This window comes from Nicotiana tomentosiformis, chromosome 9, assembly GCF_000390325.3.
Source record: "Nicotiana tomentosiformis chromosome 9, ASM39032v3, whole genome shotgun sequence".
NCBI lineage: Eukaryota > Viridiplantae > Streptophyta > Magnoliopsida > Solanales > Solanaceae > Nicotiana > Nicotiana tomentosiformis.
Genome location: NC_090820.1, coordinates 4182610 through 4254698, shown reverse-complemented (window position 1 = coordinate 4254698; position 72089 = coordinate 4182610). Strand labels below are relative to the sequence as shown.

Genomic DNA, 72089 nt, shown 5'->3' with positions numbered 1-72089 from the left:
ACACATAGACGATCCTGGAGTCGCAGAACACCATCCGCGCCAATAGTAACTTCCTTGGCACCACCCCGTAGTATCGTTTCTCGAAGAACCATTAAGTGTGGATCATCATACCGACAAGCCTTGATCTGTTCAAATAGTGAAGACTGAGCTACAACACATGCAAGAACTCGGCTAGGCTTTGAAATATCCAGCCGCACAAGTCTGTTGGTCAAGGACTGAATATCTGAAGCCAATGGCCTCTTCTCTGCTGAAATGAAAGCCAAACTACCCATACTCTTCGCCTTTCTACGTCTGCAACCACATTTGCCTTGCTCGGATGATATAGGATAGTAATATCAAAATCTTTCAGTAACTCAAGCCATCTACACTGTCTCAAATTTAGGTCCTTCTGCTTGAACAAATGCTGCAAGCTGCGATGATCAGTGTAAATTCACAAGACAATCCATACAGATAATGCCTCCAAATCATGTACCGGATAATTCTTCTCGTGGGGTTTCACCTGACGCGTGAAACGTCGCAATATCAAATACCTAGAGTGCATAAATCTCTACATCTCTTAACCATGGAATTAGTTCATCTAACTAACACTATTTACCAATAATTTATAACTTCCAATCATCACATGTGTGACCATTCATCCACACCCAACCAACAAAATTACATCAACTAATCACCTTTCAATCTCTACAATGGTTATACATTTAAATTGGGAACTTATGTCTTCTAATCACCATACCATAAGTTCAAATACCTAGTTCATACTCATATTCCTATAATATATCCATACATGTAATTATAAGGGTGTATAGTTACCTTTTGGAAGAAATCTTGCAAAACCCTTTTTTGAATTCTTGAAGAAATTTCTTGAAGATCTAAGGATTTCATGGCAGATTGAGTTAGTTCTAGAGTGGAATTGATGGAATGAAACACCAAATTAGTAGGGATTACTCACCTTGAAGATGGGGGGAGTTGGAGGTCTTGAGAGAGTGGAGGAAAATCCCAAAGCTCGGCCAAGAAAAATGGGGTAAAGTGAACCCCGAATGAGTATATAGCGTTTCGGGCACCACAGGTGGCGTCGGGGGGCTCCGAATGAGTATATAGCGTTTCGGGCGCCACAAGTTGCACCGGGGGCTACCTGTGGCGCTGGTTCTAGTACCTAATAGAAATCCCAACGACAGGGATAGCGCCCCATGCTTCCCTGGGCGCTGGCGACGGGAAATTATTTTTCCTGACACGGAAACAGGCATAACTCTCTCATACGATGTCCGAATTCGATGATTCTTTTTGCTATGGTTCCGTAATTTCAATACGGATCTAATACTTCAATCAAAACTGAATTTGGAGCTCGTTTTCTTAATATGATACCACATATACTCGAAGAAGTGACGTCGAAATATCCTAGGTTCGATGCCGAAACATAGCAAATCAAGTTTGATTGACCTCAAATTTTGCACACAAGTCATAATACATCATATGAAGCTATTCAAAACTTCAAATAGTAGAAAAAAGAGTAATTACTCAAAACGATAAGTCGGATCGTTACACTTAGCATCAAATTTATGGCATAAATAATTTTGTAAAGAACCAAATTAAGTGGTTCGTCTCCGACACGAAAATAAATAAACTTAATACTTTTCAATAAGAAAGTGAATTGTGCTCAAAGCTAAGTAGAAAGAAAAATATTCCTAAAATTTCTAATATAAGTGAAAATGAGATTTTAGTTTCTCGAGCTCGATAGTTTTTTCAAAAGATGGTTGTTTTAATCACAAGTTCAATTAGTCTAAAAGTAAGTATGTTTATCTTGCATGAACAAAACTACAGATTCATAGTTGAACATAAAGTATGATCATTTAGTTTTTAACTATAAATCTTTTCCGTCGCCAATAATAGCATGATTCAACTACAAAGTTAAGTCGTCACCATTTAAAATTGTACATTTTGTGACAAAATTTTGTTGTAACTAAATTGTAGGGTAATTAGAGACAGTAAAATAATTGTCACTAATTGTTTGCACTATTAGTGACAAAAATGAAGGTCACAATTAAATGTAAAATTTTATGGCAAAAGTTAACAATTTTTAACTACTAATTCTAATTCGTCGCTATTGTAACAACATATTTTTTGTGACGAAACTTTTTTGTCTGAAACTTTACCTAATTCTAAGACAAATAATGGTTCGTCGCTAATTGGGTACATCATTAGTGACAAACTAATGTGTCACTAATAACTTTAAATTTTGTCGCTAATATTACTCAATAAATGGCGCCAACTCATTTTTTGGTGGGAAATTTTAGTGGACGAAACTGCGCTACGAAATTTTGTGTTTCGTCACTAAAAGTATGTGGTTCATGTATTTAAAGACGAATTATATTTTTTGTCACAAAAATTGAACAATTAATGACGAATTTTGTGTTGTCGCTAATAATTTCGTAGCTAAATATCACATTTGTTGTAGTGTCTCTTACTTCTTTCTTCCTTTCTTAACATAAAGATCTTACTTCGATAATAATATACGTTAATATATACGAAACGTATATATAAAAAATATACATTGAATTAACACATATAAAATATACCACAAATTATACATAAAAAATACATCTTCAATTAAGATGACACTTACGCATGTGAAATATACATAAAAACATATCTTAAATTTAATTAATATGGCATATAAATATACAAATATTATATATATATATATATATATATATATATATATAAATACATCCTGAATTAAAATGGCACTTGACATATAAAATATATTTGAAATATACATTAAAAATAAATCTTAAAATAAGATGTCACTTCACAAATAAATACACAAAAATTATATACATAAAAATACATTTTGAATTAAAGTGATACTTGATATACAAAGTATAAAAGACGTATAAATCAATACATCTTGAATTTATGTGGCATTTATATATGCACTATATTTTCAGAAATGGAGTGAAGAAGATGAATGTTGGAAAAGGAGAATGGATCATATGGACAAAAAAAGTGTTTCCCGTGATTAGTGAGTCATCTAACTTATTAAATGTTGAGCTTAATTTTTATAATATGCTAATAATGAAAAACAATGCCCTTTATGGAATAAACAATTAGTGATGTTATTATTTTAAATAATAGTTAAAAAGATTTAAGCGTGTAAAAAACTCCTTTTACTTGGCGTAAATCCCAGAAAAGAACAAAAGTTTATTATTATTGCAACAAGAGGAAAATAAAAACCTCGGCAGCTGCAAATCTCAACACGAAGGGTGACGTCATGTCATTATTATTACTTGTCATATTTATCGTTTCATGGTGAGATTGAGAGTAAAAACACGAAGGGTGACGTCATGTCATTATTATTATTTCATGCTCAGGTTGAGAGTAAAAGCATGCTGGGTGATGCGGTGCCATCTTTATTTATAATGTTTATCCTTTTTCATTGGTTCATGATTTATTTACATGCCTTTTGTTGTCGTTCCTGTTGTAGTTATTGTATCTTGTCCCCCCTTTTCGCATGTCCCCTCCGAATCATACATATTAAATCTTTATTTGTTACTATGTTGCACATATATCTACGTTTGTACAGATTAAATTACGTGAGTTTCCTGTCACAGCCTCGTCACTACCTCGTCGGGGTTAAGCTCCGCACTTATGGAGTAAATTGAGTCGATTGTACTCATACTATACTCTGTACTTGTTGTGCAGATTTGGGTACTGGTCCCAGTTGTACGTTAGGCGCATCAGCTCGAATTATCACATTTGGAGACTCGAGGTAATTTGCTGGCGTCCGCATACCTTAAAGCCCCTTCCTCTTTCCTCATTTACTGTTTAATTCATTCGAAACAGTTGTATTTATGTCAGACTCTGTTTGTAGAACCTTTAGTAGCCCGTACACTTGTGACTCTACTTCTAGTTTTATTTGAGTTTAAATAAGTTTTCATTATTTGAATTATTTAAAATGGCATACAATTTACTCTAACGTTGGCTTGCCTAGTGAGTGAAATATTATGCGCCACAATAATCCCGAAGGTGGGAATCCCGAGTCGTGACAGAAAATCTATATATGTTTTGTATATATATACATTGTCACACCGCCTTTTTCCCGAAGGCGTATGGGATAGGGAAGTTTTTTCAATTAAAGCGACAATATTCGAAACGGGATTATTTATTTGATCAGAGTCACCTCTTGGAATATTTATGGTGTCCCAAGTCACCGGTTTATTTTAAATCCCAAATCGAGGAAATTTTACTCTATTTATGGTCCGCGAACACAGAAGATCGGGTAAAGAATTCTGTTAACCCGGGAGAAGGTGTGAGGCACTCCCGAGTTTTGTGGTTTTAGCACGGTCGCTTAACTAGTAATAATTGGCCTAATTATCTGATTTAAAACATATTTAAAGCCTATTGTGCATTTTTACCTTTTAACCGCTTTTAATTATTTATGGAATTATTTCTGGAACAAGACACTTGTCATTTTGGCACACGTCGCAAACCGCGCCACATGAAATGCACCCGCAATTTACGACAGGCTTATTTTTATTATTATTTGAAGTTGTGGCCGAGTCACGTGAAACGCACACTCGAATTGGGGTTACGTATCATAACTATGCCACGGGAACCGTACCCATAGTCACGATAATTTATTAATCGCGCCTAAAGCAAACTACGATGTTTGGATATTATTCAATTTTTGCTAAAGTGTGAGATTACAAGTGAGAGTCTAGAATTATGGAGTTATTGGTGGGAAAAAGCATATGCAGTGTTCTATTAAAATACTAGTTATTTTAACGAGCTCATACTATGTCTGCTGTTCTTCTTCAATAAATCTTCCAACGCATGATAAAACTAAAACTGGAGGCTACGTACATGAAGGCTAATTGAAACTATTTGCTAAACATGAAAATATCGATATAGTTGAATGGAATTCAATTAACACCTTGAATTGTTGGGAAATTCCACGCCAAATAAACTGGCAGGGAGTTATTAAAATATTTGAAAATCCTCTTCCTAATTAATTAACTCAATCAAAAATACATCAGAGTTCGAAATTCTAGGCCAGACATCTGGGCCGCTGAAATGGACCAGTAGCCTTAACTACTGAATAATTACGGACAAAAGATTAATTAACAGTCCATATTGATATAAAAGCCATTTACATAATCAAATTGGCTAGTCATAACATAAATTACATCATTTCATTAGCACACATATAAACTCTATACTTCTTCTCTTTTTCGAATCTCTAACGGTGTAGTGCTTCTTTCTCAAGGCCATGTTTGATTTACAAGGAGATAGTCATTTGGTCTACCCTTGTAAATTAACTTGATTGTATCAACAAACAACAGTAACAACATATTAATTAAACAACACATTCCAACTTGATGTTCATTTAAGCAAGTAAATCATTGTTCAGAATAAGCAAACTTGCTACAAAGCTATCCTCACTTGCTAAGTTCGGCCACTATTTGAAAGAAAACATGAAACCAGATTTTTGCATCAATTAAGTGTACGCAATAGAACTTGAACACATTTTAGAGAAACAGAACAACATTCATCAGATGCTAGGCTGCTCATTTGCATTCAACAGACAAATACTTGATTTTAACATTCCAATCACTTCAAAGACCAAACAAGGAAAAGGACTTCAAACAGATTCAGACTTTAAGCATGTTGAATCTAGGATCAGAACTAAAAAAATACATAATATTTCCAGAACTTAACAGAGAAAAATAAATTGAGACCAATCGACAGTACACATAATGAATCTATGAAATGGGAAAGAATCAGCTCATAAACAAATCAAAATTTTCATTCGAGATTCAAACAAGCTGAAAACTACTAAAAGTATTGCAAGAGGATAATTTAACAAATTCAGCTTTATTTATGGTTTAAATAAAGCTAAACAAAGTGGCTAAACGTACCTATGAACAGCAGAACAACAACTAAGAGAAATCCGCACTTCAAAAAAGGCAGCCTCTCGAGCAGCAGCGAACTCAACAACTTCTCAGTCAAAGTCCAATTTTCAACTCAAAATCCAGATTGAAAAGAAGAGACGGAATATGTGTTTGTTTTTTTATATATTTAGACAGTAATCAAAATAAAATCAACAGACGAACACTGAACGTTTTTTTTTTTTGTATTTTTTGTTCTGAAACTAAACCAGAAAATCGAAAAAAAATGAAGATGAACCACTGAAAAGAAAAATAATGTTTTTTAGAACCCTAGCTTTCCTTTTCGATTTTTTTTTCTCTGAAATTTTTGTTCCAAAAAAAAATCGACCTCTAAGAAATCCCTCAACCTCCCTATATATACCCAAACCAGAAATTTTCATACCTATTTTCTTCAAGTTGTGCCCTAAAATTCCTCTTTCCGTCCGAAAAATTTGCGAGAATCCGATACTCTTTCTTGTGTACCAAATCGGACAAATGGAGGTCTAGGATCTTGAATCTCTCAGATCCTACGACCACATTCATCCGATATTGTTCTCAATACAAAAAGCGCGTGAAGCCTAAAGGAGAGAAGAATCTTTTCTGTCAGAGGTCGTTACGGGACGGGTGACATGGAGGAGGGAGGGTGAAGGAACCACGTGCGTGAGTTGGAGGGAGGGTGAACTCGCTTGAGTTCAAGCGAGTTCGGTCGACGGAGGGAGAGAAAAGGGGGTGGGCGCCGCTTGGTTAGGAATTAGGTTTAGGGTTCTGGGGGAGGGGAAACGCATAATAGGCTTTTTATATGGGGGTGAGAGTGGACTGTGTCCGTTGGATGGCGATGGATTGAATGGTCGATATCGATCCATCCAAAACGACGTCGTTCGCACTTAGTTGTGAGACTGGACCGGGTGAGGGGTTGGGCTTGGCGGAATTCAGGTGAGTGTTTGGGCCAAATTGTTTTGGCCCACATTTAAACCCAAACCGAATTTCCTTCTCTTTTTCTTTTTCCTTGATTTTAAATAAAATTAATTAATCAAAAACCTAAATTAAGTGTTAAATCAATCTAATTTGTAGGAATAAACCTAGTTATCTATTTTACCATTAATTAATTTAGACTAATGAAAGAAGAATTACTTAATTTGTGATTAAAAGCTAAAAATACAAAAATGACCCATATTTTGTGATTTTCTGTTTAATAATGCAATTAACTTATGTAATTAAATCCTAAATGCAACTAAACCTAAAGTGTTATGCATGAAATACTTTTAGACATTTTGGTGTTTTTCTTATGATTTTTAGAATGTTAAATATACAAATAAATGCAAGAAACAATTAACCGAAAATCCCTACAAATTCTGTAAAACCTAAAACAATTAAGAAAAAAAAATCTATTTGTGAATTTTGTAGGAATATTTTAGTCGGGCAAAAATCACGTGCTCACAGCTGCCCCTCTTTGCTTGGAAACACGAAGAGTTTTCGGGCAAATATACATTGAGCAAATACGAGCGATTTTTGACCGTTTGCATACTCCATGGAAGCATTTTGAAAACGTTTGACCGAACCTTGCTTCCGAGGTTGCCTACATATCCTCGGCTATGGAGGAATCAGGTCAGTGTAGTTCTGGAAATTTTGGTAACTGGAATTACCGCTGTGTTTCACTGTTGCTGCTGCTGCTGCTGCTCTTTCTTGCTGAGCTCCTTATTACACCAAAGTCAAAATGAAAAAGAAACTAACTAAGCCTATCAGCTACGAGTTACAAGATTCCTATCTATGGGTCTTCGGAAGCTTGATCTTGAGTCTTGAATGGTTCTTCATGCGGACTTTTGACTTGAACCTTGATATTTGCCAGCTGCAGGTGCTAGTTCTTTCTTTTTCAGCTTTTCGGATCAAGATGGGACATGCAAAACTTGCGACTTCAATCATGTTTTGAGCAGCCCATATCTTTTCATCGACTTCTGCATTTCGGATCCACTTCTCTTTTATTTTGTGTTGAGACTTCTTCCTTTGGCCATCTCCGACTGTCAGCTGGCATTCTTGAGGCGAACTTTTGCTACTTCTAACTTGAATTGAATTCTTAAGTGACTTCCCTTGTTTTCCAGGTGGGTGCCTGATGACTTGAAATAAATTCCCTCGTTTTCCAGGTGGGTGCCTGCTGACTTAAAACTGAAATGAATTCCCTCATTCTCCAGGTGGGCGCCTGATGACTTAAAAACTTGAAATAAATTCCCTCGTTCTCCAGGTGGGCGCCTGATGACTTAAAACTGAAATAAATTCCCTCATTCTCCAGGTGGACGCCTGATGACTTAAAAAACTTGAAATATATTCCCTCATTCTCCAGGTGGGCGCCTGATGACTTAAAAACTTTGAAATAAATTCCCTCGTTTTCCAGGTGGGTGCCTGATGTTGACTTAACACTTGAAACGAATTCCCTCGTTCTCCAGGTGGGCGCCTGATGCCTTAAAACTGAAATGAATTCCCTCATTTTCCAGGTGGGTGCCTGCTGACTTAAAACTGAAATAAATTCCCTCATTCTCTAGATTGGCGCCTGATGACTTAAAAACTGAAATGAATTCCCTCATTCTCCAGGTGGGCGCCTGATGACTTAAAAAACTTGAAATAAATTCCCTCATTCTCCAGGTGGGCGCCTGATGACTTAAAAACTTGAAATAAATTCCCTCATTCTCCAGGTGGGCGCCTGCTAACTTAATAACTTGAAATGAATTCCCTCATTTTCCAGGTGGGTGCCTGATGCTGACTCAAAAACTTGAAATGAATTCCCTCGTTTTCCAGGTGGGCGTCTGGTGACTTAAAACTGAAATGAATTCCCTCGTTCTCCAGGTGGGCGCCTGATGACTTAAGACTTGAAATAAATTCCCTCATTTTCCAGGTGGGTGCCTGCTGACTTAAAACTGAAATGAATTCCCTCGTTCTCCAGGTGGGTGCCTGCAATCATGACAACACAGACAAAACAGAGAAAAGTTTTTGCCCCAGTTTGTACCAGGAACATTCATTGGTTGTTAGTTGCATCCCATTATCCAGGAGGGTCCTGAAAACTTAAAACTAGATCCCATTATCCAGGAGGGTCTTGAAAATTTGAACTTAAATCCCATTATCCAGGAGGGTCCTGAAAAGTTGAAATTAACTCCCATTATCCAGGAGGGTCCCGGAAACTTAAAACTGAACTTATCTGGAACATGCTTTCTCATGGAGGATTCTTGGCAAAGCAAACAAGATTTCTTGTCCCTGCTTGAAACAAAGAAAATTTTGTCAGTTTGAAACTGTGGCGGTTAGTTTGTGGCATCCTTGCTGAAGGTGTCTGCTTCTGTCACTATCCCGCTTCATTCTGATTAGCTGCTTCGAGCTACAAAGAATTGTTTGACCTTTCAATCGGACCTCGAACACAAAACCTCTAAATGACTTGAATCCCTTACACTCAACTCGCCGTATGGCACTTTCATTCTGACAACTGTCGAACCTTTGCATTTCCTACAAATTCACGAATCACTTGACCACCTGAACTTCAGTTACCACCGCATTGCTAATTCTACATTGTGTCACTTGGGATGTTCCTGGCCGAATTTCACTTAGTGCAAATAAAAAAGCTGGTAATGAGCTTTGAAGTCCTTTCTTGCTTGCTTAACAACAGACTAATTTGACTAAGACTTAGAAAAATAGACCCAAAAGAAACGAAGCGAAGTGACTTTGAGAATTAGGAATAAAATAAAAGAAAAAAAAAACAGAGATGCTATTTGAAGAAAAATGGAAAAGAGACTTATCTGAATGAAGCAACTGGCTCCAATGATCATGACATGCATTTCGGACTGATCAGCCTAATCCATCCAACTAATCACATTTCAGTTCATGCCATGTCTTCATACTTCAAAACCGGGTTTTCCATAATTCAATTTCTTTTTAAAGTCATGAACCTGATTCAGCTTGTAATGCCCCGAGGGGTTTTCACCAACAAACCTCTCTCATTTGCTCCTCTCTCAACTCATTGTCGCCTTACAGTGCCCGTAAGGGTTTTCACCAATAAGACTCTCTCATTTGAATTTTCTCTCGACTCGCCATTGCCCTATGGTGCCTGTGAGGGTTTTCACCAATAAGACTCTCTCATTTGAATTTTCTCTCGACTCACCATCGCCCTATGGTGCCCGTGAGGGTTTTCACCAATAAGACTCTCTCATTTGAATTTTCTCTTGACTCACCAATAAGACTCTCTCATTAGACGAGGAACACGTTCATCCTAGTTTATTTATGTCTGCAACGCTGAGACCTAATACTATCACATCTTAATTTCCTCCTTTATTGGTTAACCTATAACTAATACATTACTCTACATAACCTAATTTGATGCAGCAATGAATTCAAACAACATTACTGATCAGAAGACGGGTGCAGGAATCATCCGTAAAATACCGGGTTGGATACGAAAAGGTGCAAAACCAGGAGGCAAAGTCGCCGGCAAAGTTTGTAAAATTTGCTCATGTAAATATCAGATTTGCAGCAAATGTCCTAAATGTCATGACTAAAGTCAGGCCTCGAGATTATGTACTCTTGCTGGTGTGAGTTTAGTTTTGAGAAAAAAGGGAAAGTTATGAATAGCCTAATATAATTCTATTCACTATGTTTTGTTAGTAATTCTTATTGTTGCAACTTGCAACAAGACTTTGGGTCAAAATGTACCTCTTGTCTTGTAGTCTTTCAACTGCATGGTACTGTACTGTATTTTTTTTTAGCCACTTGATATCTGAAACCAAATCCGATTAAATCTAATTCGTGTTGCAAAGGTTCCACTACAGTCACACATCTCTATAACAGCATCTGTATATAACAGCGTTTCATTATAAAAATCAAGTTTTTCATGGAACCGACTTTTATATTATGTTATAATATATGTTTTCTTTAACAGCACTTCACTATAGCAGCCAAAAAATATCGGAACAAACGAGGTTGTTATCGAAAGATTTGACTGTATAAGAAAACGGGTTCTTATAAAAAGGTTTATCATTTTTAGAGTTCGAACCTAAGATCTTTGATTAAGTTGAGTATAGAAATAACCTTTGTCCATAGTATATATACCGGGATCTTGAACATGGTAATCTTATGTATCAGCGATTATACATAATCCTATTAGTTATTCATGCTCCTCCCGTTTGGCCATTGATTTTGGCTACTATTTTTCAAGTTGAATTTTCTTTTTTCAAATTCCCAAAAGTTGATTTATGAGAGTTTTTGGGTGAAATTTTTTACCTAACTCACAAAACTTAAATATTTTTTTTCAAATAAAATGTATGTCCAAACACAATTTCAACTTTCAAATATTATTTTTTAACATAACTTCAAAAAATCTTATGAAAGTGTCGATATCGGTATCACTTCGTCGACCGCGAACATCTTTTTGGAAGCATGTTGTTCCCCATACACCATTTTTACTCCATCTGATGTTGTAAACTTCAGCATTTGGTGAAGGGTTGAGGGGACCGCCCTCATATTGTGAATCCAGGTTCTTCTGAGCAGTGCATTATATCTCATATCTCCTTCGATCACATGGAACTTTGTTTCTTGAATAATTCCGGCTACATTTACTAGGAGGATGATTTCACCTTTAGTTGTTTCGCTTGCCATGTTAAAGCCATTGAGAATCCGAGCTGCGGGTACATTCTGATCTTGTAGGCCGAGCTGCTCCATGACCTTCGATCGAATAATATTGGCCGAACTTCCTGAATCAATTAAAACACGTTTAACCTGACTTTTATTCATAAGGATAGATATTACCAAAGTGTCATTATGGGGTTGTAAAATCCATTCTGCTTCCTCATCATTGAATGATAAAGTGCCTTCTAGCACATAGTCCCGAGTTCATTTTTCTCTGGTGATTGATACTTTAGTGTATTTGAACACGGGCCCTTGTGGAATATCGACCCCACCAACGATCATGTGAATCACGTGTTGTGGTTTTTCCTGCTCGTTCTTCCTGTTTGTGTCTCTGTCTCTGAAATGGTTTTTAGCTCGGTCGCTCAAGAATTCTCGAAGGTGACTATCGTTGAATAAACGGGCCACCTCTTCCCTTAGTTGTCTACAGTCTTCGGTTTTATGACCATGTGTACCATGATATTTGCATGTTTGATTGGGGTTCCTTTGTGATGGATCGGTTTGTAGGGGTCTGGGCCATCTAGTATCTTTGATTCTCCTAATGGCTGACACAATACCTGATGCGTCGACGCTGAAGTTGTATTCTGACAGTCATGGTGCTTCTGTGGGATTGGCATATTTATCGAAGCCACTTTTGCTCATGAGCCCTCGAGAGCTCTGTCTTCGATCGATCCTTAGATCATTTCGGATGGGATTGCGTCTTGAGCCGTTGTTTTTACGATATGCGTTGTATGATAGATACTGATCTCTGCTCGATCGGGGTTCTCTATCGATATCCCTTTGAAATCTGCCGACGGGCCTGTTTGGATAAGCGGATTCGGAAGGGGTCCCCAATTGATCATCCTCGACCCTGATCTTTGACTGGTACCGATTATGTACATCGGCCCAGGTTACCGCAAGATATTCAAGTAAATTCTTCTTTAGCTACAGGGCGACTCACATAGCCCCTACCATGACCAACTGCAACTGGGGCACGTGTCCCACTGTATTTGCCAGACTCTCGATACCTCTTTGCCTCCCTCTCCTCTCTATTCCGAGTTAGCATACCCTCCAATCTCCTAGCAATCCCTACTACCTGCTGGTATGCGATGTACATCTCCAACTCTCGGGCTATGCTAAATCTGATACTAGGGTTGAGCCCCTCGATAAATTGACGAACCCTCTCTCGAACAGTATAAAACAAGGCTGGTGCATGCCTAGCCAAATCACGGAACCAGATCGCATACTCCGACACGGTTATATAACCCTGGCGCAACTGCTCAAACTCTGCGATCCACACATCTCTGAGGCTCTGGGAACATAATCCAACAAAAACATATCTGAGAACTGAGTCCAAGTGAGCGAAGCTGCCTCGACCACTGATAGGCCGCTCCTTTAAGCTAGAACATAGTGAAAGAAACCTCACTAGACTCCGCAACACCCATAGTATGGTGGATATGGTGGCACTCCTTGAGAAAACCCTGGGCATCCTCTAACACCAAGACACTAAAAGTAGGAGGGTGATACTTTTTATACTTCTCGAGCCTGAGCTCCTCCTCCTCAGAAACTGCTGCCCTAACCTCGGGCTGAACTGGGGCTACCGCTGCATTAGTATGACCTCTAGAACCTGGTCGACCTGGACCCGCTGCTCTGGGGTACAGGAAGCGGGAGTCTGTGCTCCTCCCCCAGCCTGAGATGTGGCAATAGCAAGTGTTATCAACCCTACCTGAGCCAAAGTGCTGAACATGCTCAAAAACTAGGCGAGAGTCTCCTGGAGGGCTGGTACAGTAACAGACGTCTCAGGTTCCTGTGATGCCACCGAACTTCGTTCGTTCAAACCTTGAGTAAAGGCCTAAATAGCCCAATCGTCTGTGACCGGTGGTAGTTCCATGTATTCCATCTGAAACAGAGATACAAATTCCCTCAACATTTCATTTCCTTTTTGTTTCATCTTGAAGAGGTTCGATTTTCTAGTCGCAACCTTTATTGCTCCGGTATGTGCATTTACGAAGGAGTCTGCAAGCATGGAGAAGGAATCGATGGAATTAGGCGGCAAATTGTGATACCATATCATTGCTCCTTTCGATAAGGTTTCTCCAAATTTCTTCAGTAGAATAGATTCAATCTCATCGTCTTCTAAGTCATTTCCCTTTATTGCGCATGTATAAGAAGTGACATGCTCATTAAGGTCAGTGGTCCCATTGTACTTAGGAATTTCTGGCATTCGAAATGGGTTTCGATGCCGCACTCGGAGGGAAAGGCTTCTGTACAAATATCTTCGAATCCATACCTTTTAAAATCGGCGGCGCCCCCAGTATTTGGTCAACCTGGGAGTTATATGTCTCTACTTCTTTGTCATTTGCCTTAATTTTATTTTCTCCCGATTCAATCTGTTTAGTGAGCTCCTCGAACATTTTCATAATGGCAGGGTCAGTCCTCGATTCGTTGGCATTCGACCTTTCCGGCACAGGCTCGGTCCTTTGAATGACTTCTTGTTCAATCCTACTCGGTGTTCGGTGTTGATTTTGTATTTGTGCTATAGAGGCCTGTTGAGCCTACAACATTTCGAATATAAATTGGAGGCTAACTCCACCATCTTCTATGCCCTGTGTACCTCGACCACCTGATCGAACTTCCCTGTGTATACTACCTTCGGGCTCAATGCCGAAATTTGCATTTAGGACGACATGTGAACTGACATCGATGGGATTTGCAATTGGTACTCCCTCGAGGTCGGCCCGAGGCACCTCGATTCCTGGGGCGGCTATGTTGTCGTTTTCCCCTTGAAATCCAAGGTTGTTGTCACCATGTGTAGGTGCTGCTTGTGAGTTTGATATGTTTGTCCTGAAAACAAAGATTCTTACGAGAACAAGTGTAAAGCAGTGTGTGTTATTGAAATTAATATTAAGCAATCACTATTATCCTTAGCTCCACGGTGGACGCCAAACTGTTTAGCCTTAAAATTGGATAATAATTAAACTTATAATATGGTTCTAAGGACACGTGATTTCACTTAATACCAATTGATAAATGTGAAGATGAGCAATAGAAATTAACAATAAAGTAAAACAAATTAGTGCTAGAATGAAACTCAACCCTCGCGTTTGGACACCCTCGAACTGATTGGTGCAAGAACTATGAAAGTATAGCAAGCTGAATAACAATGGTGAGAACAATAAAGAGAATTGTATTGCTTTTTATGTCTGTCAAAACGTGCTTTACAAATGGTTAATACTCCTCTTTATATAGTAGAGGAGTTATACTTATGGTATAACTCTAATTATAGAAGGAAATCCCATGATTATCTAATTAACCGTTTCTGATTTGATCCGTTCCGAGATTTACGCCATGATCCTCGACCAGTCAACGAGATTTATGTCGTGATCCTCGACTAGTCACAGATATCTCGCCAGACTGTTATTGTGCTATCTTCGATCTTGCTCGATGTCTGTCTTGTTTTGCTTCATTGCTACTAGAATCGATCTTGATAGGTACCTCAGTTCTGAACTCGGTACCCTATCCTCGTGATATGGCCCATTCCGTTACGAGGCCATCCTTCGGTGCAAACTCCCGGTCTTGGTCAAATAGAAAAATCGGGTGGGCCCGATTTTAACCGTATAGAACTAGCTATTTTTTAGAATTGAATTAAGTTTAAAATTCATTTCTTCATTCGAGCGTGCGGAGGTGTTAAGCAGGGGTTGAGGAAGAGCATTAGTCGCGGGTTCTAACGAACTCAGCTTAAATCTAACTAAGATAAACTATGAGTTCGTAATAAATTGAAAATTTATAAAAATCAAATCCTAGCTCTGTCTCTCTGTTAAGGTGTCCCCCATTTGTTGAGGGATGGGTTGTTATATGGTCTTGGGCAAGAGTTGGAGTCACTCGGCCGCCAATTATCTACATTTGGCCCATTGTTTCCCATTAAAACAATTCGCCCCAAGTTGTACTAGTTACTGTTCTAATTAATAATCCAAGTTGATACTATTTGTCATGAGGTTGGCTATATGACCTTGTTTTTGATTTTTCGGAAAATTCCTAGGAAACGCGTTGTCGCTATTCTTCGGGTGCGCACTGGATAACTAGTTCACTGTATAATAACTCGCAAATCACACAAGAGATATAAACCACATTAGGCACGCCCGGTGCGACGAGCTCTGACTGGGGAGACTGCTGGTGTGAGGGAAATCGATCTCAGATTTTCTACGTGGGAAAATCACTCACCCAACTAACTCAATCACCTCTCGGTGTGACTTCACGGTAAGTCTTTGTGAAGGCTTTCTTTTTGTCAATTTTCTCCCTTGTTTAGAACAAGTTGTTCTGACAGTTGCACGAGAAACTATTAAGTTCTATAAATAGGGGAGAAACATTGTTTTCCTTTTTACAGCAAAATATTGAAACTCCAAATAGCTCATCAAAATGTTTTCCAAAAATAACCTTTTTCTTTGCCTTCCTTTGGCTATTTTGCTAATTGTAATATCCTCACAAGCTGATGCAAGGCAGATGTCTAAGGCGGCTGCTCCAATTACCCAAGGTTTATTTACTTCTTCAATCTATTACTACTCCAGTAGTTATTTTCATTTTTGACATTTTGCGTCTGCAAACGAATGCTATAAATGTTTAAATATTCATGTAACATATTTCTTTGAATTTTATGATCTTAAATATTTATACAGAAGTCTCATTAATGAAAAAATCAGAATTTCGGAATTAAAAAATTATTAAATGTTGGTGGCATTCTTTGCTGAGCGGATTTAAAAGGAAAGTAAAACACATGATTGAAACGAAGGGAGTACATATTTACATAAGTATTATTTAACATTTTGCTGAATGCTTAATGGACATTTTGAAACTTTCTGAGATATTCTATATCTATAATATTAAGTAATCTTAGGATATCGCAACACCACAGAAGTTTCTTTCTTTTTATCTTTATTGAATTTGGTGATTACCTCTTATAATAGTTTAAATTCTATTGCTAGAGCAAGGACACTTCATTTTAATTATGTATATGTCTGCAACATGCATTTTTACAAGCGGCCATGATTCTTTCTTCTCGGCCAAACACGTAAAAATATCTTTTCTTTTGGATGGCGGTAAGACCTGAACATTCGAAATCATGTTTCTGCCAATTGTGTGATCAATAACAATAATAACAAACTCAGTGTCCAAAATTGGGGTCTGGCAATGGCGGAGCCACCTTGTTTGACACCCCTTCGCGGAAAAATACACTGTGTAAGTAGCTAATTTCTTTTATATGTATATATACTATGTATTGACTTTCCTTAATTTCCTGATATATTTACTTTTATATATTTTGACACCCCTTAATAAAAATTCTGGCTATGCCGCTGGGGTCTGGGAAGAATAATATTTATGTAGATCTTACCCTTATATTGAGAAGGTAGAGAGAATGTTTCTGATAGACCCTCGACTCAAAGAAGGATGAAAAAGCAGTAGAAATAAGCAATAATACCAGCAAGGTAATAAGGTAATCGAAGCGAAAGAACCAGTGGGTAGTAAGAAAAAAGCTGAAAATAAGAAAATACTAGACTAATATTGATATTACTAGTAAGGACAAGGGAGATGCACGACTACCTACTAACCTTCTACGCTAATTCTCGACATTCACACACTCTAATTCGTGTTGCAAAGGTTCCACTACAGTCACACATCTCTATAACAGCATCTGTATATAACAGCGTTTCATTATAAAAATCAAGTTTTTCATGGAACCGATTTTTTATATTATGTTATAATATATGTTTTCTTTAACAGCACTTCACTATAGCAGCCAAAAAATATCGGAACAAACGAGGTTGTTATCGAAAGGTTTGACTGTATAAGAAAACGGGTTCTTATAAAAAGGTTTATCATTTTTAGAGTTTGAACCTAAGATCTTTGATTAAGTTGAGTATAGAAATAACCTTTGTCCGTAGTATATATACCGGGATCTTGAACATGGTAATCTTATGTATCAGCGATTATACATAATCCTATTAGTTATTCATGCTCCTCCCGTTTGGCCATTGATTTTGGCTACTATTTTTCAAGTTGAATTTTTTTTTTCAAATTCCCAAAAGTTGAATTATGATAGTTTTTGGGTGAAATTTTTTATTTCATTCACAAAACTTAAATATTTTTTTTCAAATAAAATGTATGTCCAAACACAATTTAAACTTTCAAATATTATTTTTTAACATAACTTCAAAAACTCTTATTCAAGTTTTAATTAAATATATGTTCAGCTATTTATTCATTTCTGCTTATGTTTAACATGTATTTTTATAAGTGAATTTCATACTTATCTTCATGCAAACACTTATACTATAAAAGACATATTATTCCTAAATACAACATGTGATACGAGATCATTACATTGTAAGTGTACCTTAGTATGGACTTCACCAAAAATAATTAAGGAAGTAATGATATGCAATACATAAATAAAGTTGAGAAAATTAAACTTTATGGGAAACACGTTTCTTTCACGATCCATCTTATCCTTTCTTCGATAGAAGTTAACAATAGCATTATTCTCATATTGGCGGAATTATGATTCTTTATCTCCTTATATGGTCATAGACTCTCGGAATAATTCATATTTCAAGACTAGTGTTACCCTTAAAATTGGATAACAATTAAACTTAAAATATAGTTCTAAGGACACGTGATTTCACCTAATACCAAATGATAAATGTGAAGATGAACAATAGAAATTAACAATAAAGTAAAGTAAACTAGTGCTAGAATGAAACTCATCCCTCGAGTTTGGACATCCTCGAACTGATTGGTGCAAGAACTATGAAAGTATAGCAAGCTGAATAACAATTGTAAGAACAATAAAGAGAATTGTATTGCTTTTTTATGTCTATCAAAAGGTGTTTAACCAAATGGTTAATACTCTCCTTTATATAGTAGATGAGTTCTACTTATGGTATAACTCTAATTATAGAAGGAAATCCCATGATTAGCTAATTAACCGTTTTTGATTTGATCCGTTCCGATATTTACGCCATGATCCTAGACCAGTCACCGAGATTTACGCCGTGATCCTCGACCAGTCACGGATATCTCGCCAAACTGTTATTGTGCTATCTTCAATCTTGCTCGATGTCTGTCTTGTTTGGCTTCGATCCCTACTAGCTTCGATCTTATCAGGTACCTCGGTTCTGAACTCGGTACCCTATCCTCGTGATATGGCCTATTCCGTTACAAGGCCATCCTTCGATGCAAACTCCCCGTCTTGGTCAAATAGAAAAATCGGGTGGGCCCAATTTTAACCGTATACAGATAGTGCCTTCGTATTTTGAAATATAATGACAAGGAACGAACCGAGTCTTCGATTCTCTAGCTTGACCTATCATGACGTCATCATTGTCATGATGTCATCCTCGTAAATGACCGAAAATGACCCGTCAGTACGGTTCCCCAAGTCATTAATGAGCGTCAGTTGGTGGTCGGCCACTAGTACTTTTGAACCGTCGCTGTAAATCCCATAAATAGGCCCTCTCTTCATTGATTCAAATTTTACTTTCACTTTCTTCTCCAAAGCCTTTACCTCTCTCAAGTTTCTCCATTTTATGAAATCCTCAGGTTTTGTTGTTAACCCCTTCTGAAAACACCAAGTCCTACTACTTCCTTCTTTCTTCAAACTCATACAAAAAATGGCAAAAACTCAAATACGGTACCACAAAAAGAAGTTGCTTCATCTTCTCAACCGGCTGGCGAAAAAATGCGGTGGAACCCCGTATTGAAGAGTGTATTCCCAGGGTTGCGTGTTAAACTCCAATTTCAAAACCGATAAGGCTTCGTCAGTTCCAGGTCGATGCGAGCCTAAAGATAATTATGCTCAATAACAGAGAAATACCTCGAGCGGGTAAAGAAAGATTGTAACTGGGGGGGATAAAGAGGTGGTGATCCTTACCACTGAAGAGGACATAACTACCCATGTAGAAGGGTTTTTAAGTATTTACACTTACCCTTTCACGCTAGGCCCCATCGTCCCCATCGTCGTTGATTTTTATCGTCAGTATCAAATAACCCCAGGCCAAATCCATCCTTCTTTTTGGCGAATTTTTATTCTGCTCCGATTCTTCGTGAGCAAAGTCGAGGGGATGACTCTCACCCTCGACCACCTCATTAGGTTATATAGCCCCCGTCTCTATCGAGGTAGGTTAAAAAAACTCCAACATCGGGCCACCAATATGCTGTTCTCGAGCATAGACGAGCAAAAGGACCGAGGCTGGATTGGCTGGTGTGTTCGAGTGAGGACTTCCGACCTAATCCCGGCCGAGAAGATACCATATCATTAGAGATGGAATATGAAGCGTAAGTATAATCCCACTGTTAGTTCTTATTTATTGTTTTTCCCCTTTACTTCTTCTTATCGATATCCCTTTTCGTGATGTAGCGGTTGCTTGGATGACTCGTGCAATTCCTATCTCGAGAGCTGGGTTCGGGACCTGGCCTCGAGCTTTATGTATGTCGAGCGCTCATGGCGTGATTTATTAAAGGGCCGATGGGAGGCCAAAAATCATGGTAGGCCTCCTTTTCATATATCTGATGATTTGATCAAAATGTCTCTCTTATACTTAACCAATTTTCTTGCATGTAGGCCTGGGCAAAGATGCGGTCATGAGGCCCCCATCTGGCGAGGAAAAGACTTCGGCCCCGGTTTCAAAACTGGCGAAGGACAACAAGATAAAAAAGGCCTCTGCCTCTGAGGATCCAGAACTTAAGAAAAGGATGGCTCATAAGCCGAGGAAGAACATCATCCCTCTGACTGAAGAATCTGTTCGGCATATAAGGGATGAAGACGAAGAAGAAAAAAATGACGGATTCATACTGGTCGCCTGGGTAAAGAAAACCATCGATGCCCAAAAGGAGGCTGGATCGATGGCGGTTGATGAGGCTCCGCCTCGAACTGAGGGGATATCGGAGAATGACTCGGGAAAAGTCCCCGAGTTGTTGAAAATCGAGGATGCCTCCAACCAAAGTGAACAAACGGTGGGTATATCTGAAGGGACCAGCCCTGAAGCCCTCCAAACTGAGGAGAACGCCCCAAGTGACTCACTTGGGGCAATAGTAATCAGAGACTCGCCCACTCTCCCTACATTTTCCGAAAGGGCGATTCGGGAAGCCCGAGCTTTGGGGACCCTCAAGGCGATTCATGTAACATTTTTCTTTGAATTTTGTGATCTTAAATATCTCATAATATCTTATACAGAAGTCTCATTAATGAAAAAATCAGAATTTTGGAATTAAAAAATTATTAAATGTTGGTGGCATTCTTTGGTGAAGCGGATTTAAAAGGAAAGTAAAACACATGATTGAAACGAAGGGAGTAAATATTTACATAAGTATTATTTAACATTTTGCTGAATGTTTAATGGACATTTTGAAACTTTCTGAGACATTCTACATCTAAAATATTTAGTAATCTTAGGATATCGCAACAACACATAAGTTTCTTTCTTTGTATCTTTATTGAATTTAGTGATTACCTCTTATAATAGTTTAAATTCTATTGCTAGAACAAGGACACTTCATTTTAATTATGTATATGTCTGCAACATGCATTTTTACATGCGGCCATGATTCTTTCTTCTCGGCCAAACACGTGAAAATATCTTTTCTTTTGGATGGCGGTAAGACCTGAACATTCGAAACCTTGTTTCTGCCAATTGTGTGATCAATAACAATAATAACAAACTCAGTGTCCAAAAGTGGGGTCTGGCAGTGGCGGAGCCACCTTGTTTGACACTCCTTCGTTGAAAAATACACTGTGTAAGTAGCTAATTTTTTTTATATGTATATATACTATGTATTGACTTACCTTAATTTCCTGATATGTTTACTTTTATATATTTTGACACCCCTTAATTAAAATTTTAGCTACGCCACTGGGGACTGGGAAGAATAATATTTATGTAGATCTTACCCTTATATTGAGAAGGTAGAGAGACTGTTTCTGATAGACCCTCGAATCAAGGAAGGATGAAAAAGCAGTAGAAATAAGCAGTAATACCAACAAGGTAATAAGGTAATCGAAGCGAAAGAACTAGTGGGTAGTAAGAAAAAAGCTGAAAATAAGAAAATACTAGACTAACATTGATATTACTAGTAAGGACAAGGGAGATGCACGACTACCTACTAACCTTCTACGCTAATTCTCGACATTCACACACTCTTATCAAGGGTCATATCCTCGTTAAACTAAAGCAGCCCTATACTCTGCCAATTGTGTGATCATTTTATTTAAAACTTAAGTTATTAGATGAGGAACACGTTCATCCTAATTTATTTATGTCTGCAGCGCTCAGAATTAATACTATCACTGTTAGGACCAAAAATACTTTGATGAAATTTATCATCTTTTATCCAAGACCTATCATGTCAAATCATCAAGAACGTAAAATTAGATACGGAATCGTACCCGAATTCATAACTTGTCGTTGGGAGAGAGGTAGTGGGGCGAGCTTAAACTCCCCGGAGGTCGACATGTCTTGTCTTGTAGTCTATTAACATTGTGGTACCAAGTTGACGATCATGTTTTGCCAGCGTATTGTGTTTAATAAGCGCAAATTAAGTAATATTAAAGTGTCCAATAAGAGCAAGCCTATTAGTTGAAATGTCAAAAGTTGGTATCAAATTTAGTTAGCAAGTCTATTAGTTATTTATGCTCCCGTTTGGCTATACATTTTGGCTACTATTTTTCATGTTAAATTTTTTTTTTCAACTTCCCAAAAGTTGATTTACGACAGTTTTTGGGTGAAATTTTTTCTTTCACTCATAAAATTTTAATATTTTTTTTTCAAATAACATGCATGTCCAACCACAATTTCAACTTTCAAATATTATTTTTCAACATAACTTCAAAAACTCTTTTTTCAAGTTTTAATAAATATATGTTCAACTATGTATTCATTTCTGCTTATATTTTATCATCCATTTTCATAAGTAAATTTCATACTTATCTTCATGCAAACACTTATACTATAAAAGACATATTATTCCTAAATACAACATGTGATACGAGATCATTACATTGTAAGTGTACCTTAGTATGGACTTCACCAAAAATAATTAAGGAAGTAATGATATGCAATACATAAATAAAGTTGAGAAAATTAAACTTTATGGGAAACACGTTTCTTTCACGATCCATCTTATCCTTTCTTCGATAGAAGTTAACAATAGCATTATTCTCATATTGGCGGAATTATGGTTCTTTATCTCCTTATATGGTCATAGACTCTCGGAATAATTCATATTTCAAGACTAGTGTTACCCTTAAAATTGGATAACAATTAAACTTAAAATATGGTTCTAAGGACACGTGATTTCATCTAATACCAAATGATAAATGTGAAGATGAACAATAGAAATTAACAATAAAGTAAAGTAAACTAGTGCTAGAATGAAACTCATCCCTCGAGTTTGGACATCCTCGAACTGATTGGTGCAAGAACTATGAAAGTATAGCAAGCTGAATAATAATTGTAAGAACAATAAAGAGAATTGTTGTTTGTCTCCTTTTATGGTCACAGACTCTCGAGATAATTCATATTTCAAGACTAGCTATTTTTTAGAGCTGAATTATGTTTAAAATTCATTTCTTCATTCGAGCGTGCGGGGTGTTAAGCAGGGGCAAAGGAAGAGCATTAGTCGCGGGTTCAAACGAACTCAGCTTAAACCTTGTATTTGTATTAGTAAATACATAAAATATGTATAAGTATTTAATTACGAACCTAATAACTAAGATAAACTATGAGTTCGTAATAAATTGAAAATCTATAAACATCAAATCCTAGTTCTGTATCTGTGTTAAGGTGTCCCATATTTGTTGAGGGATGGGTTGTTATATGGTCTTGGGCAAGAGTTGGAGTCACTCGTCCACCAATTATCTACATTTGGCCCATTGTTTCCCGTTAAAACAATTCGCCCCAAGTTGATCTATTTGTCAAGTGGCCATGTGACGACCTTGTTTTTGTTTTTTCTGGAAAATTCCTAGGAAACCCGCAGCCGCTATTCTTGGGGTGCGCACTGAATAACTAGCTCACTATGCAATTGCTCGTACATCACACAGGAGATATAAACCGCATTAGGCACGTCCGGTGCGACAAGCTCTGACTGAGGAGACTGCTAGTGAGGGAAATCGATCTCAGATCTCCCATGTGGAAAACCACTCACCCAACTAACTCAATCAACCTTGGCGGGCGTGACTTCACAGTAACTCAATCAACCTTGGCGGGCACATCATTTTTCTCCCTTATTTAGAACAAGTTGTTCTGACAGTTGCACGAGACATTATTAAGTTCTATAAATAGGGGAGAAACATTGTTTTCCTTTTTACAGTAAAAAATTGAAACTCCAAATAGCTCATCAAAATGTTTTCCAAAACTAACCTTTTTCTTTGCCTTTCTTTGGCTATTTTGCTAATTGTAATATCCTCACAAGCTGATGCAAGGCAGATATCTAAAGCGGCTGCTCCAATTACCCAAGGTTTATTTACTTCTTCAATCTATTACTACTCCAGTAGTTATTTTCATTTTTGACATTTTGAGTCTGCAAACGAATGCTATAAATGTTTAAATATTCATGTAACATATTTCTTTGAATTTTATGATCTTAAATATGTCATAATATCTTATACAGAAGTCTTATTAATGAAAAAAATCGGAATTTCGGAATTAAAAAGTTATTAAATGTTAGTAATCTTAGGATATCACAACACCGCAGAAGTTTCTTCTTTTTATCTTTATTGAATTTGGTGATTACGTCTTATAATAGTTTAAATTCTATTGCTAGATCAAGGACACTTCAAGTTAATTATTTATATGTCTGCAACATGCATTCTTACATGCGTCCATGATTCTTTATTCTTGGCCACGTGAAAATATCTTTGTAAGACTTGAACATTCGAAACCTTATTTCTTCCAATTGTGTGATCAATAACAATAACAACAAACTTAGAATAATTCCACAAGTGGGGTCTCGAAAGAATAATGTTTATGAAAATCTTACCCTTCTCTTGAGAAGGTAGAGAGACTATTTTCGATAGACCCTCGACTCAAGGAAGGATAAAAAAGCAGTAGAAATAAGCAATAATACCAGCAAGATAATAAGATAATCGAAGCAAATGAACCAGTAGGTAGTGAGAAAAAACTGAAAATAAGAAAATACAAGACTAACACTGATATTACTAGTAAGGACAAGAGAGATGCGCGACTGCCTACTAACCTTCTACCCTAATTCTCGACCTCCACGCTTTTCTATTAAGGATTTATGTCTCCGGTAAGCTGAAGTAGTGCCATGTCCTGCCAATTGTGTGATCATTTTATTTAAAATTAGACGAGGAACACGTTCATCCTAGTTTATTTATGTCTGCAACGCTGAGACCTAATACTATCACATCTTAATTTCCTCCTTTATTGGTTAACCTATAACTAATACATTACACTACATAACCTAATTTGATGCAGCATTGAATTCAAACAACATTACTGATCAGAAGACGGGTGCAGGAATCATCCGTAAAATACCGGGTTGGATACGAAAAGGTGCAAAACCAGGAGGCAAAGTTTGTAAAATTTGCTCATGTAAATATCAGATTTGCAGCAAATGTCCTAAATGTCATGACTAAAGTCAGGCCTCGAGATTATGTACTCTTGCTGGTGTGAGTTTAGTTTTGAGAAAAAAGGGAAAGTTATGAATAGCCTAATATAATTCTATTCACTATGTTTTGTTAGTAATTCTTATTGTTGCAACTTGCAACAAGACTTTGGGTCAAAATGTACCTCTTGTCTTGTAGTCTTTCAACTGCATGGTACTGTACTGTATTTTTCTTTAGCCACTTGATATCTGAAACCAAATCCGATTAAATCTAATTCGTGTTGCAAAGGTTCCACTACAGTCACACATCTCTATAACAGCATCTGTATATAACAGCGTTTCATTATAAAAATCAAGTTTTTCATGGAACCGATTTTTTATATTATGTTATAATATATGTTTTCTTTAACAGCACTTCACTATAGCAGCCAAAAAATATCGGAACAAACGAGGTTGTTATCGAAAGGTTTGACTGTATAAGAAAACGGGTTCTTATAAAAAGGTTTATCATTTTTAGAGTTCGAACCTAAGATCTTTGATTAAGTTGAGTATAGAAATAACCTTTGTCCGTAGTATATATGCCGGGATCTTGAACATGGTAATCTTATGTATCAGCGATTATACATAATCCTATTAGTTATTCATGCTCCTCCCGTTTGGCCATTGATTTTGGCTACTATTTTTCAAGTTGAATTTTTTTTTTCAAATTCCCAAAAGTTGAATTATGATAGTTTTTGGGTGAAATTTTTTATTTCATTCACAAAACTTAAATATTTTTTTTCAAATAAAATGTATGTCCAAACACAATTTAAACTTTCAAATATTATTTTTTAACATAACTTCAAAAACTCTTATTCAAGTTTTAATTAAATATATGTTCAGCTATTTATTCATTTCTGCTTATGTTTAACATGTATTTTTATAAGTGAATTTCATACTTATCTTCATGCAAACACTTATACTATAAAAGACATATTATTCCTAAATACAACATGTGATACGAGATCATTACATTGTAAGTGTACCTTAGTATGGACTTCACCAAAAATAATTAAGGAAGTAATGATATGCAATACATAAATAAAGTTGAGAAAATTAAACTTTATGGGAAACACGTTTCTTTCACGATCCATCTTATCCTTTCTTCGATAGAAGTTAACAATAGCATTATTCTCATATTAGCGGAATTATGGTTCTTTATCTCCTTATATGGTCATAGACTCTCGGAATAATTCATATTTCAAGACTAGTGTTACCCTTAAAATTGGATAATAATTAAACTTAAAATATGGTTCTAAGGACACGTGATTTCACCTAATACCAAATGATAAATGTGAAGATGAACAATAGAAATTAACAATAAAGTAAAGTAAACTAGTGCTAGAATGAAACTCATCCCTCGAGTTTGGACATCCTCGAACTGATTGGTGCAAGAACTATGAAAGTATAGCAAGCTGAATAATAATTGTAAGAACAATAAAGAGAATTGTATTGCTTTTTTATGTCTATCAAAAGGTGCTTAACCAAATGGTTAATACTCTCCTTTATATAGTAGATGAGTTCTACTTATGGTATAACTCTAATTATAGAAGAAAATCCCATGATTAGCTAATTAACCGTTTTTGATTTGATCCGTTCCGATATTTACGCCATGATCCTAGACCAGTCACCGAGATTTACGCCGTGATCCTCGACCAGTCACGGATATCTCGCCAAACTGTTATTGTGCTATCTTCAATCTTGCTCGATGTCTGTCTTGTTTGGCTTCGATCCCTACTAGCTTCGATCTTATCAGGTACCTCGGTTCTGAACTCGGTACCCTATCCTCGTGATATGGCCTATTCCGTTACAAGGCCATCCTTCGATGCAAACTCCCCGTCTTGGTCAAATAGAAAAATCGGGTGGGCCCAATTTTAACCGTATACAGATAGTGCCTTCGTATTTTGAAATATAACGACAAGGAACGAACTGAGTCTTCGATTCTCTAGCTTGACCTATCATGACGTCATCATTGTCATGATGTCATCCTCGTAAATGACCGAAAATGACCCGTCAGTACGGTTCCCCAAGTCATTAATGAGCGTCAGTTGGTGGTCGGCCACTAGTACTTTTGAACCGTCGCTGTAAATCCCATAAATAGGCCCTCTCTTCATTGATTCAAATTTTACTTTCACTTTCTTCTCCAAAGCCTTTACCTCTCTCAAGTTTCTCCATTTTATGAAATCCTCAGGTTTTGTTGTTAACCCCTTCTGAAAACACCAAGTCCTACTACTTCCTTCTTTCTTCAAACTCATACAAAAAATGGCAAAAACTCAAATACGGTACCACAAAAAGAAGTTGCTTCATCTTCTCAACCGGCTGGCGAAAAAATGCGGTGGAACCCCGTATTGAAGAGTGTATTCCCAGGGTTGCGTGTTAAACTCCAATTTCAAAACCGATAAGGCTTCGTCAGTTCCAGGTCGATGCGAGCCTAAAGATAATTATGCTCAATAACAGAGAAATACCTCGAGCGGGTAAAGAAAGATTGTAACTGGGGGGGATAAAGAGGTGGTGATCCTTACCACTGAAGAGGACATAACTACCCATGTAGAAGGGTTTTTAAGTATTTACACTTACCCTTTCACGCTAGGCCCCATCGTCCCCATCGTCGTTGATTTTTATCGTCAGTATCAAATAATCCCAGGCCAAATCCATCCTTCTTTTTGGCAAATTTTTATTCTGCTCCGATTCTTCGTGAGCAAAGTCGAGGGGATGACTCTCACCCTCGACCACCTCATTAGGTTATATAGCCCCCGTCTCTATCGAGGTAGGTTAAAAAAACTCCAACGTCGGGCCACCAATATGCTGTTCTCGAGCATAGACGAGCAAAAGGACCGAGGCTGGATTGGTTGGTGTGTTCGAGTGAGGACTTCCGACCTAATCCCGGCCGAGAAAATACCATATCATTAGAGATGGAATATGAAGCGTAAGTATAATCCCACTGTTAGTTCTTATTTATTGTTTTTCCCCTTTACTTCTTCTTATCGATATCCTTTTTCATGATGTAGCGGTTGCTTGGATGACTCGTGCAATTCCTATCTCGAGAGCTGGGTTCGGGACCTGGCCTCGAGCTTTATGTATGTCGAGCGCTCATGGCGCAATTTATTAAAGGGCCGATGGGAGGCCAAAAATCATGGTAGGCCTCCTTTTCATATATCTGATGATTTGATCAAAATGTCTCTCTTATACTTAACCAATTTTCTTGCATGTAAGCCTGGGCAAAGATGCGGTCATGAGGCCCCCATCTGGCGAGGAAAAGACTTCGGCCCCGGTTTCAAAACTGGCGAAGGACAACAAGATAAAAAAGGCCTCTGCCTCTGAGGATCCAGAACTTAAGAAAAGGATGGCTCATAAGCCGAGGAAGAACATCATCCCTCTGACTGAAGAATCTGTTCGGCATATAAGGGATGAAGACGAAGAAGAAGAAAATGACGGATTCATACTGGTCGCCTGGGTAAAGAAAACCATCGATGCCCAAAAGGAGGCTGGATCGATGGCGGTTGATGAGGCTCCGCCTCGAACTGAGGGGATATCGGAGAATGACTCGGGAAAAGTCCCCGAGTTGTTGAAAATCGAGGATGCCTCCAACCAAAGTGAACAAACGGTGGGTATATCTGAAGGGACCAGCCCTGAAGCCCTCCAAACTGAGGAGAACGCCCCAAGTGACTCACTTGGGGCAATAGTAATCAGAGACTCGCCCACTCTCCCTACATTTTCCGAAAGGGCGATTCGGGAAGCCCGAGCTTTGGGGACCCTCAAGGTAGACGGAGCTCATGAGGGAGAGGACCCCTTCCGCGATTTGTTTACAGGCATCGAGGATGCTGCCGGCCCGAGTGTCGCATCGGATCTTTTCTTCAAGGCTCAATGAGCCTTGAATCGGGTAGGTCTCGATTCCCTTTGTTGATGTCATATTCTTCTATTTTCTTCATAACTTTTTCTCTTTTTCATATAGGCTTTAGCTCTTCATCAGGAGGCTTTAAGTTTTGGGCAGAGCTAAGCCGATGTGAGGCTGACTTCCGAGGGCTTTTGAAGGAGAGAAATGCCCTCAAACTTCTTAGTGGGCAAAAAGAGGAAGAGATCAAGGATCTTCGAGCCGAGTTGGCCAAGGCTCACCAAGACCAGACAGACCTGATCGGGTAGGTAAGGAAAATTTTAAAAACCCATGGGCTTGATTCAGGAACGGTGGCTAATATTTCAGTCTCACAGCTACAACAGAAGATTGAGAGGATCGAGCAGTTCCACGAGGAGACCAGTACGATAAAGGCGGAGTATTTGGGGTGGAAAGAAGGTATGGACCGTCTTGCTGCAGAAAAAGAGATTGTTCAGGCCCAATTGTCATCGATCGAAAATCAGCTCTGAGGCCTGAAGGAAAATAGTTCAGCTCAGGCAAAGAAGATAGGGGAGCTCGAGGCTCAGTTGACTTCCGAACTTGCAAGGGCCAAAACTGAAGCCGAAAAAGCAAAGGCCGAGGCTGAGGCAATCGTGGCCGTCTACCGGGCTGATGCTGAAGCTACTCAAGCCCAAGCGAGAGAGGCTACCGAGACCGCTCAAACTCGAGCATATTGGATTGCCGAACTCGCCAAATGCCAATCTCGGAGGGAAACCCTCGAGGAGATCCACGATCGAGGTTTCAATCTTACCAAACAAGATAGTAAAGGCTAGAAAGCATGAAGCCAAAGCTGGAGCGCTGGCCACTTTCGATGATGATGATGATGATGGCAGCAAAAGCGAGTCCGAGAATGGGGAGGACCTCAATGGAGAAGAAGCTGCCCCGAAGGAGATTAGGAACCTTAGGATTTTTCACTTTTGATCTTTTGTATAGGATCTTGATCGGACCTTGTAAATATTCTCATATATATAAAGATCTCTTTCCTTTCCGACTTGTCTTTATTTCATTTATGCCTTGTGAAAGTTTTGTTTTACTTATTCCTTATGAAAGTTTTGTTCATAAGTTCGAGGCTTAGGTAATTTGATCGAAACCGAACTAGTGTAGTTTTTATAATCGAGTGAGTACTTGCTCGAACTCGGACTAGGGTGACCCTTAGGTTTTAATTGAGTGAGGATAATTTCTTTGAACTCAAAAATAAATTGGCCCTTTCGGCTCTTGAATTAGGCCGATACGTCCATAGCAAAATAATGTCTCTCTCCCCCTTTTCGGCTTGAAAAGTTTATCGTTATATAAATTCTGTTGTGCTTTAACACAAAATAAAGGATTTGCTCGAGAGTTCGAATGGTTCCGTACCCATTAGGATTTTCAAGGGTCGATATTATCGAGACCCTTTATTTTGTAATGCCTTAGCATAAAAAAAATTCGAGAGTTCAAATGCCTTTGTATCCATTAGGGTTTTCGAGGGTCGATATTATCGAGACCCTTAGAAATTTAGCCGAAGGTAGCCTTTTTTAACCGGTTTGTGAAAATATTCGAAGGCCTGTTTAATAACGAAAATCGAACATCTCTGAACCGTGTTGATTTGGTCGCCTTTATCTTATCGGGGTTGATTTTGATACCCCGATTTGATACATAAAGCCGAGGAACTTGCTCGAACCAACCCCGAATGCACATTTCTCCGGGTTGAGTTTCATGTTGTATTTCCTTAGTATATCAAAGGTCTCATGCAACTGTGTCAAATGGTCCTCTGCTCGCAGGGACTTAACTAGCATATTGTTAATATAAACTTCCATTGACTTGCCTATTTGTTCTTCGAACATTCGACTTACTAAGCGTTGATATGTGGCACCGATAATTTTTAGTCCAAACGGCATTACATTATAACAATAGATGTCGTACTTAATGATGAACCAAGTTTTTTCCTGATCCTCCGGGTTCATTTGTATTTGATTATACCCGGAGTAGGTATCGATGAAACTAAGGATCTCGTGGATGGCCGTGACATCGATTATGCGATCGATATTCGGCAGAGGAAAAGAGTCTTTAGGACATGTTTTGTTTAAATCTTTATAGTCTATGCACATCCTAAGTTTATATCCCTTTTTAGGGACTACGACTATGTTTGCTAACCATTCGGGATATTTTACCTCCCGAATGGACCCTATTTTGAGAAGTTTGGTTACCTCGACCTTAATGAATGCATGTTTTACCTCGGACTGGGGTCTTCTCTTTTGTTTTACTGGGCGGAACTTCGGGTCCAAGCTCAGTCGATGTGTAGCGATTTCCGGAGGGATCCCTGTCATATCTAAATAGGAGCAAGATAAACAATCCATATTATCGATAAGAAATTTAATGAGTTTTTCCCTGAACTCGGGGGTTAACCCCGTACCCAGGTATACCTTTCAATCGGGTAGATACTCGATCAGTACGACTTGCTCCAGCTCTCGACCGTCAATTTGGTGGCATCGGAATCCTCGGGGATTATGAAAGATCGAGGGATACAATAACCATCGTCCTCGTTCGTTCCTTGCTTATCCGATTGAGTCGAGGCTGGTAGCTGTGGTTGCTATCTAGCTCCCTATTTTTCTTTGGACTTCGATCATTTTGTTGACGAAAGTGTTGATATCGGTATCACTTCGTCGACCACGAACATCTTTTTGGAAGCATGTTGTTCCCCATACACCATTTTTACTCCATCTGATGTTGGGAACTTCAGCATTTGGTAAAGGGTTGAGGGGACCGCCCTCATATTGTGAATCCAGGTTCTTCTGAGCAGTGAATTGTATCTCATATCTCCTTCGATCACATGGAACTTTGTTTCTTGAATATTTCCAGCTACATTTACTAGTAGGATGATTTCACCTTTAGTTGTTTCGCTTGCCATGTTAAAGCCATTGAGAATCCGAGCTGCGGGTACGATCTGATCTTGTAGGCCGAGCTGCTCCATGACCTTCGATCGAATAATATTGGCCGAACTTCCTGAATCAATTAAAACACGTTTAACCTGAATTTTATTCATAAGGATAGATATTACCAAAGTGTCATTATGGGGTTGTGAAATCCATTCTGCTTCCTCATCATTGAATGATAAAGTGCCTTCTAACACATAGTCCCGAGTTCATTTTTCTCTGGTGATTGATACTTTAGTGTGTTTGAACACGTGCCCTTGTGGAATATCGACCCCACCAACGATCATGTGAATCACGTGTTGTGGTTCTTCCTGCTCGGTCTTCTTGTTTGTGTCTCTGTCTCTGAAATGGTTTTTAGCTCGGTCGCTCAAGAATTCTCGAAGGTGACCCTCGTTGAATAAACGGGCCACCTCTTCCCTTAGTTGTCTACAGTCTTCGGTTTTATGACCATGTGTACCATGATATTTGCATGTTTGATTGGGGTTCCTTTGTGATGGATCGGTTTGTAGGGGTCTGGGCCATCTAGTATCTTTGATTCTCCTAATGGCTGACACAATACCTGATGCGTCGACGCTGAAGTTGTATTCTGACAGTCGTGGTGCTTCTGTGGGATTGGCATATTTATCGAAGCCACTTTTTCTCATGAGCCCTCGAGAGCTCTGTCTTCGATCGATCCTTCGATCATTTCGGATGGGATTGCATCTTGAGCCATTGTTTCTACGATCTGCTTTGTATGGTAGATTCCGATCTCTGCTCGATCGGGGTTCTCTATCGATATCCCATTGAAATCTGCCGACGGGCCTGTTTGGATAAGCGGATTCGGAAGGGGTCCCCAATTGATCATCCTCCACCCTGATCTTCGACTGGCACCGATTATGTACATCGGCCCAGGTTACCGCAGGATATGCAATTAAATTCTTCTTTAGCTGTCGTGATGCCACCAAACTTCGTTCGTTCAAACCTTGAGTAAAGGCCTAAAAAGCCCAATCGTCTGTGACCGGTGGTAGTTCCATGCATTCCATCTGAAACAGAGATACAAATTCCCTCAACATTTCATTGCCTTTTTGTTTCATCTTGAAGAGGTTCGATTTTCTAGTCACAACCTTTATTGCTCCGGCATGTGCATTTACGAAGGAGTCTGCAAGCATGGAGAAGGAATCGATGGAATTAGGCGGCAAATTGTGATACCATATCATTGCTCCTTTCGATAAGGTTTCTCCAAATTTCTTCAGTAGAACAGATTCAATCTCATCGTCTTCTAAGTCATTTCCCTTTATTGCGCATGTATAATAAGTGACATACTCCTTAGGGTCATTGGTCCCGTTGTACTTAGGAATTTCTGGCATTCGGAATGGGTTTCGGTGCCGCACTCGGAGGGAAAGGCTTCTGTACAAATTTCTTTGAATCCATACCTTTTAAAATAGGCGGCGCCCCTGGTATTTGGTCAACCTGGGAGTTATATGTCTCTACTTCTTTGTCATTTGCCTTGATTTTATTTTCTCCCGATTCAATCTGTTTAGTGCGCTCCTCGAACATTTTCATAATGGCAGGGTCAGTCCTCGATACGTTGGCATTCGACCTTCCTGGCACAGGCTCGGTCTTTTGAATGACGTCTGGTTAAATCCTACTCGGTGTTCGGTGTTGATTTTGTATTTGTGCTATAGCGGCCTGTTGAGCCTACAACATTTCGAATACAAATTGGAGGCTAACTCCACCATGTGAACTGACATCGATGGGATTTGCAATTAGTACTCCCTCGAGGTCGGCCCGAGGCACCTCGATTCCTGGGGCGGCTATGTTGTCGTTTTCCCCTTGAAATCCAAGGTTGTTGTCACCATGTGTAGGTGCTGCTTGTGAGTTTGATATGTTTGTCCTGAAAACAAAGATTCTTGCGAGAACAAGTGTAAAGCAGTGTGTGTTATTGAAATTTATATTAAGCAATCACTATTATACTTAGCTCCACGGTGGATGCCAAACTGTTTAGCCTTAAAATTGGATAATAATTAAACTTATAATATGGTTCTAAGGACACGTGATTTCACTTAATACCAATTGATAAATGTGAAGATGAGCAATAGAAATTAACAATAAAGTAAAGTAAACTAGTGCTAGAATGAAACTCAGCCCTCGCGTTTGGACACCCTCGAACTGATTGGTGCAAGAACTATGAAAGTATAGCAAGCTGAATAACAATGGTGAGAACAATAAAGAGAATTGTATTGCTTTTTATGTCTGTCAAAACGTGCTTTACAAATGGTTAATACTCCTCTTTATATAGTAGAGGAGTTCTACTTATGGTATAACTCTAATTATAGAAGGAAATCCCATGATTATCTAATTAACTATTTCTGATTTGATCCGTTCCGAGATTTACGCCATGATCCTCGACCAGTCAACGAGATTTACGCCGTGATCCTCGACCAGTCACAGATATCTCGCCAGATTGTTATTGTGCTATCTTCGATCTTGCTCGATGTCTGTCTTGTTTTGCTTCGATCGCTACTAGCTTCGATCTTGATAGGTACCTCAGTTCTGAACTCGGTACCCTATCCTCGTGATATGGCCCATTCCGTTACGAGGCCATCCTTAGGTGCAAACTCCCGGCCTTGGTCAAATAGAAAAATCGGGTGGGCCCGATTTTAACCGTATCCAACTAGCTATTTTTTAGAATTGCATTAAGTTTGAAATTCATTTCTTCGTTCGAGCGTGCGGGGGTTTTAAGCAGGGGTTGAGGAAGAGCATTAGTCGCGGGTTCGAACGAACTCAGCTTAATTCTAACTAAGATAAACTATGAGTTCGTGATAAATTGAGAATTTATAAAATTCAAATCCTAGCTCTGTCTCTCTGTTAAGGTGTTCCCCATTTGTTGAGGGATGGGTTGTTATATGGTCTTGGGCAAGAGTTGGAGTCACTCGGCCGCCAATTATCTACATTTGGCCCCTTGTTTCCCATTAAAACAATTCGCCCCAAGTTGTACTAGTTACTGTTCTAATTAATAATCCAAGTTGACACTATTTGTCATGAGGTTGGCTATATGACCTTGTTTTTGTTTTTTCGGAAAGTTTTTAGGAAATCCGCCGCCGCTATTCTTCGGGTGCGTACTGGATAACTAGCTCACTGTGCAATAACTCACAAATCACACAAGAGATATAAACCGCATTAGGCATACCCGGTGCGACAAGCTCTGACTGGAGAGACTACTAGTAGGGAGAATCGATCTCAGGTTTCCCACGTGGGAAACCACTCGCCCAACTAACTCAATCAACCTTGCGGTGTGACTACACAGTAAGTCTTTTTGAAGGCTTTCTTTTTGTCATTTTTCTCCCTTGTTTAGAACAAGTTGTTCTGACAGTTGCACGAGAAACTATTAAGTTCTATAAATAGGGGAGAAACATTGTTTTCCTTTTTACAGCAAAATATTGAAACTCCAAATAGATCATCAAAATGTTTTCCAAAACTAACCTTTTTCTTTGCCTTTCTTTGGCTATTTTGCTAATTGTAATATCCTCACAAGCTGATGCAAGGGAGATGTCTAAGGCGGCCGCTCCAATTACCCAAGGTTTATTTACTTCTTCAATCTATTACTACTCCAGTAGTTATTTTCATTTTTAACATTTTGAGTCTGCAAACGGATGTTATAAATGTTTAAATATTCATGTAACATTTTTCTTTGAATTTTGTGATCTTAAATATCTCATAATATCTTATACAGAAGTCTCATTAATGAAAAAATCAGAATTTTGGAATTAAAAAATTATTAAATGTTGGTGGCATTCTTTGGTGAAGCGGATTTAAAAGGAAAGTAAAACACATGATTGAAACGAAGGGAGTAAATATTTACATAAGTATTATTTAACATTTTGCTGAATGTTTAATGGACATTTTGAAACTTTCTGAGACATTCTACATCTAAAATATTTAGTAATCTTAGGATATCGCAACACCACATAAGTTTCTTTCTTTGTATCTTTATTGAATTTAGTGATTACCTCTTATAATAGTTTAAATTCTATTGCTAGAACAAGGACACTTCATTTTAATTATGTATATGTCTGCAACATGCATTTTTACATGCGGCCATGATTCTTTCTTCTCGGCCAAACACGTGAAAATATCTTTTCTTTTGGATGGCGGTAAGACCTGAACATTCGAAACCTTGTTTCTGCCAATTGTGTGATCAATAACAATAATAACAAACTCAGTGTCCAAAAGTGGGGTCTGGCAGTGGCGGAGCCACCTTGTTTGACACTCCTTCGCTGAAAAATACACTGTGTAAGTAGCTAATTTTTTTTATATGTATATATACTATGTATTGACTTACCTTAATTTCCTGATATGTTTACTTTTATATATTTTGACACCCCTTAATTAAAATTTTAGCTACGCCACTGGGGACTGGGAAGAATAATATTTATGTAGATCTTACCCTTATATTGAGAAGGTAGAGAGACTGTTTCTGATAGACCCTCGAATCAAGGAAGGATGAAAAAGCAGTAGAAATAAGCAGTAATACCAGCAAGGTAATAAGGTAATCGAAGCGAAAGAACCAGTGGGTAGTAAGAAAAAAGCTGAAAATAAGAAAATACTAGACTAACATTGATATTACTAGTAAGGACAAGGGAGATGCACGACTACCTACTAACCTTCTACGCTAATTCTCGACATTCACACACTCTTATCAAGGGTCATATCCTCGTTAAACTAAAGCAGCCCTATACTCTGCCAATTGTGTGATCATTTTATTTAAAACTTAAGTTATTAGATGAGGAACACGTTCATCCTAATTTATTTATGTCTGCAGCGCTCAGAATTAATACTATCACTGTTAGGACCAAAAATACTTTGATGAAATTTATCATCTTTTATCCAAGACCTATCATGTCAAATCATCAAGAACGTAAAATTAGATGCGGAATCGTACCCGAATTCATAACTTGTCGTTGGGAGAGAGGTAGTGGGGCGAGCTTAAACTCCCCGGAGGTCGACATGTCTTGTCTTGTAGTCTATTAACATTGTGGTACCAAGTTGACGATCATGTTTTGCCAGCGTATTGTGTTTAATAAGCGCAAATTAAGTAATATTAAAGTGTCCAATAAGAGCAAGCCTATTAGTTGAAATGTCAAAAGTTGGTATCAAATTTAGTTAGCAAGTCTATTAGTTATTTATGCTCCCGTTTGGCTATACATTTTGGCTACTATTTTTCATGTTAAATTTTTTTTTTCAACTTCCCAAAAGTTGATTTACGACAGTTTTTGGGTGAAATTTTTTCTTTCACTCATAAAATTTTAATATTTTTTTTTCAAATAACATGCATGTCCAACCACAATTTCAACTTTCAAATATTATTTTTCAACATAACTTCAAAAACTCTTTTTTCAAGTTTTAATAAATATATGTTCAACTATGTATTCATTTCTGCTTATATTTTATCATCCATTTTCATAAGTAAATTTCATACTTATCTTCATGCAAACACTTATACTATAAAAGATACTATATTATTCCTAAATACAACATGTGATACGAGATCATTACATCGTAAGTGTACCTTAGTATGGACTTCACCAAAAATAATTAAGGAAGTAATGATATGCAATAAATAAATAAAGTAGAAAAAATTAAACTTGACTCAAGACACATTATGGGAAACACGTTTCTTTCACGATACATCTTATCCTTTCATTGATAGAAGTTAGCAATAGCATTATTCTCATATTGGGGGAATTATTATGGTTGTTTGTCTCCTTTTATGGTCACAGACTCTCGAGATAATTCATATTTCAAGACTAGCTATTTTTTAGAGCTGAATTATGTTTAAAATTCATTTCTTCATTCGAGCGTGCGGGGTGTTAAGCAGGGGCAAAGGAAGAGCATTAGTCGCGGGTTCAAACGAACTCAGCTTAAACCTTGTATTTGTATTAGTAAATACATAAAATATGTATAAGTATTTAATTACGAACCTAATAACTAAGATAAACTATGAGTTCGTAATAAATTGAAAATCTATAAACATCAAATCCTAGTTCTGTATCTGTGTTAAGGTGTCCCATATTTGTTGAGGGATGGGTTGTTATATGGTCTTGGGCAAGAGTTGGAGTCACTCGTCCACCAATTATCTACATTTGGCCCATTGTTTCCCGTTAAAACAATTCGCCCCAAGTTGATCTATTTGTCAAGTGGCCATGTGACGACCTTGTTTTTGTTTTTTCTGGAAAATTCCTAGGAAACCCGCAGCCGCTATTCTTGGGGTGCGCACTGAATAACTAGCTCACTATGCAATTGCTCGTACATCACACAGGAGATATAAACCGCATTAGGCACGTCCGGTGCGACAAGCTCTGACTGAGGAGACTGCTAGTGAGGGAAATCGATCTCAGATCTCCCATGTGGAAAACCACTCACCCAACTAACTCAATCAACCTTGGCGGGCGTGACTTCACAGTAACTCAATCAACCTTGGCGGGCACATCATTTTTCTCCCTTATTTAGAACAAGTTGTTCTGACAGTTGCACGAGACATTATTAAGTTCTATAAATAGGGGAGAAACATTGTTTTCCTTTTTACAGTAAAAAATTGAAACTCCAAATAGCTCATCAAAATGTTTTCCAAAACTAACCTTTTTCTTTGCCTTTCTTTGGCTATTTTGCTAATTGTAATATCCTCACAAGCTGATGCAAGGCAGATATCTAAAGCGGCTGCTCCAATTACCCAAGGTTTATTTACTTCTTCAATCTATTACTACTCCAGTAGTTATTTTCATTTTTGACATTTTGAGTCTGCAAACGAATGCTATAAATGTTTAAATATTCATGTAACATATTTCTTTGAATTTTATGATCTTAAATATGTCATAATATCTTATACAGAAGTCTTATTAATGAAAAAAATCGGAATTTCGGAATTAAAAAGTTATTAAATGTTAGTAATCTTAGGATATCACAACACCGCAGAAGTTTCTTCTTTTTATCTTTATTGAATTTGGTGATTACGTCTTATAATAGTTTAAATTCTATTGCTAGATCAAGGACACTTCAAGTTAATTATTTATATGTCTGCAACATGCATTCTTACATGCGTCCATGATTCTTTATTCTTGGCCACGTGAAAATATCTTTGTAAGACTTGAACATTCGAAACCTTATTTCTTCCAATTGTGTGATCAATAACAATAACAACAAACTTAGAATAATTCCACAAGTGGGGTCTCGAAAGAATAATGTTTATGAAAATCTTACCCTTCTCTTGAGAAGGTAGAGAGACTATTTTCGATAGACCCTCGACTCAAGGAAGGATAAAAAAGCAGTAGAAATAAGCAATAATACCAGCAAGATAATAAGATAATCGAAGCAAATGAACCAGTAGGTAGTGAGAAAAAACTGAAAATAAGAAAATACAAGACTAACACTGATATTACTAGTAAGGACAAGAGAGATGCGCGACTGCCTACTAACCTTCTACCCTAATTCTCGACCTCCACGCTTTTCTATTAAGGGTTTATGTCTCCGGTAAGCTGAAGTAGTGCCATGTCCTGCCAATTGTGTGATCATTTTATTTAAAATTAGACGAGGAACACGTTCATCCTAGTTTATTTATGTCTGCAACGCTGAGACCTAATACTATCACATCTTAATTTCCTCCTTTATTGGTTAACCTATAACTAATACATTACACTACATAACCTAATTTGATGCAGCATTGAATTCAAACAACATTACTGATCAGAAGACGGGTGCAGGAATCATCCGTAAAATACCGGGTTGGATACGAAAAGGTGCAAAACCAGGAGGCAAAGTTTGTAAAATTTGCTCATGTAAATATCAGATTTGCAGCAAATGTCCTAAATGTCATGACTAAAGTTAGGCCTCGAGATTATGTACTCTTGCTGGTGTGAGTTTAGTTTTGAGAAAAAAGGGAAAGTTATGAATAGCCTAATATAATTCTATTCACTATGTTTTGTTAGTAATTCTTATTGTTGCAACTTGCAACAAGACTTTGGGTCAAAATGTACCTCTTGTCTTGTAGTCTTTCAACTGCATGGTACTGTACTGTATTTTTCTTTAGCCACTTGATATCTGAAACCAAATCCGATTAAATCTAATTCGTGTTGTAAAGGTTCCACTACAGTCACACATCTCTATAACAGCATCTGTATATAACAGCGTTTCATTATAAAAATCAAGTTTTTCATGGAACCGATTTTTTATATTATGTTATAATATATGTTTTCTTTAACAGCACTTCACTATAGCAGCCAAAAAATATCGGAACAAACGAGGTTGTTATCGAAAGGTTTGATTGTATAAGAAAACGGGTTCTTATAAAAAGGTTTATCATTTTTAGAGTTCGAACCTAAGATCTTTGATTAAGTTGAGTATAGAAATAACCTTTGTCCGTAGTATATATACCGGGATCTTGAACATGGTAATCTTATGTATCAGCGATTATACATAATCCTATTAGTTATTCATGCTCCTCCCGTTTGGCCATTGATTTTGGCTACTATTTTTCAAGTTGAATTTTTTTTTTCAAATTCCCAAAAGTTGAATTATGATAGTTTTTGGGTGAAATTTTTTATTTCATTCACAAAACTTAAATATTTTTTTTCAAATAAAATGTATGTCCAAACACAATTTAAACTTTCAAATATTATTTTTTAACATAACTTCAAAAACTCTTATTCAAGTTTTAATTAAATATATGTTCAGCTATTTATTCATTTCTGCTTATGTTTAACATGTATTTTTATAACTGAATTTCATACTTATCTTCATGCAAACACTTATACTATAAAAGACATATTATTCCTAAATACAACATGTGATACGAGATCATTACATTGTAAGTGTACCTTAGTATGGACTTCACCAAAAATAATTAAGGAAGTAATGATATGCAATACATAAATAAAGTTGAGAAAATTAAACTTTATGGGAAACACGTTTCTTTCACGATCCATCTTATCCTTTCTTCGATAGAAGTTAACAATAGCATTATTCTCATATTGGCGGAATTATGGTTCTTTATCTCCTTATATGGTCATAGACTCTCGGAATAATTCATATTTCAAGACTAGTGTTACCCTTAAAATTGGATAACAATTAAACTTAAAATATGGTTCTAAGGACACGTGATTTCATCTAATACCAAATGATAAATGTGAAGATGAACAATAGAAATTAACAATAAAGTAAAGTAAACTAGTGCTAGAATGAAACTCATCCCTCGAGTTTGGACATCCTCAAACTGATTGGTGCAAGAACTATGAAAGTATAGCAAGCTGAATAACAATTGTAAGAACAATAAAGAGAATTGTATTGCTTTTTTATGTCTATCAAAAGGTGCTTAACCAAATGGTTAATACTCTCCTTTATATAGTAGATGAGTTCTACTTATGGTATAACTCTAATTATAGAAGGAAATCCCATGATTAGCTAATTAACCATTTTTGATTTGATCCGTTCCGATATTTACGCCATGATCCTAGACCAGTCACCGAAATTTACGCCGTGATCCTCGACCAGTCACAGATATCTCGCCAAACTGTTATTGTGCTATCTTCAATCTTGCTCGATGTCTGTCTTGTTTGGCTTCGATCCCTACTAGCTTCGATCTTTCGGTGATGAGAACTTATCTACTTACAATGACATAATTTTTCCATTTATTGAAGTTGAAGATGATAAAGGGCCTTGGGTTTACCAAACGTTCAAAACAACATCTGTCGAGAAGGTTCCTGAAAGAGAATGCATTCCAGGTCCAAAGCTACCCTCCGCGTCCGTCATGGTAGCAAATGAAATGTTGAAGAATGGTTTTGTGCTGGGCAAAGGCCTGGGTTCGTCTCTGCAGGGTATTGCACATCCGATGTGTCCACGTGAAAGTTTCGGTACATTTGGTTTGGGATTCACACTCATAGGGAAGGACATGAAAAAGGCTAAAAATTTGAAAAGAAAGGCATGGTCACTTCCTAAGCATGTTCCGCATATCTCCAAGTCTTTTGTCAAGCCAGGGGTCGCAAAATGCCCAATATCAGTGGTCCCAAAACCTATGGTCAACTTTGATGAAGAGCTGATCAAGAGGTTCCAGAGTCTGTTTGATGAGGTTAATATGGTGGAAATCGGGGAAGGTTCCAGTAATGCCGATGCGCAGCTTGTTGGGCCAAATGTGAAGCTTAGCAATTGGAAAGCTACTCCTCTCCCCACCCGTAAGGAGTTTTGGTAGTTTGCTTTGTTTTCCTTTCTGTTATTTGGGTTATTCCAGGGTTGTAATCCAGATTTTTTATTTTTTATTTTTTGCTTGTTTTGATGAACAAACCCTTCTATCCTTTTATTTTCAATGAAATACAATTTTTCGTTTTCCATTATTCCTGATAGCGTTTCATTTTTGGTTTTGTTTTTTTTTTCTGTACAGTTCTTTTTATGCTGGTTTCAATGACATGACATGCATGAGAAATTTTCAGCCAAATCTTAAAAGCCAATCTAATTCCGAAATAACAATCCAAGAAGTAGAGTGTGATGATGAAACAAAATATGATGAAGAAGCAGCATTTTAGGAAATCAGTTGGGTGGCACAAAAGTTGAAGCATTATCTGTCATCCTACACTACTTACCTCATTTCTCGAATGGATCCTCTAAAGTATATCTTTCAGAAGCCTATGCCCACAGGAAGATTAGCAAAGTGGCAGATTTTACTCACAGAGTTTGACATCATCTATGTGACTCGGACCGCGATGAAAGCCCAAGCCTTGGCCGATCACTTGGCCAAGAATCCGGTGGATGAAGAATATGAGCCACTGAAGACTTATTTTCCTGATGAAGAAGTGATGTATGTTGACGAGGCTGATCATGATGAAAAGCCAGGTTGGAAACTCTTCTTTGATGGAAGGAGGGCAGGGATATATATATATCTGAGGTCTTAAGAAAGAAAAGAAAAGAGAAAAAAATCAGAGACAAATTTTCGGGTAAATATTTTAGGACAAAATTTCAGAGAGGTTATTTTAAATCGCTGAGTTTCTTCTATTTTTTTAGTTTCACTGATACAAAAGGGAGTGCGAAAATTTCAGTTTAGATTTGGTTGTTTTCTTGTATTTCGAAAAAAGAAAAAAAAATCTGTTTCTTGCTTCAGGGTTTTGTTTGAGATGGAGATTTAGCTGAGCTAAGGTTAATTTGCCGATCGAGTTTCTGGATTCCGGCCCCTGTTGCTGAAATCATAATTGTATTCTGAGCATTCGGTTTTGTACTCGCACGTCTCATTTCTGGACATAAAATTAATTGAAATTCTGCATATTCAGGTTCATATCTCTTTCTTGCTTCTTTTTTTTCACGCCTGGAATTATGGTCGTTCTGAAATGGGGTTTCACGCCTGTATATTCTGCATAAAAATTAGTTGAAATAAATTGTTGATTTGATTTAACTCGCCTAATACGAATAAGTTTGGTTTCTGAGTGATTATGTTCTTTTGCTTGTTATTTCATATATTCATTTCTCTTAGGATATGGTTTTGACAATGTTTTGGGTTATATTGTTATGCTCGTTTTGGTTGGTCCGTTGTCTTGATTTTAGATAATTTTCCTTTACTGTTTCATTGTTCTTTTTGGTATTTTAATTTATCCCAAAAATACTTTGACGAATGTTTGAGGTTGTGAATTTACGTATTTATGTTGATGGATTTCTTTTAACTCATGAGTTTTATTAATTTTAGTGATTGGAGTTAAGCTTTAGTAAAGAAAGAGCTTAAGGAAGTAATTGACTTAGATTCTTTAGGAGACCTTTCCTTCGCAAATACTGCAGTATGTTGGAATCTATCAAATTAGTCTTAATACATCAAATTCCATCCATGTTTAAATTCCATAATTCCATAAATCCCGGCCTTACAGCAATCTCAAAATTAGTTTAGGACGATAATCATGAACGTCGTAGTTTGCTTTAAGCGTGATTAATAAATCATCGTGGCCATAGGTATGGTTCCCGTGGCATGGTCACGATACGTAAATTCCATTCGGGGTGTGCATTTCATGTGACCCGACCATAACTTCTAACAATAATAAAAATAAGCATGTCGTAAATCGCGGGTGCATTTCATGTGGTGCGGTTTGCGACGTGTGCCAAAACGACAAGTGTAGGACATCGTGACTTGTTCGAGAAATAATTTCATAAATAATTAAAAGCGGTTAAAAGTAAAAATACAAAATAGGTTTTAAATATATAACAAATCAGATAATTAGGCAAATTAATAATAGTTGGAGCGGCCGTGCTAAAACCACGGAACTCGGGAGTGCCTCACATCTTCTCCCGAGTTAATAAAATTCTTTACCCGGTCTTTTGTGTTCGCGGACCATAAATAAGAGTCAAATTTCCTCGATTTGGGATTTAAAATAAACCGGTGACTTGGGACACCATAAATTATTCCAAGTGGTGACTCTAATTGAATAAATAATCTTATTTCGAATAATGTCACTTAAATTGGAAAAACTCCCTATCCCCCTCGGAAAAAAGGAGGTGTGACAGCACCCCGATGCCGGGCTTTTCTTTCCGCACTTTTATTTTGATTGGAACTCCTTTACGAAGGTTTTTATGTTAAATAACATTGAAATTATCTTTGAAATGAAAATATCGGTTTGTTTTGGAAATGAGTCGGCTTGCCTAGTTCCACGATAGGTGCCATCACGACAGGGGTTAGCTTGGGTCGTGACAACTATTTATTCAACTCAACAAGTATAGCCTCTTCTTAGCTCTCGGGGTTTTGGTTCAGTGGTAAGGACAAAGCACGTGACGTGTAAGCAAGGCACATGTCTCACGGTTCAAAAACTACCGCAAACAAAACCTGGTATTTTAGTTGGGAGAGAGGTAGTGGGGTGAGCCTAAACTCCCCGTAGTTTGAAGCCCACATGGGAAGCCCTCAAAAATTCGCATAAAAATAAAGAAATGTAGCACCTTTCTTTAGAGAGTATAGCAGAAGTGAAGTAATAATACAGTTCCTTGGACTATTGAAACCTAACCTTTATCCGTAGTATATATACCGGGATCTTGTATTAGCGATTATATAATAACTAGTTAGTATATCCGCGCTTCGCGCGGTCATAAGAGATAGGAGTAATATACTTAATATAATTTTTTTTACAAAATTAACTGAGTTAAAGAGGATAAATTTTTTATATATATTATATGTGTGCATACGGACGTAATATATATAGTTCTATAAATGAATCAGATTCCAAATATACATATTTTCTGAATCAATTAACTCTTTGATCTTTTTAAAAGAAGTTTCAAGAAAATTTCATTTCCTTACTCCTAAGAGAATTACGCGTACTTCTTCACCTTTAAATTATCTTCTTTTTTGGCATAAGGTTTATATTAAAGTTGATAGTTTTTCCTCCATATAAGTACTTATTTACTACTTCAAGAGTGCTTTGTGTCACACATGTTGCATCATTCTAATATGAAGATAAATTTTGGAATCTTGAATAAAAGAAGTTAAAATGTAATGTCAGATGTGTTAACGAAAACCAAACACGGAGATCATGCCAAAATCTGAAAGAAAGGAATAGAAAATTTACAAAAAAAGAAAAATGTGAAAGACAGGACCAAAAGAAATCCACTTTTGTGACTACAAATGACTGAGACTTTCTTCGACAACCTAACTTCTTCTTCTCCTTCACCATTGACACTTCTTATATTCTCCTTCACCATTGACACTTCTTATATTCTCCTTCACCATTGACACTTCTTATAGGTGTTTGAAACTGCCAATGTTCCAAACCTTTTCCTTGAACTCCATCCAGAAAAGGTTATAGGCAAGTTGAAATTATTTTACCAATGATAATTAACGATCAGAAAGATCACTAAAGGCTCCACGAAAAGTTGTGATCTCCACGAAAATCCTAACTAATTTATCAATAAACTGATCCAAGATTGACTTTAAAATAGACAACACTTTGCTTCTCCAATTCATTCGAACTACAGATCTGCTTCATTTTAATAACCTCCTCCTCAGAGGCTCAAAAAAATTATAGTTTATATCCATCTCGTACTTTGATCTCTTCACTATCTTTATACCATCAGGCCGCCAGTTACACATCCTTTTCCGACATACTTACCCACTAAATTTCTGCTTTTCCCATATTTTTTATCTGATGATTTTCCTATTTATAACCTCCAGAATTAACAAACTCTTATAAAAGTCCAGCCAAAATTCTATTAAGATACAAATTCTCCTGAAAGTCAAATAAAATATTTAGATGTAAATCTCACGAAAGGGAAGGTCGCAACTATAAGAAGCTCTAGGAATATTTTCATGCCTTCTTTACTCAACTTGTTAAAGATTGATCATATCTTTGTATATAAATATATAATTTATTGATGGGTAGATAAAAGGAGGAAAAAAAACTACCATGACATTCATATCCGTGTCAACCAAATTAGGAAAAACTAAGAATAAGACACACCAATGATCGTAGCGACATTGAACAAAAGGCTAGCAACAGACGCAATAAATGATAAATAGATGAGCGAATTTAGTAATAATACTAAATCAACATGACAAAAATAGTGCTAAAGCTAGTAAGAGAAAAAAAGAAAAACACAAGCAAGATGAGAAGATGAATACCAAAGGAGGTGGCATATGAGCGGTTAGGCAAGAAATGTTTCGTATAATTACTTGATCCCGAAGACATTATAGGAGCTTAAGAGAGAATTCGGGCGCCAATGAATGATATATATATATATTGGTGACTAGATTGGAGCAAAATTAAGCATGATGGACAAAATATAGTTGCATATGAATTTTATATGCTTCTACTAATAATCAGAACATACTATTATGATAGTTATTATAATTAATTGATGTTTAGAATCTAAAGGAAAAGATAACTTGAATTTTAAGATAATAGAAGACTTTTGAGATCAGTAAACTCCTTTTGGTCAAGGGAGTTTCATATACAACAATTTTTTATGTTAATTGTGTTGCCGAAAGCTGTAATAATAGCAGTAAACAAGAACTCATAAAAAAAATAAAAATGGACAACCTCAAAAAAAAATTGCAACAGAGAACTATAAAGCCAAAGAACTCGCACATCACCTTTCAAATGTCCAAGATCAAGCAACTTTCCTTTTTGAACTTAGTTAAATGAAAATTAATAAATAATGGAAGAAGATAATGATTAATGACATTTTAGACATTTGCAGGGGTAAGTCTTCTTCTAAACTACCATAATCAATTCAGAATAACAAATCTAATCCTTCTTTTTCCACTTTGGATTCAATTTCTGAACCTAGTAATCCAATTTAATTAAAGAAAATATTCCTACCTTCAAGGAAATTAATCAGTGTAAATTCTACTCAGGGACCACAAAGCCACCCTATAGAGAATCATTTCTATCTGCAAAATAATTTAACATTCAATCTTCAACTGCCTTTTAATTTGTATATAAAGGTGGCGTTTGAGACAAAGCCAAAGGTGACTTTTACAAAGCCAACAACTAATTTATTTGTGAGACCTGAAGGCTAAGTTCATGATATGAATGGTGGTGGCGGCGACGACAAGATACTAGATTGAAATATAATGCAAACATGATAGTGAATAATATCAACCAAGGAATTTACTTTTACAAGAGTTAGACGAAGTTTTCTTACCGTTATGTCATCCATAAGTCTTGAACAACTTGACTCATTTGAACCACTTAAATTAGAAATAATATTGAGAATTCCAGCAGAAACTCCATTCTGTTAAACATAGTAAAACTACATAACTTAATTTGTCGTACAAATCTGTGGGGAGGAATGATACATGAACAAGAAAGAAACAGAGATTGTGCGACAAGAGAAATTTATGTATTCGGTTGTTTTAATAACTTCTTTTCCGTAATCAAAGTATTTTATTTTCTCTGTCTTTTTGTTTAATTCTGCATTTACTGCTGGTGAACCTCAACCTTTACAGAGCTGGGAACCTCTTGGTGCTATGTGCTCTTTATTCCCCCACTCACAGAGCGTGTAGAATCATTCGCCGGAATAATCTTTTTAAGAAATACAGTACCTTTCTGATTTCTTGAGTCCCCTTTATAGAGAATTTGCCTAGAATCTCCTACAGCATTTTCCAATTTAGCCAACCGAATAGACTTCTCAATATCTTCACTTTCATTGGTTGAAGATGGACATAAATTAAAAAGATTGTGAATCTAAAACTCACAAACTTATAACCAAAACTGACCTCTTTCTTTTTTCCCCTTTACTGAGTTATTCATCATGTAGGCAATACCTCTCATAATCTATTGCTTTATACCACTCGTTTGAAAAACTATTCTCTGTAAAAGTAGCAATGCAAATAATAGTGCTAACTTTTGGCACAAGTGCCGGCTTGCAATCATATCCTCATCACATTTTTGCTGATTTCAAGGTCTAATACTGAGTTTTTACACATGAATTTTATATTTGTGTGACGACTTTAACACATAAAGTGATGCTATCACTTTAACTGTTGTTTAGTTTGAGCGAAATATTCTTAGGATCAAAAGCAAGTAATTGAAATACCTCATTACTTAGCAAATGGGATGCTAGTGCCATCATGCTCTGTTTCAATAGTTTTTGGTCACGCACCATGGCTTCTCGACTTTTCCGCTCCTCCTCAAGCTGAATCTTTACTTCCTTTAGCTGGCATTCTACACTCTCTCTTTTACGACGTTCTTCTTCCACCTCTTTTTGTTGTGCTTGCAGTTTCTCTTGAATTCCATTCATGGATTTCCTACTTGTTGACTTAACTCCTGATCCTTGACCACGGCAATAACTTGATGTTTCTCCAACAAATTTCACAAATGCAGCATTAACAACCAAGTCCAAATCAGTATCCTCTTCAATTTCTTGAATTTGTTCAGCAACATATTCTTTCACCTTATCCTACAAAATTTTTTATACCGGCTCTAACTTTCAATATTTATTTCTATGGACTCACATTCTAGGAATAAGGATAAGAGTTTCGCACGTATATTTAATTCCGCAGAGGCATCATTAATCCAATGTCCGTTCTTCATGTGAGTCAATTCCCAAAGTTTTTGCAAGTTTGGCTCTTTTCCGGTGCTTGTATTTCTCTACTAAAACCAATCAAATTATGTTATTAAATAAAAAATAACTAAAATTCATCAAAATAAAGACATATGTTACCTGTTCAAAAGATACCGCCTGGAAGGATTTTCTGCCGCAAATATGATTCATTTCTTGTTTTCCCTTATTGGTTTTGTTTTGCTCACTCATTCTCTATATTAAATTGAATTCGTAAATATATTTCTTGATGAACTATAAGAAGTAGAACAAGAAAATAAATAATTTGCAATGTTAAATCAATTTAATTTTGGCGTATCCTAATTAATTACCTTAAAAGTATCAGAATCGAAATATTCAACCAGGAATCTCCATTCAGCTTCATTAACATCGGGTGGCATGTTCTGCAAGCAATCCTCCTTTGTAGCATATTTCTTGAAATGATCATTGAGCCTACTACGACGATATCTATATAAATTATTAGCTGTTTTAAGGATAGTATCCCGATTGTGTTGTGTGTCTGGAAGTTGGAAGGTGTCCTGAATTCAAAAAAAAAACTAAAGTGAGCTTACTTAAAATAGAATTTCAATTTTCTGCCAATGAACCAAGGGATGTTCGGAGTCATCTTTTCTAAAGTTGGTTTATCAGTATACTTTATTTGTATACTTATATTGAGAATTTTCTTATGTGTATTGGACCAGCAAGAAAATTCTAAGGGAACATAGTGAATTACCAGCATATGGGCACAAATCCTATCTTTTGCAATATCAGGAACTTCCTTCCAATTCTTGACATCATGCCTAGCATTATGCATAACTTTAACAGAGAGCTCGGTAACGAAATCATTAGCTCCAGGACCTACTGCTACAGTTCGATCTGATGGAATAATCACCTTCAACTTTCCATTGTCACTATCTTTGCGTTTCTTTTGGATTGAAAGCCATGTAGTCTTCCCTCTTCCTTTTCTCTTTTTACCTTTATCTATATATGAAAATACTTAGATGTATAGTAAACATAACATATATAAGCTAGAGATTTTATAGGGCTCGATTTTAACAAATGAATTTACTTACCTGACGATGGATTTGAGATTACATCAGTAGTTCCATCATTATTAGAAACATGCGCATCTGTCATCATGATAGGCTGTAACACATATTAAAAGGAATTATATTATTGGAGACTAACTGACGAAAGTAAAATTTTAAGAAAGAGACAATATATTTTCAGAAACTGAGAGAAACAAATCAATTAAAAGCAAAAATGATAAAGAAATTGAAGAAATAGAAAATAGAAATTAACCATTTCGGCAAGGTGATTGAAATAGAACTTCTGTGAAGAAAGCATTTGAAATAAGCAAAATTATCTTGAAGACTAGTTGAAAATTACAGCCAATCATCATCCTCAATTTCATCAAATTTATCAGAAAGATATTCTTCATCTGCACTGAAGTCATCTCCATTTTCATGATCAAATTCATCAATAGCTTCTAAGTCTACTTCTTCCTCGTTATTCAGAGAAGGTGCATCAACACTCACTCCATCAATGTCTTCTCTTTGTATTCTAATGACATCATTGTCAGACTCTACTTGAAGATCTGCTTCTCCTCTTTCAACCAAGTCAATCAGTTGGTACGGCTCCGTTTCATCTTCTTGTTCGGGTAAATCATACAAATTCCGTGGTCTTACTCTTACCACAGCATGCCAATTCTCATTTTGATCATGTTTAACATAATACACAGATTGAGCTTGTGAGCCTAAAATGAATGGATCATTTTTATAATGGAGTCGTGTCACATCTACACATATGAATCCATATTCATCCCTTTTATAACCTCTACTTTGACTACGACCTTGAGTAGGAACATCAAACCAATCACATTGGAATAATATGACTGAATTATTGTCCAAATATTGGATCTCTAAAATCTTTCTTATCTTTCCATAATAATCAACATTTTCTGTATGTTCATCACTCTTCACAACTACACCACTATTTTGAGTTTTCAAACCTACCTCAGATTCCATTGTTCGAAACCTAAACCCATTCATGATATATCCACTATGGCAATAAGCACGAGGGTCTGGACGTCTTGCCAAAGCTAGTAATCCATTGGTAATTCGGCCATTACCATTTTCTTTTAACTCTACCACCTATAATATTTCAATTACAAACTCACAAACATTAATACTACTTAAAAAATATAATTTATAAATTATCCTAAACAAAAGTAAACTAGCATCAAATGATATAATTTACCTTTTTCTCAAACCACAAAGGGAATTCCTCCTTGTGCCTCTTGAAACATTTCTATTATTCTCCTTCCTTAATATTTCTAAGTGTTGCCTATGGATTATGAGCATTTAATAAAAATCAAAACAAATAACATTAGAACAGAGTTGCTGAGAGTTTCATAAGAATAAAATGATGTAAACTAAGTGAAAGGTATCTTACTCCATCCAAGGTCTGACTTTCTCACAATTTTGGAGGATGTAAAAATGAGCTTGATTGATTTCATGAGTGCTCAAGTTTATCCAAGCACCCCCTGCTAATGGCTTACCACGACAATTAAATATGGATAAGCCATTGGGTTCTATATTTGAAGAATCAAAATTTCTATCTGGACGATTTTGCTTTGTCTCCATATCAGTCAAATATTTGGAACAAAATGTCATGCATTCCTCAGCAAGATATCCCTCAGCAATTGATCCTTCTGGGTGGGCTTTATTTCGTACATAACTTTTCAAGGTGCGCAAAAATCTATGACGTAAAAATATATCAGTTTTGCAACAAATTTTAACTAAAAGGGCAGCTAAAGGAATAGTTTAGAGGAATAAGAATCCAACCTTTCAATGTAATACATCCATCGAAATTGAACGGGACCACCCAATTTTGCCTCCATTGCCAAATGTATTGCCAAATGAACCATAACATCAAAGAATGTTGGCAAAAACACACGCTCTAATTTACAAATTGTCATCCGTATACTTTTATCTAGTTGATCTAACTTTTCCACATGCAACTCTTTAGCGCACAAATCGCTAAAGAATAATGATAGTTCAACTAATGGATCATATGCATCCTTTGGCAAAATCCCCTTGATTATAGGTGGAAAAATACGTTGAAAAAGAACATGGTGATCATGACTTTTAAGTCCAAAAATTCTTGCTTCCTTAACATTGACACAACGACTAATGTTAGAAGCATAAGCATCAGGAAACTTGACTTCTTTGATTAGCTGGCAAAATTGAATCTTCTCGGTTTTAGACATTGTATAGCTTGCTGGAGGAAGTATGTATTTATTCTCATTTTTTATTGTATGAAGGGGTTTTTTAATTTTCAACTCTTGTAAATCCAATCGAGATTTTAATGTGTCCTTTGGTTTTCCTTCAATATCTAATAACGTCCCTATCACACTTTCACTGATGTTTTTCTCTATATGCATCACATCCAAATTATGTCTCAACAATAAAGTCCTCCAATATGGGAGTTCAAAGAATACACTTTTCTTCTTCCAATTGTCATATCTTATAGCATCCCGTTTTCTTTTTCTTGTGCTGCCGTCAACTAACACTTGTGAGGATGTATTAAGTTGTGCAAGCGCATCATCTCCACTCAAAGCTTGTGGTGCGAGTCTTTCCTCCTTTGTGTTATCAAAAGAACTTTTATTCCGACGAAATGGATGATTTACTTCCAAGAACCTACGATGACCCATATAGCATTGCTTTCGACCATGTTTCAAGTAAATGGAACAAGTATGTATATGACAAATCGGACAAGCTAATTTACCTTTAGTGCTCCAACCGGATAAAATACCATAAGCTGGATAGTCATTAATTGTCCACAACAAGAAAGCACGCAAGAAAAAATTTTGTTTCGTAAAAGCATCATAAGTTTCAATTCCACTCTCCCATAAGATTTTCAAATCATCTATCAAGGGTTGGAGATACACATCAATATCCATACCAGGGCCTTTTGGTCCAGGAATAAGCAAAGACAACAAAAGATTTGATTGTTTCATACATAACCATGGGGGGAGATTATATGGGATCAAGATTACTGGCCACATGCTATAAGCATTACTCATTGAACCAAAAGGATTAAATCCATCTGAAGCAAGCCCAAGCCTTATATTACGTGGATCTGAAGCAAAACTTGGATACTTTTCATCAAAACTTTTCCACGCCAATGAGTCAGCTGGATGTCGTAAAACTCCATCATCGGCTCGCTTATTTTTATACCATCTCATATCTTCAGCGGTACGTTTTGTCATAAACAATCGTTGTAATCTTGGTATTATAGGAAAATATCTAAGAATCTTTCTTGAAATTCCTTTATTTCTCTTATTCGAATTTCCTAAAGCAACATCTTCATTAGTATCTTCTCCTTTTTTTATCATCTATCTTTTTTTACCACATTTAGGGCATTGCTCAAGATTCGCATATTCCTTTCTATATAAAATGTAATTATTAACACATGCATCTATCTTCACATAATCTAGACCCAAACCTTTAATTATCTTTTGAACTTCATAGATAGAATTCGGGAGTACATTTCCTTTGGGTAAAACATCACTCAATAATTTCAATAAAGAGTCAAATGAGGTATTACTCCAGCCATGTAGACACTTCATTTGAAAAAGACGCATTACAAAAGAGAGTTTGGAGAACTTTTCACAATCAGGATATAGCTTTTGCTCTGCATCTTTTAATAACCTATAGAAAATTTTAGCTTATGTATTAGGCTCTTCGCAACTAAACTCATTGTTCTCATCAAACTCATGACTATTAGTGGGAATACCATGATACAAGTCATGTAACATTTCAAAAGTGGAAGCATCATCATTTCCTATATCTGAATTTATACTAGCATTTGTTCCATCATCCGAAGATGAATCCAGCTCACCATGATAAATCCACCTATCATATGTTGAATCAATTCCTCGCCTAAGTAAATCTGTCTTCACTTCTTCTCGTGTTTTCCAAAGAACATTATTACACTTAATACATGGGCATTGGATTCTTACACCAACATTAGGATTAGAAAATGCAAAGTTTAAAAAATATTCCACACCATTCAAGTATTGAGGTAACGTCCTATTCTTGATGAATATCCAGCTCTTATCCATCATCTAATTACCTACAATAAAATAAAAAAGTAAAACTATATGATTAACCTTCTTTCTATTTTTTATTGTCTATTATATCAGAAACAAATGATTGAGAAATGCTTAGAAACATAAGGCTTTGGATCTGGGGAGAGTAAGATGTACGCAGTTTTACCCCTACACTGGAAGGATAGAGAGGTTGTTTCCGATAGACTCTCGAGCTAAAGAAAAGATGAAAAGAAGTAATAGCAACAAGTAGAATCCCACGAATGAATTAGCTTACCAGATTCAACACCACTAACTATTGCAAGATTGTCCAATTTGCAGTCAAAATCTTTCAGTATAATGTCAAACTGAACTTAACCAGAAACAAACTAATAACAAGATATGTTTAATTTAGAAACATTAAGATGCATGCACAAACTTCATATAGCAAAACGATCAAAATTTGAACCAAAGGAAAAGATTTAAAAAAATATATCAAAAACCACAAAGCATTAATTTGGATACACACTAAGTTGAAACAGAGAATAAAAAGTCCATAAAAGTCAAGAACCAAAACCAAGAATTAATTAAGAAACCCCATACCAGAGATCACGAATACAATGACTTGCTTGATTATTTGCATACTTATTAGAGAAAAGAGATCAAATGTGCGAAAATAGGTTTTTTAACAGCACATGTCGGTGCAGTCTTAACTGCGATAAGCCCTCTATGAGGTCTGAACTTTGCGTCAGTTGGATTATGTTACTTTGAATCAGTTGACTTAAAACAAGAACTATTTCTTCTCCTCCAGACTATTAGGTGTAACCAGAAAATACTACTACCCCACCAGACTATTAGGTCCCATCATAATAAAATGTTGTAAGTGCTCTCTCAACTAAGGCCTCTATTTTCCTAATCTTTTAATAATAATCACCACTTTTTAACATTCTTATTTCTTAGCAAGAAAGTTTCTTGCTTACACCTGGCTACTTTTCACATTAAGTACTAGTCCTACAAAATCTCAACTAAGAGTTTATAGCTACATGTCACTCTTACAAACACCTCCTTTCACTTTTAGAAAATCTTTTTATCTGCAGGTGTATTGTTAGACTATCACGCCAATATGTTACAATTCCCTATATCCAATATGCCAAACATGTTAAGACTTTCAAAACATATTCTAGGGGTGTCACAATGTCAAAACTCCCACATCTTTAAGCCATATAATTATGATTATTATGAGAGCACATCAACACAAATAGTGTTATGTAGTAATAATACACTTTCTCTGAATACCTTCGGCGCTTATGAATATATATTCAAATTCATCGATTGTCATCAACAAGATGTAATTTACATGGAACATCATTATAAGCCAATTGCTGGATACAATGCTTTCCACTTGGCTTGCTTTCTCCCAACAAACTTAAAAGAGAAACTTTTCACTAAAGAACTAACCTTATACTTAGCAGGAAGAAAAAGGAACTGTTGCTTCAGTTTATCTAGTGTGGAATATTTAGATGCTTCTTCAATCTTAATAGGATTTCTCAAACAATCCCAACAAAAAACATTTTTTATGCAAAGTTTCTTTCTTATAAGAAATTAGAGGAGAAAAGTTATATATAGTATTCTGGAATATCACAATTTAAGATTGCCACCATACCCAACTAAGTACTTCAACAATAAAGGCAATCAAAACGGTATTTTCATAATTCGGTGAAGCAATAATCGGGTAAAGTAATTGAAGATAGAGTTCTTACCGGTTCTTCTCCAATCAGCAACAATACGATGCAACAAGGAGGACGCAACAGAGAAGGAGCTCGTTCAAGAATAGCTGATAATAAAAACCCTAGGCAGAATGGTTATTAGAGAGTGCACTAAAATTTTGGGAAAAGTTATTAAAGAGCGAAAGTTTGCCGCGTTTCATTTTGGCGGAAAATTAGAATGTTTTAGGCCACAACCCACGCACCTTATTGGCATAATAATATGTATACCAACAAATAGATTTCATTGTTGCCAATTCTGTTTATATTTTAAATTTATTATGTTAAAAGTTCTATTTTTTGTAACACCAAAAATTAGTTGTTGCCATTTATTAAACTTCAGCAACAATACCATAGTTGTTGCCATAACTTAGTGGCCATTTTTAAAAATTTAAAGTTTATTATTTAAACCATAGAATATGGCGACAACATTAACACGTTTGCCAACAATAAAGTTTTGTTGCCAAAAAGTCTATGCTACAGCAACAAATTTACCGGGTTGTTCCCATTTATCCATTTTAGCCAATAATATTTCAGTTGTTACTAAAATGTTGTTGCAAATTCCATACTTTCTTGTAGTGTCACCTGCTATTTGCGGATGACCTTATACTATTCGCTCGTGCTGACCTACACAATGCCAACACTATCATTAATATATTCAACTCTCTCCACCTCCAATCAGGGCAAAAAATTAATTTCTCTAAATCAAAACTTATTTTCTCCAAAAATGTGTCGCTCGCCACTCAAGAGTGCCTTACCAGTGCCCTAAACATCCGCAAGGCTACCAACTTTGGTAAATTCCTGGGATTCCACCTAACTAACAATTCCCCCAAAGGCAAAGACTATCAATTCATAATTAATAAAATGAATAACAAGCTCACAGGATGGAAAGCAAAACTCTCAACATGGCATGTAGAACTACCCTCATACACTCTATACTAGCCACAATTCCAAACTATTCCATGCAAAATAACCTACTGCCAATCTCTACTAGGAACCACATAGATCGTATCCAACGAAACTTCCTGTGGGGTTCAGCTACAGAAAAAAGAAAAGTCCACCTTGTTAATTGGGAGACTATAACTACTCCGAAAGAGCTCGGAGGACTAGGGCTTTATAAAACCAGTGAAAAGAATTATGCAACGCTAGCAGGACTACTTTGGCGTTTCCATAAGAACAATCAATCACTCTGGGTAAAACTTCTGCAAGCAAAATACGTCCAACATAGACGAGTAGACACACTCGACGCAAAACCTGCTCTTTCATACCACTACACCCTGATACCGTACACAAAAGCAACAAGATCTACATCCCTTTCTTACAAAAACCTGATCAATCCCTCTGGAACCAAACAACCCCTTGAAAACTTTACCACAAATTCAACCTACCTACTACAACGACAAATCAATAACCTAATAATGCCACCAATTACCACCATTAACACTTGGATCTAGCAACTCAAGTATTTGAACAAGCTGAAATACTTCATGTGGTTACTTGTGCACCACAAGTTACCTACCAAAGAATTCCTATTAAAAACAAATATACTCCAAAGTAACCTTTGCCAATTCTGTCCGACAGAAGCAGAAGACATATACCACATCTTCTTCTCGTGAAAAAATTCATACCACTTATGGACTTTGTTCAATCTCCAAAAACCACAAACACACAACTTTGACCACTGGTTAAAGGATATGTGTATCAAAGACACTATCACCAACACAACAAATGCCTCCATCAAAACCCCAAACTCCACTTTAATACCTTTCATACTGTGGAACACTTGGCTTAATAGGAACTCTAACCTATTTTACCACACAACCTCAATCACTTTCCAAACCAAACTTAAGACCCAAGTTGCTGAGTTCATCTCAATCGCACAAATCACTGCGAACCCAAAACCTAAGTTTCACATACCAATAAGATGGCACCCACCTACTAACCATTACAAGCTAAACATTGATAGAGCTTATGATCAAAATAATCAAAATAGTGGTACTGGTGTAATCATCAGAGACCATAATATATGACAATTGGATAGTAGGATTTGCGCACAAGGAAGCTACAACAGACGCTCTCCACACTGAACTGCTAGCACTAATGATTGAACTAGATCTATCCTTCACAAAAAATCTCTTTCCCACTGTAGTGGAAACAAATTCACAGGTATTATGTAACTTATTTAAAGACGAACAACTTCTCTACCCACATCTTCTTCATGACTGCAGTTTTCTTCTTGATGCTATTGGAGTGGCAGAAATGACGCATGTATACCGAGAAGGCAACACTGTAGCAGACACCTTGGCCAAGTATGGAAGCACCAGACAACATATATCAACGGAGGAAGATAACATTATGTACTTGAAAACACCTCCTGCTTTTATTTTACCAGTTTTTATTAAAGACAAATTAGGGAAAACCGCAATGCGGTCTATCCCTATGCTATGTAATAACTAAATTGTTCCTATGCTTTTAAAATAATAGACTCTCCATTCTTCGGGAAAAAAAAAAGATGAGAGAAAGCAATGGCAAAGCTAGAAATTTCGTCAAGAATGTTAAGAAGTGTTCCACATTCAATATAATGTATACAAAGTAATATTTGACCTATATACACAGTACAATTCTCAAGCGAAAGGTGTTTAACTGGCCTCCCTTGACCTATGTAGCTCTAGCATTGGGAAAAAGTGCAACCAATTTACAAGGAATTGTTACTGTATTTTAAATTCCCTAATACATGGGTGGAACTAGGTAGCGGGAATGAGGTTAAATGTAACCCCCTTTGCCGAAAATTACACCGTATAAGATTAAAAAATTCAATATATATTATAAGGTATTGAATCTCCTTAACATTTTTAGGTATTTACTCTTTTTAAATTTTTTGAATCCTCTTGGTAAAAATCTTGCTTCCACCACTAACTAACGCTAAGCTCTACATAAACGTTTGATGCAACAATGAATTGAAGCAACAATACTGAGGCCAAGGGAGTCATGTTACATGGCCTCCATTTACTGCGGAATTTTGGTAGAATCATCGGGATTGGCAAAGATATATGGTAACTATTGTTCAACCTGTTATGGTTGTCACGACCCGAAATTCCATCTTCGGATCGTGATAGTGTCTAAAATTTCACTTGCTAGACAAGCCAACATTAGAATAATATTATCCATTTTTAAAATAATTTTAAATTTATTAATAACAAGAAAAAAAATACGGAAGCAAAGTTTGAAATATAGTGAAATAATCCATCAAACAATGGCATCTAAATACCATCCCAGAATTGGTGTCACAAGTGCACAAGCTTCTAGAATAAATACAAATAAATGTCTGAATAAAATAAAGCTGCCTGGACATAATCACACATCTAAAGTAAAATAGGCTGGGACTTCAGAACTGTGGACGCCATGCAGTTATTCCTCAAGTCTCCTCTAGTAGCTGAAATCCGAGCAAATCTATGGTACACCGCTGGGACCAACTCCGAAATCTGCACAAGAAGTGCAGAATGTAGTATCAGTTCAACCGACCCTATGTACTGGTAAGTGCTGAGCCTAACCTCTATGAAATAGTGGCGAGGCTAAGGCGGTTCACGTACATTACCTGTACGCAATATTAGTAACAACAACAATAATAGAAATAAATCAGGTAACTCATTTATAATAATTGAAGCCAACTCAGCAGTCATAACCAATTATCCTTTCTATCGATTCAGTTCTGTTGCAGCGTGCAACCCGCTCTCACAATATATTCATTTTTAATCAAGTCTGTTGCGGCGTGCAACCCGATCCTCCAATATAGACTTTTAATAAGTCTGTTGCGGCGTGCAACCCGATCCTTCAATATAGGCTTTTAATAAGTCTGTTGCGGCGTGCAACCCGATCCTCCAATATAGACTTTTAATAAGTCTGTTGCGGCGTGCAACCCGATCCTTCAATATAGGCTTTTAATAAGTCTGTTGCGGCGTTTGCACGATCCTCCAATATAGACTTTTAATAAGTCTGTTGCGGCGTGCAACCCGATCCTCTAATATAGACTTTTAATAAGTCTGTTGTGGCGTGCAACCCGATCCTCCAATATAGACTTTAATAAGTCTGTTGTGGCGTGCAACCCGATCCTCCAATATATTTATTATAATCAATCTTGTTGCGGCGTGCAACCCGCTCCTCCAACATATTCATTTACCAATTCTTATAGAAGAAATTTTCCCAATAAATGTAACAATTAATATAAAATTATAAGACAACAAACATACAATAATTATTGTTTAATTATGAAGCAAACAATGACAAATAGAAAATTATTATGACCAAACCATGCAATAATAGGATGCAACAATTTGGAACATTCACTATGTGTTAACTATCCATTCGACTCAACAAGTATAACCACTTCTTAGCTCTCGGAGTTTTGGTTCAGTGGTAAGGACAAAGCACGTGACGTGTAAGCAAGGCACATGTCTCACGGTTCAAAAACTACCGCAAACAAAACATGGTATTTTACTTGGGAGAGAGGTAGTGGGGCAAGCCTAAACTTCCCGGAGTTTGAAGCCCACGTGGGAAGCCCTCAGAAAATATGAGGCAGAAAGACAATAAAAATGGAAAGACAAATATAACTATGAGACATGTATCAAATCTCATACTCACTTCTAAACGGGAAGCATTGGCAAACCGTAAGTGCCTTCCTCACTGCCAAGGGAGTACTTGTTTAGTCTTCTTCTAGTAAATTCATGTGAATTCCAAACAGAATTTTACATTTATATATTCCCATAATAGAAATATTTTATAGCCACACAAATGTTATGACATATTTAATTAAGGGCATGAGTTTCAAAAACATTATACCCACACAAATATTATGACATATTTAAGACTACACATTTCAGAAGTTTCCCGTTCTTTCTAAATTTTGTGTTGAGTCAAACTTTGACAAACAGATTGAAACAAATGGCGTAAATAACTACAGACAAATAGCTAGTTATCCTAACTCCAATTGAGGATGAGATAGTTAGTTGGGATGAATCAAAAGAGAATGGATGAAAACTACAACGATTGTGTTTTTACTTTGGGAACTTTACATAACTGTCACGATTTAAAAGAAATATAACAAATTCTTAGCATAAAATCCAATATTACAGTTGTGGCAGGAAAATATTTATATTTGTAGCACACAGTTCCATTAAATAGGAATATTAATTATTAATTTCTAAACATAAGCAACTTGAATGAAAAGTCAATAATTCTTTGTATAAAAATCATGCCTTTCTTTACTCTTTATCTATTAGCTTTCCTTCTTTTTTTTCATCTTCTTAATTTTATTTTCTATCGAAACCAATATATTTTCTAAATTTCTTCTATTCGTTATCTTTTTAATTATCTTTCTTCAGTTTTTCTCTTACTTCTTTCTTCCTTTCTTAACATAAAGATCTTACTTCGATAATAATATACGTTAATATATACGAAACGTATATATAAAAAATATACATTGAATTAACACATATAAAATATACGAAAAATTATACATAAAAAATACATCTTCAATTAAGATGACACTTACGCATGTGAAATATACATAAAAACATATCTTAAATTTAATTAATATGGCATATAAATATACAAATATTATATATATATATATATATATATATATATATATATATATATATATATATATATATATATATATATATATATATATATACATCCTGAATTAAAATGGCACTTGACATATAAAATATATTTGAAATATACATTAAAAATAAATCTTAAAATAAGATGTCACTTCACAAATAAATACACAAAAATTATATACATAAAAATATATTTTGAATTAAAGTGATACTTGATATACAAAGTATAAAAGACGTATAAATCAATACATCTTGAATTTATGTGGCATTCATATATGCACTATATTTTTAAAAATGGAGTGAAGAAGATGAATGTTGGAAAAGGAGAATGGATCATATGGACAAAAAAAGTATTTCCCGTGATTAGTGAGTCATCTAACTTATTAAATGTTGAGCTTAATTTTTATAATATGCTAATAATAAAAAATAATGCCCTTTATGGAATAAACAATTAATGATGTTATTATTTTAAATAATAGTCAAAAATATTTAAGCGTGTAAAAAACTCTTTTTACTTGGCGTAAATCCCAGAAAAGAACAAATGTTTATTATTATTGCAACAAGAGGAAAATAAAAAACTAAAGGTGCTAGTTATGCAGGATAAAAGCGGAAAATAAAAAAATTAGCCTCTTCTATACAATGTGTGATTTATTTAAATTATAAAGTTTAATTAAGCCGATGATGTCTAAATGGTCTGGCATGAACTAGTAAACGTATGAAATCTTGTCAATGGGTTTTCAATTGAATTATATTAAACTTCCCTTTCAACTTCTTAACTGTTCAAATCGCAACTAAATATAAAGACAAACAATGTCACTCAAATGCAAGTTGCCGAAGGTGCACTTCATCATGTACTTTCAGTATAATGCAAATAAATTGTTACTGAGGTGAACCTAGTAAGCAAAAAGAAAAAAACAAAAACCTCGGCAGCTGCAAATCTCAACTTTGCTTCATCCAACTCCTTCTGTACTCCTCTAACAGGAATCCAAATAGACTGCGTAAATAACAATATGTTGGTCTAACAAAAGATCGAAGTCATGTTTTATTGCTAAATTAAAACATGTTCACATTTATCATTTATTGATTAATACACAGTGAGGAAGAGAGTAAAAGAACCAGAGGTGATGCCTTGTCATATTTATTCATTATGTTTATCCGTTTTCATTGGTTGACGATGTATTTGCATGTCTTATATAGTCATTCAGGTTGTAGTTATCGTATCTTGTTCCCCCTCTCGCATGTCCCCTCCCAATCCTACATATTAAATCTTTATTTGTTACTATGTTGCACATATATCTACGTTTGTACAGATTAAATTACGTGAGTTTCCTGTCACAGCCTCGTCACTACCTCGTCGGGGTTAAGCTCCGCACTTACGGAGTACATTGAGTCGATTGTACTCATACTATACTTTGTACTTGTTGTGCAGATTTGGGTACTGGTCCCAGTTGTACGTTAGGCGCATCAGCTCGAATTATCACATTTGGAGACTCGAGGTAATTTGTTGGCGTCCGCATACCTTAAAGCCCCTTCCTCTTTCCTCATTTACTGTTTATTTCATTCGAAACAGTTGTATTTATGTCAGACTCTGTTTGTAGAACCTTTAGTAGCCCGTACACTTGTGACTCCACTTCTAGGATTGTATTTAGATATTTTTGGTTATTTTACCTTTTCACAGATCATTCTAGTTTTATTTGAGTTTAAATAAGTTTTAATTACTTGAATTATTTAAAATGGCATACAATTTACTCTAACGTTGGCTTGCCTAGTGAGTGAAATATTATGCGCCACCATAGTCCCGAAGGTGGGAATCCCGGGTCGTGATAGAAAATCTATATATGTTTTGTATATATATACATTATATATATTACATACAAAAATTATACAAATTTAATATATTTTTCGGCTACCAAATATAAATAGTTAAAAGTGATAATATCCCAATATTGTGCTAACTATTGTACCTGTAATTTTCGCCTTTATGGGTATTGTTGTGTCTAACGCTGGGCCTTTAGATTATACTCCTTCCATTTCAATTTATGTGAACTTATTTGACTGCACATGATGTTTAAGAAAAACAAAATTGAATTTGTGGTGTAAAATGAGGCACATATATTTTATCTCACTATAAATTATTATATATAAAGGTAAATTATTTTTCCAATATGGAAACATATCATTCTTTTTTATACCGATTAAAAAGAAAATACATTTAAGTAAATTAAAGTCGAGGAGTATATGACAGTCCATTTTCGAATTTAGTCAAATTTCAACAGGGACACTAAATATCGAGCGAAAAACCTTTTTAAATAAAAAATACTAGCCTCTATTCATTTTCCACTTGTTACATTTTTAGTTTGTGTTTTGTTTTGTTTTGTCCTTGCTGTTGCAACTTGCAATAAAGTCTAGGTCGACATATCTTGTCTTGTAGTCTATTAATCTTGTAGTACTGTATTGACTTTTATTTGTTCAATAAGCACAAATTAAGTAATATTAAAGTGTCCAATAAGTGCAAGCCTATTAGTGGAAATGTCAAAAGCCGTTCATGTAAATTTGCTTTACTGTGCACGGAGTTTAAGAAAAAATAAAAACTTTTTGAATTTGTAATCTTAAACAATTCAAAAAGGCCCCAGAGTATTTGTGTGGTTATAAAAGGTTCTCATTAATGGTAGAATTGTAAGTTTAAGTAAAATTATTTACAAATTTAGAAAAATATCATTCTTTTTTTAACAGACCAAAAAGAAAATAGGTTCACGTAAACTGGAACGGAGGAAGTAATGATATGCAATAAATAAATAAATAAATAAAGTTTAAAATATTATACTTGAGTCGAGACACATAAATAAATAAATAAATAAAGTTTCTTTCACTATCCATCTTATCCTTTCATCGATAGAAGTTAGTAATAGCATTATTCTCATATTAGCCGAATTATGGTTGTTTGTCTCCATATATGGTCATAGACTCTCGAGATAATTCATATTTCAAGACTAGCTACTTTCTAGAGCTGAATTAAGTTTAAAATTTATTTCTTCGTTTGAGCGTGCGGGGGTGTTAAGCAGGGGCTAAGAAAGAGCATTAGTCGCGGATTCGAACGAACTAGGATTAAACCTTGTGTTTGTATTAGTAAATACATAAAATTTGTATAAATATTAAATTATAAATCTAATAACTAAGATAAACTATGCGTTCGTGATAAATTGAGAATCTATAAACTTCAAATCATAACTCCGTCTCAACGTTAAGGTGTCCCACATTTGTTGAGGGATGGGTTGTTATATGGTCTTGGGCAAGAGTTGGTGTCACTCGGCCACCAATTATCTACATTTGGCCCATTGTTTCCCGTTAAAACAATTCTCCCCAAGTTGATCTATTTGTCAAGTGGCCATGTGACGACCTTGTTTTTGTTTTTTCTAGAAAATTCCTAGGAAACCCGCAGCAGTAGTAAACTCGCAGCCGCTACCTTTCGGGTGCGCACGGGATAACTAGCTTATTGTGCAATTACTCGCAAATTATATATGAGAAAAGACTGCTGATGAGGAAAATCGATCTCAGATCTTTCACATGGAAACCACTCACCCAACAAATCAATCAACCTTGGCTGGCGTGACTTCACAGTAGGTCTTTGTGAAGTGTTTCTTTTTGTCATTTTTCTCCCTTGTTTAGAACAAGTTGTTCTGACAGTTGCACGAGACATTATTAAGTTCTATAAATAGGGGAGAAACATTGTTTTCCTTTTTACAGTAAAAAACTGAAACTCCAAATAGCTCATCAAAATGTTTTCCAAAACTAACCTTTTTCTTTGCCTTTCTTTGGCTATTTTGCTAATTGTAATATCCTCACAAGCTGATGCAAGGGAGATGTCTAAGGCGGCTGTTCCAATTACCCAAGGTTTATTTACTTCTTCAATCTATTATTACTCCAGTAGTTATTTTCATTTTTGACATTTTGAGTCTGCAAACGAATGCTATAAATGTTTAAATATTCATGAATTTCAATTTTATGATCTTAAATATGTCATAATATCTTATACAGAAGTCTTATTAATGAAAAAAATCGGAATTTCGGAATTAAAAAGTTATTAAATGTTGGTGGCATTCTTTGTTGAAGCGGATTTAAAAGGAAAGTAAAACACATGATAGAAACGAAGGGAGTAAATCTTCACATAAGTATTATTTAACATTTTACTGAAAGTTTAATGGACATTTTGAAACTTTCTGAGACATTCTACATCTAAAATATTTAGTAATCTTAGGATATCACAACACCGCAGAAGTTTCTTCTTTTTATCTTTATTGAATTTGGTGATTACCTCGTTTAAATTCTATTGCTAGAGTAAGGACATTCAATTTAATTATTTTTATGTCTGCAACATGCATTCTTACATGCGGCCAACGATTCTTTCTTCTTGGCCAAACACGTGAAAATATCTTTACTTTTGGATGGCGTTAAGATTTGAATATTCGAAACCTTGTTTTGGCCAATTGTGTGATCAATAACAATAACAACAAACTTAGAATAATTTCACAAGTGGGGTATCGAAAGAATAATGTTTATGCAAATCTTACCCTTGTCTTGAGAAGCTAGATAGACTGTTTCCGATAAACCCTCGACTCAAGAAAGGATGAAAAGGTAGTAGAAATTAAATAAGCAGTAATACCAGCAAGATAATAAAATAATCGAAGCAAAAGAATCAGTATGTAGTGAGAAAAATCTGAAAATAAGTAAATACAAGACTAACACTTATATTACTAGTAAGGACAAGGGAGATACACGGCTACCTACTAACCTTCTATCCTAATTCTCGACCTTCACGCCCTCCTATCAAGGGTCATGTCCTTACTATTTAGGATAGAAGGTTAGTGGGACAAGACAGATGCACGACTACCTACTAACTTTCTATCCTAATTCTCGAACTCCACGTCCTTCTATCAAGGGTCATGTCCTCGGTAAGCTGAAGCAACGCAATATCCTGTCAATTGTGTGATCATTTTATTTAAAACTTAAGCTATTAGAGGAGGAACCTAAATTCATCCTAATTTATTTATGTATGCAGCACTGAGAATTAATATGGTTACAAATTAATTTACTCCTTTATTGGTTAACCTATAACTAATACATTACTCTACATAACCTAATTTGATGCAGCAATGAATTCAAACAACATTACTAATCAGAAGACGGGTGCCGGAATCATCCGTAAGATACCGGGTTGGATACGAAAAGGTGCAAAACCAGGAGGCAAAGTCGCCGGCAAAGCTTGTAAAATTTGCTCATGTAAATACCAGATTTGCAGCAAATGTCCTAAATGTCATGACTAAAGTTAGGCCTTGAGACTATGTACTTGTGCTGGTGTGAGTTTAGTTTTGAGAGTAAAGGGAAAGTTATGAATAGCCTAATATAATTGTATTCACTATGTTTTCTTAGTAATTCTTATTGTTGAAACTTGGAACAGGTCTTTGGGTCAAAATGTACCTCTTGTCTTGTAGTCTTTCAACTGTATAGTATTGTACTGTATTTTTCTTTAGCCACTTGATATCAAATCCGATTAAATGTAATTTGCGTTGCATATGTTTTACCACAGTCAGACCTTTCTATAACAACATTCGTATATAACAGCCTTTCATTATAAAAATCAATTTTTTCTTGGAATCGATTTTTTATGTTATGCTATAATATATGTTTTCTTTAACAGCACTTCACTATAGCAGCAAAAAAATATCGAAACAAACGAGATTGTTATCGATGGGTTTGACTGTACAAGGAAACGGGTTCTTATAAAAAGGTTTATCATTTTTAGAGTTCGAACCTAAGATCTTTGATTAAGTTGGGTATAGAAATAACCTTTATCCGTAGTATATATACCGGGATCTTGTATCAGCGATTATATAATAATTACTTGATCCCAAAGACATTATAGGAGCTTAATTTGGAAGAGCAATTTGCTCGACAGATAAATTAATTTCTGTCTCCTTGCCCTCTCTTACAATAATGGGGCGGTAGTGGATTAAGCCATATTCAATATTTACAGCAAAGATTACATATAGGATACCTCTAACATGAATCCAGCACTCCTTTACAAGCTAATTATTAATTTTGCCTTGAACAGTATAAAGTTTAATCCGAATACTATTCCGTAATCATATATTAGTCTCATAGATATACTATTCCGCAAATTTAACCCCTTTTTATAATGAACATTGTTAATCAGTAACTTGTGCAATATAATGCCCTTTTACAGTCACAGATCTCTCTCCTAGTAGGGTTAAAAAAAACAAAGAAGAGAAATGGCAATGCAAAGATGAGAGAAAGCACAGTCACCTGCTTTTTGCGGATGACCTTATACTATTCGCTCGTGCTGACCTAGACAATGCCAACACTATCATTAATATATTCAACTCTCTCCACATCCAATCAGCAAAAAATTTATTTCTCTAAATCAAAACTTTTGTTTTTCAAAAACGTACCGCTCGACACTCAAGAATGCCTTACCAGTGCCCTAAACATCCGCAAGGCTACCAACTTTGGTAAATATCTAGGATTCCACCTAACTAACAATTCCCCCAAAGGCAAAGACTATCAATTCATAATTAATAAAATGAATAACAAGCTCACAGGATGGAAAGCAAAACTCTCAACATGGCATGTAGAACTACCCTCATACACTCTATACTAGCCACAATTCCAAACTGTTCCATGCAAAATAACCTACTGCCAATCTCTGCTAGGAACCACATAGATCGAATCCAACAAAACTTCCCATGGGGTTCAACTACAGAAAAAAGAAAAGTCCACCTTGTTAATTGGGAGACTTTAACCACTCAGAAAGAGCTCGGAGGACTAGGGCTTTATAAAACCAGTGAAAAGAATTATGCAATGCTAGCAGGACTACTTTGGCGATTCCATAAGACCAGTCAATCACTAGGGGTAAAACTTCTGCAAGCAAAATACGTCCAACATAGACGAGTAGACACACTCGGCAAAACCTGCTCTTTCATATATTTGGAAAAGTATGTCCAAAGCCAATTCTCTATTCCGTGCAGGGCTTTCCTAGAACATAGGAGATAGGGAAAAAATAAACCTCTGGCATGACAACTGGATCCCTAATAATACCTGTTTAAAATATTCAATTCCAGGGCCTCTACAATACATGAAGGAACAATAAACAGTGTCTTCAATCCTTACAAATCATTCATGGAATTGTGATACATTATCTCTACCTACTACACCCTAATACCGTACACAAAATCAACAAGATCTACATCCCTTTCTCACAAAAACCTGATCAATCCCTCGGTTCACCCCTTGAAAACTTTACCACAAAGTCAGCCTACCTACTACAACTACAAATCAATAACCTAATAATGCCACCAAACACCACCATTAACACTTGGATCTAGCAACTAAAGTGTTTGAGCAAGCTGAAATACTTCATGGGGTTACTTGTGCACCACAAGTTACCTACCAAAACATTCCTATTCAAAAAACATATACTCCAAAGTGACCTTTGCCAATTCTGTCCAACAGAAGTAGAAGCCATATACCACATCATCTTCTCGTGAAATAATTCATACCACATATAAACTTTGTTCAATCTCCAAAAACCACAAACGCACAACTCCACCTTAATACCTTTCATACTGTAAAATACTTGGCTTAATAGAAACTCTAACCTATTTAACCACACAACCTCAATCACTTTCCAAACCAAAATTAAGACCCAAGTTGCTGAGTTCATCTCAATCGCACAAATCACTGCGAACCAAAAACCTAAGCTTAACATACCAATAAGATGGCACCCACCTACTAACCATTACAAGCTAAACATTGATAGAGCTTATGATCAAAATAATCAAAAGAGTGGCACTGGTGTAATCATCAAAGACCATAATATATGACAATTGGATAGTGGGATTCGCGCACAAGGAAGCTACAACAGACGCTCTCCACGCTGAACTGCTAGCACTAATGATTGGACTAGATCTATCCTTCACAAAAAATCTCTTTCCCACTGTAGTGGAAACAAATTCACAGGTATTATGGAACTTATTTAAAGGCGAACAACTTCGCTACCCACATCTTCTTCATGACTGCAGTTTTCTTCTTGATGCTATTGGAGTGGCAGAAATGACGCATGTTTACCGAGAAGGCAACACTGTAGCAGACACCTTGGCCAAGTATGGAAGCATCAGAGAACATATATCAACGGAAGAAGATAACATTATATACTTGGAAACACCTCCTGCTTTTATTTTACTAGTTTTTATTAAAGACAAATTAGGGTAAACCGCAATGCGGTCTATCCCTATGCTATGTAATAACTAAATTGTTCCTATGCTTTTAAAATAATAGACTCTCCATTCTTCGGCAAAAAGAAAAGATGAGAGAAAGCAATGGCAAAGCGAGAAATTTCATCAAGAATGTTAAGAAGTGTTCCACATTCAATATAATGTATACAAAGTAATATTTGACCTATATACACAGTACAATTCTCAAGCAAAAGGTGTTTAACTGGCCTCCCTTGACCTATGTAGCTCCAGCATTGGAAAAAAGTGCAACCAATTTACAAGGAATTGTTAGTGTATTTTAAATTCCCTAATACATGGGCGGAACTAGGTAGCGGGAATGAGGTTCAACGGAACCCTCTTCACCGAAAATTACACCGTATAAGATTAAAAAAATTCAATATATATTATAAGGTATTGAATCTCCTTAACATTTTTAGGTATTTACTCTTTTTAAATTTTCTGAATCCCCTTGGTAAAAATCTTGCTTCCACCACTAACTAACGTGATGCTCTACATAAACGTTCGATGCAGCAATGAATGGAAGCAACAATACTGAGGCCAAGAGAGTCATGTTACATGGCCACCATTTACTGTGAAATTTTGCTAGAATCATCGGGATTGGCAAAGATATATGGTAACTATTGTTCAACCTGTTATGGTTGTCACGATCCGAAATTCTACCTTCGGACCGTGATGGCGCCTAAAATTTCACTTGCTAGGCAAGCCAACGTTTGAATAATATTATCCATTTTTAAAATAATTTTAAATTTATTAATAACAAGGAAACAAATGCGGAAGCAAAATTTAAAATATAGTGAAATAATCCATCAAACAACGGTGTCTAAATACCATCCCAGAATTGGTGTCATAAGTGCACGAGCTTCTAGAATAAATACAAATAAATGTATGAATAAAATAAAGCTGCCTGGATATAATCACACATCTAAAGTAAAATAGGCGGGGACTTCAGAATTGTGGACGCCATGCAGTTATACCTCAAGTCTCCTCAGGTAGCTTAAATCCGAGCAAATCTATGGTACACTGGTGGGACCAACTCCGAAATCTGCATAAGAAGTGCAGAATGTAGTATCAGTACAACCGACCCCATGTACTGGTAAGTGCTGAGTCTAACCTCGACGAAGTAATGACGAGGCTAAGGCGGTTCACTTACATTACCTGTACGCAATATTAGTAACAACAACAATAATAGAAATAAATCAAGTAACTCATTTATAATAATTGAAGCCAACTCAGCAGTCATAACCAATTATCCTTTCCATCGATTCAGTTCTGTTACAGCGTGCAACCCGCTCTCACAATATATTCATTTTTAATCAAGTCTGTTGCGGCGTGCAACCCCATCCTCCAATATAGAGTTTTAATAAGTCTGTTGTGGTGTGCAACCCGATCCTCCAATATAGACTTTTAATAAGTCTGTTGCGGCGTGCAACCCGATCCTCTAATATAGACTTTAATAAGTCTGTTATGGCATGCAACCCGATCCTCCAATATAGACTTTAATAAGTCTGTTGCGGCGTGCAAACCGATCCATCAATATATTCATTATAATCAATCTTGTTGTGGCGTGCAACCCGCTCCTCCAACATATTCATTTACCAATTCTTATAGAAGAAATTTTTCCAATAAATGTAACAATTAATATAAAATTATAAGACAACAAACATACAATAATTATGGTTTAATTATGAAGTAAACAATGACAAATAGCAAATTATTATGGAAATCAGGGAGCAAATAGACAGTTTAATATTTAATATGCTAAATGTCAAATAACAATTAAAGCACAAAATTCAAATAACATGTAGCAATTAATGCAGGAATTCAAGAATTAATATTTGACAAAGAATAAGAGAGAAACAATTATTATAATATTTAATTTATGATTTTTCAAGTAAACAGGAAAACACTTAATTTGACGACGTATAGACACTCGTCACCTCACCTATACGTCGTTCACATGCAATTTACATAACAAATAATTTAAGGGTTCTATTCCCTCGAGTCAAGGTTAACCACGACACTTACCTTGCTTTGCAAATTCCAATCAATTATTCAACCATAACTTTTCCTTTTAAATTTGCCTCCGAAATCTTCAAATCTATTCACAAACAATTCGATATATTCAATACGAATCATAGAAATTAATTCCATATGAATTTATAAATTTTTTGGATAAAAATCTGAAATTCATTAAAATATTCGGTAGTGGGACCCACGTCTCAAATCCCAAAAAACCTCATGAAATCCGAACACCCGTTCTGATACGAATT

At 36.2% G+C, this 72089-nt stretch overlaps 3 protein-coding genes across 19 annotated transcripts; 2 read left to right on the top strand and 1 right to left on the bottom strand.

Annotated features, from left to right (window-relative positions):
- The first annotated feature begins 15614 nt into the window (after positions 1 to 15614).
- LOC104104830 (uncharacterized) lies at positions 15615 to 66849 on the top strand. 7 transcript variants are annotated; one of them, XR_011411351.1, is made up of 4 exons: positions 15920 to 16089; positions 35072 to 35568; positions 38233 to 38723; positions 58118 to 58333. XR_011411351.1 is itself a non-coding variant. In XM_070186224.1 (2 exons), the coding sequence occupies exons 1-2, from the start codon at positions 35454 to 35456 to the stop codon at positions 39862 to 39864; spliced, it is 276 nt and encodes a 91-aa protein (XP_070042325.1). In that variant the 5' UTR covers positions 35409 to 35453; the 3' UTR covers positions 39865 to 40108. The 7 variants fall into 7 exon arrangements, 1 of the variants encoding a protein (XP_070042325.1); XR_011411347.1 differs by lacking the exon at positions 58118 to 58333 and adding an exon at positions 66659 to 66849 and having other exon boundaries at positions 15922 to 16089; XR_011411348.1 differs by lacking the exons at positions 35072 to 35568; positions 38233 to 38723; positions 58118 to 58333 and adding an exon at positions 66659 to 66849 and having other exon boundaries at positions 15615 to 16089.
- LOC138899610 (uncharacterized) lies at positions 16096 to 24030 on the top strand. Its single transcript, XM_070186223.1, has 3 exons — positions 16096 to 19886; positions 19969 to 20096; positions 20173 to 24030. Exons 1-3 carry the CDS (start codon positions 19873 to 19875, stop codon positions 20820 to 20822), a joined length of 792 nt encoding a protein of 263 aa, XP_070042324.1. The 5' UTR covers positions 16096 to 19872; the 3' UTR covers positions 20823 to 24030.
- LOC104097827 (uncharacterized) lies at positions 45446 to 56091 on the bottom strand. 11 transcript variants are annotated; one of them, XM_070185914.1, is made up of 8 exons: positions 50337 to 50475; positions 50108 to 50180; positions 49768 to 50015; positions 49367 to 49573; positions 49158 to 49250; positions 48531 to 49084; positions 47637 to 47726; positions 45446 to 46219 (listed from the first exon to the last, which is right to left on the bottom strand). In XM_070185914.1, exons 1-6 carry the CDS (start codon positions 50379 to 50381, stop codon positions 48917 to 48919), a joined length of 834 nt encoding a protein of 277 aa, XP_070042015.1. In that variant the 5' UTR covers positions 50382 to 50475; the 3' UTR covers positions 45446 to 46219; positions 47637 to 47726; positions 48531 to 48916. The 11 variants fall into 11 exon arrangements, with proteins under 11 accessions (XP_070042015.1, XP_070042017.1, XP_070042022.1 ...); XM_070185916.1 differs by lacking the exons at positions 45446 to 46219; positions 50337 to 50475 and adding exons at positions 54108 to 54173; positions 55887 to 56091 and having other exon boundaries at positions 47517 to 47726; XM_070185921.1 differs by lacking the exon at positions 45446 to 46219 and having other exon boundaries at positions 47517 to 47726; positions 48531 to 48893; positions 48979 to 49087.
- Positions 66850 to 72089: the final 5240 nt, after the last annotated feature.

Bases quoted from the DNA above. Each gene is read 5' to 3' on its own strand.
- LOC138899610 (XM_070186223.1), top strand. The intron at 20,097-20,172 runs GTAGGCCTCCTT...TCTTGCATGTAG, and splicing joins ATGGGAGGCCAAAAATCATG to GCCTGGGCAAAGATGCGGTC.
- LOC104104830 (XM_070186224.1), top strand. From the start codon at position 35,454: ATGTTTTCCAAAACTAACCTTTTTCTTTGCCTTTCTTTGGCTATTTTG. The intron at 35,569-39,703 runs GTTTATTTACTT...AATTTGATGCAG, and splicing joins GGCCGCTCCAATTACCCAAG to CATTGAATTCAAACAACATT.
- LOC104097827 (XM_070185911.1), bottom strand. From the start codon at position 53,433: ATGATAAAAAAAGGAGAAGATACTAATGAAGATGTTGCTTTAGGAAAT. The intron at 51,795-51,880 runs GTTGGATTCTTA...TTTACGTCATAG, and splicing joins TGGATGTATTACATTGAAAG to ATTTTTGCGCACCTTGAAAA. The intron at 51,381-51,488 runs GTAAGATACCTT...CATAATCCATAG, and splicing joins AAAGTCAGACCTTGGATGGA to GCAACACTTAGAAATATTAA.